This window comes from Camellia sinensis, chromosome 7 (assembly GCF_055761805.1).
Source record: "Camellia sinensis isolate YWXY chromosome 7, ASM5576180v1, whole genome shotgun sequence".
Lineage (NCBI taxonomy): Eukaryota > Viridiplantae > Streptophyta > Magnoliopsida > Ericales > Theaceae > Camellia > Camellia sinensis.
In genome coordinates, this window is record NC_138967.1 from 147,651,968 (window position 1) to 147,724,056 (window position 72,089).

At 33.1% G+C, this 72,089-nt stretch overlaps 1 protein-coding gene and 2 long non-coding RNA genes across 3 annotated transcripts; 2 read left to right on the forward strand and 1 right to left on the reverse strand.

The window, feature by feature from the left end:
- Window positions 1-14,641: 14,641 nt before the first annotated feature.
- On the forward strand, window positions 14,642-26,156 carry LOC114308072 (receptor-like protein 6). The gene is made up of 6 exons (XM_082881220.1): window positions 14,642-15,126; window positions 15,268-15,806; window positions 15,926-16,693; window positions 16,728-18,049; window positions 24,858-25,040; window positions 25,974-26,156. The coding sequence occupies exons 1-4, from the start codon at window positions 14,712-14,714 to the stop codon at window positions 17,427-17,429; spliced, it is 2,424 nt and encodes an 807-aa protein (XP_082737346.1). The 5' UTR covers window positions 14,642-14,711; the 3' UTR covers window positions 17,430-18,049; window positions 24,858-25,040; window positions 25,974-26,156.
- Window positions 26,157-26,646: 490 nt separating this feature from the next.
- Window positions 26,647-27,548, forward strand: LOC145794816 (uncharacterized). The gene is made up of 2 exons (XR_014334753.1): window positions 26,647-26,684; window positions 26,936-27,548. It is a non-coding gene; the product is annotated as an uncharacterized LOC145794816 (long non-coding RNA).
- Window positions 27,549-28,495: 947 nt separating this feature from the next.
- On the reverse strand, window positions 28,496-34,384 carry LOC114307480 (uncharacterized). Its single transcript, XR_014334754.1, has 5 exons — window positions 34,245-34,384; window positions 30,694-30,806; window positions 30,526-30,605; window positions 28,949-29,100; window positions 28,496-28,866 (listed from the first exon to the last, which is right to left on the reverse strand). It is a non-coding gene; the product is annotated as an uncharacterized LOC114307480 (long non-coding RNA).
- Between the last annotated feature and the right edge of the window lie 37,705 nt (window positions 34,385-72,089).

A 72,089-nucleotide genomic window follows, 5' to 3' on the forward strand; every position in this document is an offset into this window, starting at 1 on the left:
CATCTCACAATTTGAACACACACGTACTCTATACTAACTATTAATAAAAAAAAAATTAGCTTATACAAAATATGTTATTAATCAATCAATAAAAACAAATAATCAAATTGGACAGGAGAAGATTGGATAGGAGAAGATTAATCCCAAGATTATTTCTCCTTTAGCAATGAGAGGAAAGAAAAATTTATATAATATCTTAAAACAGGTAAAACAATTCACACCTTAATTAAAGAAAATAGAAAATAAATAAACCTCTATCATTAAAACAGGTAAAACAATCAAAAAATAGCTTATTCAAAAAGAAAACTCTTCTATCATTAAAACAAACATTGCAAAATAAATAAAACATTGTGAAGAGGAAAGAAAAATTTATAGAATATCTCCTCTATGACATGAAAATATTACTTCAAACCCCAATGACAACATTTTGAGATTAATGTTGGGATGACAGTTGCTATAAAATTGATGTTGGGATTAATCCCGAGATTAATCCCAATATCTCCAAACATTTTGTCCCAAGATTAATCCCAAGATTAATGTTGGGATGACAGTGTATACCCGTAATAAAATTGGACAGGAGAAGATTGGACAGGAGAAGATTAATCCCAAGATTATTTCTCCTTTATTTTGTACTTTTGTAATTTTTATTTACACCATGCCTTTATTTTAAAAATGAATTTTCAGTTCTTTATTTTTATTTTATCCCAAGATTAATCCCAATACCTCCAAACATTTTGAGATGACAATTACTATAAAATTGAAGATGCAATATTTTTGTCCAAGCATTATAATGCTATACACAATGGATGTCATCAAAATTTGATCACTTCTTCCATGTGGTTTTGGTAGAGGCAAAAGTAAAAACAACGGATGAAGGCAAGAGCAAAGAAAAGGAAAAAAAAAATGTGAACACAGTTTAGACATTCAAAAATCAAAACACATTTAGAAATGAAACCCATTTCACATTTCAGAAATCAAAAATGTTTAATTTTTCCAACACAAACACAAATACAGTTTCAATTTAGAACTTTGTATATATTATACTTCATTAAGCTAATAATATGTTACCTGTAGATCAATGAGGGAAAAAACATCTAAAATGCAGATATCAAAATCTAAAACCAAAGTTGGAATTCGAAAATAACTTCATAATTGAAACAATAAACGATGGGGGAAAAAATTAAAAATTAAAAATCATACTAATGGAGAATTCTAAGAAAATAAAAAGACCTTCGCTAATAAGATTAATTAAAGCTTGAACAACATGATGGTATACTTGATATACTCGATATACTCAAAGGAGTCAACATGAGAAGAAGCAGCAGCACAAAAAGAAATTGACAATGTCAAAAAATAGTAAATTTATGTTTCTGTACTGAACACAAAACTAATTAGGTAAATAGAAATCAAGTCAATTACTCGGTTCCATGTGCAGTATTGCTGATGTGTCCAGAAGATTGAGGTCTTCAGTTATGCAACCACCCTCCAATCCAAATTACCTGCTTCAAATAATTAAAAAGAGTTTCAAATTTAATGTTATCCCATTACCTTTCTAATACAGATTTCACTTAGGTATGCTACACCTGGTTGGCGTTAAACAAATGCAAATCAATTGGTGGAATCTTAAAACTAATTCTAGGGTCAAAATGATTTAGATGTCAGCCAAAACTCTACTGTTTATTTGCATGTGCATCATTTCCTGTGGAGTACACATCGATAAATCAAACAAATATTTTACTCAGATAAATTGACAGTAGAGTTGATCAGTCTTGTTAGGCTTACATATCATGAAATGATGAATGTGAAGTATATGCCTAACAAAGAACCAAATTTCAATTTCAGCTACTCAACTCTTCCTACCCGTGCTTTCAATTGAGGCGTGGAAAATGAATGGTTTTCATTGATATGTTCTACTAACGGGAAAAAATAATTTCACTGATGGCCATGTAAAACTTACCATAATCTCCTAACGTTCTCCATTCTTAATATGATGCAAATAAGAGCATCTCCAATTGTATGCATAACCTCATACCAAAGCCAAAATTTGGGATTTGAGCATAAAAGAAGAACCGCTCCAATGGTGTGCCAAAATTTGGCATTGTAATATATTTGGGCACCAAGTGTAGCAAAATGCCAAATTTTAGCACATTTGATCAGTTGACATTTTGCCTAAAATTTACAAAGTTGTTATTTTTCAAATTTCAGAATTTACATTTACACACGGATAAACACGTTGTACGGTGTAGATTGAATCATATGGTGGTTAAAAAAAAAAAAAGACATTTGTACCATGTGGCAATAACCATTGGAGATGCCACACTTCTGTGTAGATATCATATATCTGTGTGTGTGTCACTTCATCAAGATATTATGATTTGGGAATTAGGTGGAAAAAACTGAAATTCATTCAGAAGCTAGAAAATAGGCTAAATTCATGTTCAAAGACAATAAAAATCTTAACAAATCACAAAAGAGAAAAAAAATTACATTTAGAAATTGACAATATGAGAAGAAGTCAACATGAGAAGAAGCAGCAGCACAAAAAGAAATTGACAATATCAAAAAAGAGTAAATTTATGTTTCTATACTGAACACAAAACTAATTAGGTAAATAGAAATCAAGTTGATTACTCGGTTCCATGCGCAGTATTGCTGATGTGTCCAGAAGATTGAGGTCTTCAGTTATGCAACCACCTTCCAATCCAAATTACCTGCTTCAAATAATTAAAAAGAGTTTCAAATTTAATGTTATCCCGTTACCTTTTTAATACAGATTTCACTTAGGTATGCTACACTTGGTTGGCGTTGAACAAAAGAAAAATTTATAGTAACAAAAGAAAGGTAACGGGATAACATGAAAAAGAAAAAAAAATCAATTAACAGAATTTCAAAATCAATTAACTGAAAAAGATTCAAATCCTAACAATTAACAGAATAAAAATTTAAAGCCATGGTTGTCTAACTTGACTATACAAATCCTAACTATTAACACATTCATTCATCAAATGAATTTGTAGGTACTATTTTTTTTATTTCATCATTAACACATGACCAAAAAAATAAAAATAAAAAGTATTTTTATTGTGTTCAATCATATACCTACAAATCATACCTATAGCAAGCATGATGGATGATAATTTCCTACAAATCAAAATAGTTTATGGATGAAATCACAACCACTCCAACCACAGAGGATATCAATCATATACCTACAAATCAACAATTTTATGGGAAGAAGACTACCATGGTTGCAATAAGATGTAATCCTCTTTATCATCAAATGTTGTTTCATATTTGCGTGGGTGTGTTTTGAGTTATTGACTCCTAATATTATTGTTTCATACAAATTTAACTAAACCCATCAAATCCATTTCAAATTATTAGAAATCAAAACCCATCAAACCCATTTCAGAAATCACAACCACTCCAACCACAACAATTAAAATAGTTCACACCAAATTAAAGTTAGAGACTTACAGTTTCACTATCTCTCTGCGTTTACTTTGGGAAGACAAATTATTAGAAATTATAAATCAAATTATTAGAAATCCATTTAACTTCGAATTTCTGCGAATTAAACCCATCAAATCCATTTCAAATTTCAGAAATCAAAACCCATCAAACCCATTTCAAAAATCACAACCACTCCAACCACAACAAATTAAAATAGTTTACACCAAATTAAAGTTGGAGACTTACAATTTCACCATCTCTCTGCGTTTTCTTTGGGAAGACATAGTGACGGCGGAGGACGATTTGAGATTTCGGAGGGAGAGGAGATAAAGAGTGGCTGTCGGTGGAGATTGGAGGCGGCGCAACGATGGAAGCGGAGCAGCAGTGGAGAGGAGGGAGTGGAAGAGAGAGAGAGAGCTCTGAGGAGAGAGAGATTGAGACCTAAGAAGTTGGAAAGAGAGAGAGTGTGTGCAAATAATGTTTGGGTGCAGGAGATAGAGGATTGTTTTGGGCGGGACGTTGAAAACATCACAAACCATCTCAACCCTTAATGGTTAAAAACAACTCATCTCAGCCGTTAAATTGAAATGTATCTCTGATACATTTTCACACAAATTCAAAAACTCTTCTCCCTTATTATATAGATTACTTTCACATATAAACATGACAAAGTTTTAAATTTACACTTAAAAACGAACTGCATAGTTCCATACACTTGAAAATGACAAATAAAGATAAGTTTCTTCATCAACAAAAGGGAAAAAATAACTGTAAAGCTAATGATGCCTAAGCTCTCCTAGCCTATAACTCGTGCCTGAAGGCAATCCCAACAAAAAAAAAAAAAAAAAGCTTATAACATTGATTATTGGGATTTCTCAAGCGGTAGCACTTGTCAACCTTCACCGGGTTTAACAGAATTACCAAATTCAATAGAGTACTCACCAATTTTGCTAACTGTCGTAATTAATAAGTACCTCACAACCTAGTAATGACATCAACTTCATCACCACAACCAAGGTTGCTCATTTTCATCAAACCCAAATTAGCATGACCGATCAAAAACTTATCATAGAGTAGAAGCAAGCTGTAGAGGCACACACTACGACCTAATTTTCAATCGGAGGAATACAAAAAATATGTAACAGAACATTATTAGCTATCCCGACCATCCTTTTCTTTAAGGATGGAATTTTTATAAAGATACCCCATTGTTGAAAATAGATTATCAAAAATGAAATGTGAATTTGGGAAGGGAATAGCTCCAATGACCTTTTCCCACACTCACAGCGTTCTCATTAAAATTCCATATACAATGGAAATCCAATCTGCTAACCAAAACATTTATGGAGCAACGGGTTCAATTGGAGAAAACAAAATTAAGATCAAATTAAAATGGTCAAAGTCATCCACAACATGTTCTTTCACCATCCTATTATGAAAATGGGTCAAAGCCATGGCATCATTTGCCATAAATATTGCAAAGCCAAACTGTATCTCACGAACGTATTGTTTGATATAAAATAGAGAGAGTTACCATACCAAATTCAAAGCACAAAAACTCTGAAGGCAGTCGAGCTTATGCTTCCACTTGGTAACTACAGTGAAGGAAATAAAGAAGAGACTCTATTTTAGGTATTTTATCAAACATTCTACTGGCAAAATAACAGAATATGCTATATAATCGCAACACACAAAAACATAAGAGTTTGACTATAACCTATATATAATCAAATCAAAAATAGTATGCGAAGGGAAAATTTTGAGAAAATGAATAAGCATAGAGTTTTACCTGGGTTTAAGTCTCATCCACCTGTAAATTATAGGAAAAGCTTTTTATTAAGAGGAAATTAGATATAATAAATAAATAAAAGCCTTAACCTATAAGAAAGATGTAGTAGAAAGCAAAAAAGAAACTATATTACATGGTACTCCTAGAGTATCTAATAATTTTCTATTTAGAAACGAAATAACCAAGTGTACCTTTCTATAGTTCCTACAATTACTAACCTTCCTCCCTAAAGACTGGTGGCATCATTAATATAAACAAATTAAAGGACCTTGTTTAAAGCCAAGAACAAAGTCAATAAATTCAAGCTCCTTGAGATATCCATATCTAAGACTAAGAGACACCCCTCCTGAATGGATGATTGGGGTTAATGTGTTACACTTAAAAAGAAGCTGGTATTTCTTTCTTCATAAATATGATTTATTTAGAAAAATATTCAGAATTTAAATAGAGTTGAATTTGTCTCTGGTCCACTGTAACAATTAAGAACATCAACACTTGTTCTTGAGTACAAAACCTTTCAGTCAAACCCAGAAATGACAGTAACGAAAATTTCATTTTCTCTACTTCTGCTGCCATTTTCTCGACAACCAAACAAGAAGAAAGAAAAAATCAATGAAACCCAAATAGAAGAGGGGGAAGGGGGAAGGGGGAAGTAAGAGAAAAACTTCTGGAACTTTAGTTATGAATTAAATATCAAATCTTTACATTCTTTACATTCAGTCTTTACATTCTTTCTTTCTTTTTCCCTCTCTTCAAATGGAAGACATAATAGACTCCTCAAAACTTCTGGAACTTTAGTTATGAATTAAATCATTAAATCATAAAAACAGGACAAAATGTGCTTCTTTTGCAAATCAATCACTAACCATAAACAAAACCTAGCATTTCGTACAACTTTAAACCAATTTTATGTATACAAAAGAAATTCATAATACCCAATTCTAGAACAACATATTGATTATGGATTTCATTAGGGTTAATCACCAAAACAACATATTGGGTTTTCTAGATTTCATTAGGGTTAATCACTACAACTTCCACCCCTATTTTCAAAACCCAAATAGAAGGGGGAGAAATAGAAGAAGATATTGAGGCAGATGGAGCAATATTCTGGAAATAGAAGAGGGGGGAAACCCTAGATTCTTACACCACCTAAAAAAAACAACAAAAAACAACATGGAGGATAGCTTTCTACCTTGGAGCTGTGTAGGGAGAGAGGAGACAGAGATTGAGGTAGATGGAGCTATATTCCGGATATCACCACCAGGGCTATATTCTGTCGGAGCTAATCACCACCGGAGAGAGAAAGCTTGGTGGAAAGAGGAAGATATGTGGTGGGAAGAGGAAGAGGTGTGACAGAGCCGAGCTTCAAATTTTGAAATCAAAATGAGAGAGAGAGAGAGAGAGAGAGAGAGAGAGAGAGAGAGAGAGAGAGAAGATGTCTGTGTAAATATGTGAAAATCTAAAAGCTAAATGGAAAACTGATCTCAACCATTGATATTCACCCAAAAAATCTCAACCATTGAAATGTCCAAGTGAGGGAAACATTTTCAACCATGGGATTGAACCAATCTAACGGTTCATACTTTGACAAATAAACAAAAGTCCCATCAAATATTCAAAAGCCTTCTTCCCTTGTTATATAGATTTAATAAAAATTATATTTTTGGAATCTACACAATGAAATCTATCAAACAAGGCTAATAATATAAAGTTTATAAAAATAAAATATTAGTTTTTTAGCTATACAAAACTATCTAGTTTATAAAGTTTACAAAAAATAAAAAAGTGTAATTATTTTTTGTTTTTCAATCATCATTAATGTAAAAAAATAAGGAGATGGTTTTTTTTTTTTTTTTAGATAAGAAGGAAGACGGTTTGTTTATATTTATATAAGACTCTTGAAAACAGATATATAACTTTTGAGTGTTCAATTTCAAAAATAAAGAAATAGTTGGTTTATATAGAACTCTTCATAATTTAGAAAATATAGTATATTTGAGAAGGTAAAATTGAGATTTAAAAAAAGTAGAAAACATGTAAGTTCTTCACACTTTTATAATAGTAGTAGATTGTCATTAATTATTTTTGTTTTTTGTTTTCAGATATTTCCTGAATAAGAGTTTGCTTATTGTGGAATGTGTAACGCCCTCAAAAATATACCCATTATATATATCATTGACATGCATTATTTAAAGAAAACACTTTAATAATTCATTATAATATCCATCAGAGTCTTACTAAACAAATGCATTACATGAAACATCAAAGTAAATGCCCTACCGGCTTACATCTTTCCAAGCCAACACTTGGACACAAAGTATGAGTTCTAACTCAAATATAAATAAAGCCCTAAGCTTGAGTGTTTACATGTACTAACAATAAAAAAAAAAAAAATAACTAAAAATAGTCTTCAAAATCCAAGTCCTTCCAAGCTAAGTCCTTGGAGGTAGCTTATCACCTGAACCTGAAAATGATGTTCCCATAAAGGGTGAGCCACAGCCCAGTAGAAATATACTAAACCACATATAAGCAATGAATAAAGCAATAGCATTCAACAGATGGTTAACCAAGATAATTAATTACTTCATTTTACAGTCTCATGACACTATTGTCTAAGACACATTTTACTTTCCAATTTTATCAACATGGCTCAGAACCTGGCCAAACTTACAACAGTGAATTACATATATCATATTCACATCCTTCCAATATCAACAAACAAATGAGACTCAAGCTCAAATCAAAACACTTCATACTTCCAGATTGATACACATTTTAGTGCTGTATCAATAAAACACTTCTATATAAATAAGCACACATAAAAGTGATGCTAATGGAGTCCATCCCCTATCTCCTCCCAAACAAAATCCGGTTTAGAGGTCTATCCCCTATCTTCCCCTAAACCGTGGAGTACATCCCCTATCTCCTCCCACACAAAACAATGTATGCAAATGCAATGCTCAATCAATACACGTATTTTCTGTATCAATGCAATAGTCAAAATTAATGACTTAACCAATGTGATTAGTTTCAGTTATTCCTAATCCACATGCAATGTCTACAACAATCACGACTATCCTCCACCGATAGCCCAAAACAGTTATTTCTAAACTGAAAATAACTATGTCAACAATTCAATAGACAAATGATTCAAATTATCCAATTACGCCATTTAATCAATGAATTTCCCAATTCCATGAATTTAACCATCTTTTCCCAATTCCATGAATTAATTATACAAATTAATTTAATAATACAACTAGGGTTTTTCCCAAAATTTACCAAAGTATCCCCAACATATCAAAATACCAAAGCTTAGAACAAAACCTATAAAATGGAGTAGGAAATCCCTACCTCAAAGAAAACAACCCAAATGGTGAAGACAGAGATGAGTGCCCAAATACCAATGTGCTCCAAATCGCCAAATGTTCAGATTAAATGAAAGCCCTCGACTCCCTCTATATTTTTAATAAAGCAACTAGGGTAGAAACACCCTCTAAATAGATCAAATCTAAGAAAGAAGGTGAGTAGGGAGAGAGAGAAGTCGGACCTAGGGTTTGGAATCAAAAGAAGATGAAAAAGACTGATCAAAACCCGCTGCTGTGTATATAAACTGGACAGGCTCGCTCGAGCGAAGACTTGGTCGCACGAGCGACCAGACACAGAGAAGCTACGCTCGAGCCAAGGAAGCCTTGCTCGAGCCAACAACCCAAAAGCTCGCTCGAGCGAAAGAAAACTCGATCGAGCGAAGAACTCAAACCCTCAGGTCTGTAACCAGACACACGCTCGAGCGAAGGAACTATCGCTCGAGCGAAGAATGAACTAACTCGCTCGAGCGAAGAAAAGCTCGCTCGAGCCAAGAATGCACAGCTACAGGTCCAAATCAGACGCAACCTCTCGCTCGAGCTACCAAACCCCGGCTCGAGCGAAGAACCAAAAATAACAGCTCGCTCGAGCGACAAACTCCTCGCTCGAGCGAAGATCCAAAATTCTGGACAGCAACACTTGGTTTCTAAACCCAACCAACCTGAAATAAACCTGCCCAACACATCCTATAGGTCCAAATGAGAAAATAAGGGACAACAACAACAACTATACAATGACAGAATCTACGGAACCTAAGTCCGGATACAATAATCAAATGGAAGAAGACCGGGGTCGCTATAGAATGCATGCCTATGAAGAATGCGACTAACTTTTATTTTTGTTATCTACGGAGAATGATGAGGAAAACTTTTTGTTTTTGGTTTATGTTATTTTGAATTGTGAACAAGATTATGTATTTAAACATTATAGAGTGGGATAATTTTGCTGATGTGTAGTTATGAATGCAAAAATATTTTTATTATGGAAAAATTATTATTTATATACAGGATTTGTTTTTATTATTATGCAATTATTTTTTTTTTCAATTTTTTTCGTTTAATACAGGTAATTTGAATATTTTTAATAATTTTATTACATTTTTTTTTGCGACGGCACCACACCGTCGCAAAAAACAGTAGAGTTAAATTATTATTTTTTTTAGCGACACAGGCAATGCCGCCACGAAAGAATTTTAGCAACGGAGGTCATGTCGTCGCAAAACAAACATATCGCGACAGCATTGTGATGCCGTCTCAAATAAAAATTTTAGCGACGTACAACATTGCTGTCACAAAAGGTCTTATTTTTTTTACATATTAGAGGCGATAGTAAAACGCCGTTGCAAAAGACCACATTTGCCGTCGCCAAAGAAAGGTGACGACATCATGCCGTCGCTAAAACGTTTTAGTAACACTCTCTATTGTGCCCCCCTTTGTCGTCGCTAAAAGTTTTTTGAGACGGCTTTAGGGGTATTCACGACGGTATTTTGCCGTCGCAAAAAAGGAAAATTTTTGTAGTGCTTGCTTTATATAAGTTGTTGCATGACATTTTATTTTTCTGTATATTTTTTATAAAAAGTCAAAAAAAATCATTAAATAAGCAAATCCCAAACCACCAGGGTTATTTACATGAACATCCCCAAACTATTGAGAAATATTATTTTAACACTTTAAATTATAAAAGTGTATAAATTGCCTCCTAAACTATTGAGAAGGCCCTCCTAAAATATAAAAGCATACTAATTAGACTCCTAACAAACAAAGTCAAAGTGAAACACGTTAATAATTTAATGAGTTTATTTGTACGATTTTATAATTTAGGAATAAAATAATATTTTTTAATAATTTTAGAGAGTCAATTTGAATATTTTTATAATTAAAAAAATTAAAGTAATATTTCTCAATAATTTGAAAAGTATTTATATAAATAATACTAAAATTAATTTGATCGTCTTAGCATTATTCTCCGACACAAGTCACATGCCAGGTTCTTTCCTTTCCGATGGTACGAAGAGTTCATGTGGCTATGGGAAACTGGGTAAGCACCTGGAAAAGAGACCAATGAAAACTTGCACACACCACCCCGTAGTATTGCTTGAACAAATCTCGGGCCGGACTGAATTGGAGCCGAATTTACATTTAAGAGAATATGCCTTCGTTTGGCATCTTAATTTGGGGTTAAAATAATCACAAAATAATAAAATAGATTAAAAAGTTAATAAAACAAAATATCACATCCAAATTATAATTATTTTATTTTTTCTCTTACAAAAATCAAAAAAGTCAAAAAAATCAATTCCAAACGAGACTTTTTAACTTATGTTAAAATAACCAAAAAATCAACCCGCATTGCAAACGAACCCTATATGTCATTAGGTTTGATTTATATCTCTAATCTATTCGTCTCAAGTTTAGTTTTAAAAAAAATTTAAATCTCATGTCCGACCACTTAACCAAATAAATATAAACTATTACCTTTTAATTTATTTATTTTTCCATCTTGAATGGATATTGAATTATTTAAATTCTTTTGTTTATTATTTAAATTGAAAAGTTAACAAAATTCAATGGTAAAATAAATATAATTTTTAACAAACATTTTAATTTAAACCCTATAATGAAAAAGTGTATATATATTTTGTCTATATATTTTTCAACTTTATTTTATAAATGAGTGAGTCAGGCTGGGCTAACTTTATATTTTGTCTATGTTTGTTTAGGTTTTTTTGAGCTAACTTATAACTTTTAACGTAGAAGAAGTTATTTTGGATTGTTTGGTTAAACTTAAAGGATGGTTTGGGATATCCTAAATAAGTGCATTTTTTGACTTTTTATAAAAAGATGTGTAGAAAAGTAGAGAGGAGATATTGATTGATGTGACCCAAAAAAGATAAAAAGATAAAAAGATGAACTAAAATAGGTTATGCCAAACCACCCCTTATTTCAAACAGGTTCTGATTCTAACAACTTATTTTAACTCAAAAAAACTGATTCTAAAAAGCTGCTCATTCCTTACTTTTGATTATCAGTTTCTGCTATGAACATGTTAATTTACGGTTATACTTTTAGATTTTTTTATTTTTATTTTTTTAAAAATAGAAAAAGACTCAAATGGACTATAGATTATTATTATTATTATTTATGAGAAATGCAAACAGATAGTGAATAACAAAAAATAAAAATTAATTGAAAAAATTACTTCACAGCTTATTTAACAAACACTACTCAGCAACTTAAATCTATCATCTAACAGTTACACCAAACAGATTAACAGCTTCTGATTAAAATTATAATTTATAATCTGTTAAGTTATAATTTATAATCTGTTTTAACAGTTACACCAAACAAGGCCATTGAACCGGACTGGGCAAGTTAGGTGGGTTAACCGGTCAATGGTCATCCCTATCCCACACCACATTCTCAATATATATATATATATATATATATATATCATATGCACTTTCATCGGGTCCAACAATGACATTTTTGAGACCCAAAATGAACTCTCAATAGGAAACCTTTCACATTTAAAAAAAAATTACGTATTCATTTTTTTTAATTTTTATTTTTACAATGCTTACAAAAAGGTTACTTTCATAGATAACTATTAGATTTTGCTTAAATATATATATATATATATATATATATCAAAGTTAAAAACAAAATTATCAAAATAATCTGAACTCAAAACAAAAAATGAACAAACAAAATATCAATTAAAAATCACTATTCTTACATTTTTAACCGTAAAATTGCTAATCAAACTTACATGGTCCATATCAACTATATATTAATTTTGAACATTCACCAAATTTTGTCAGGGCCTTTCAAATTTAGGTATTTTTTTATGAACTAATATAATAACTATTAAAAAAAATTGGAACCCTTTTTTTTGATAATTTTTTGGTGGCCAAAGCGGGCCTGACTTTCATTAATAAATCTGAATTATAAATTAATAATCATATTTGGTGATAATCAAAGTCATTACAGTGGATTATAATCAATTTCATTTAGAATATAACCAAACACCACAGTTCATAAATCAACAATAATTTAAACATGACCATATAATTGACATGGAATTCCACTAGTCATGTTTCTCACAAAATAAAGCTTTTGTTGCAGAAAATTGACCCAGAATTGTATAGTGTGATTGGAATTCAATAGATTTTTTGTAGAGTTCATGTACAAAATAAATTCAAATCATATATTGATAATTCTGAATAAAAATTCAAATAGAAAATTTGGCCTCTTTTAGGTAGAGGGTTAAGAGCTATTTTAATCTGTTTTGAGTCATATCAGTTCTCTACTTTTTTACACATTTTTTTAAAAAAAAATCAAAAAAAATTAAAAAAAATGCCAAAAAAAAATTTAACTTTGAACCAACGAGGCTAGGGGTGAGCATGGTCCGGATTGGACTGGATTGGGATAAAACCAGGACCAATCCGTTATTTACGGTTCCTAAAAAATTGGAACCAATCCAATCCGTTTAAATCATGGAACCAATCCGAACCAATCCATTTAAATACGGATTGGATCGGTTTAGGACCACGGATTCACATAATTAAATAACAAAAATATATATATAACACTTGAATTTCATAAAAATATAAACATAGCGCTATATTAGTTCCATAATAGCAACATGTTTTTCTATAATAACGACATACTGTTCTAGAATTTAAACAACCATAAGAAAACTGGTTTCACCATAAGTATTTAGACCATTGCAAATTAAAACTTAAAACTAACAAACAAAAGTAATAAAAGAAGATATTATACGATTTTAGGTTTGAGTTTAGATTTTACATAGAATAAGAAAAGATACTATGGGGGAGGATGTATAATAAAAATATAGACTATTTGTATACGGTCCGGATCGGTTCCAATCCGGAACCGTGGGATTCAATCCGGAACCAATCCGTGAACTACGGATTTTTAATTATTCAATCCGGAACCGAACCACGGATTCAAAAAACCAATCCAAACCTATCGGATTGGACTGGACTGGATCGGATTACGGATTTCACGGATTCCTTGCTCAGCCCTAAACGAGGCCTAACTTCCCATAGTATTATTGTATTTATTACCCACCTACCCCAACACATGTTACCCGTGTGTGTGAAGTCAAGCTCATGAAAAATGAAATCAATAAAGCAGACCTGGGCGTTCGACATAATGATTGAAAAAAAAAAAAGTTTTTGCTAAACAAGTTAAAAAGTTAATAAATTATTTATTATCAGTTATAAAAGTCAGATGTCACATAAATTTTTTTTTATTTATAAAAAAATTAGTGTGTTTAGTTTTAATTTTCTGAATTTAGTTTTCTGAAAATTTTCTGAATTTATTTTTCTTATTTTTTTTAATTTGAGTAAATATTTTTAAAATTTAGGCAATTTTTTTTACTTTTTTCGATGCACTTTACTTAAATGCATCTAAATAGTAAAATATTTGTAAAACAATATTTTAAAAAATATACAAATATACAAAAATATGAAAAATGTATTGAATTTTTATCTTTATATGTTTTGTATTTTTGATATTTAGTAAATTTTTTAAATATTTTTTTTCACAAATATTATCTTTTTTTAAGTGTATTTTTGTTGGGTGTGCCTAAAAATTTAAAAAAAAAATTAATTAAAATATTAAAAAAATTCAGTAAAAACAAAAAAATACAGAAAATGAAAAAGTAGATTTTTTTGAAAAGTGAATTCTGACAACTGAAACTAAACCGAGTGAATAATTTTTGTAGCAACTTTTCAAACACATTAATTTTTTTTTAAACTTTTAAAATGATAAAAAAACCACAAAAAATCAATTAATCTAAAACATGCACAACCAGGAGCAAGTATGAATTGTCTCACATCATTATTTTTTTTCAACCCCCTAGTTTACGTTGTAGAATAGAATAGGAATTTGAGGAAGTGACACAAGTCACCAAATGACTAGGAGGTCTATTTCCATGATTTTGTAATCTATTTTATAGACAAAGATCTTTGGCATATCCAATCCAACACTCAAAATCTTGTCTATAAAAAGCTCCATGTTAGCATTGTCTTTCTTTCATCCAAGAGTGCTTAGAGAAATCAAGTTAACTGAATATGGGTTCCTCTTTGCATCTCTTTCTGTTCATGCATTTACTCTTCTTATCACTCTCTCGCTTTCATCTTATAATAATAATGGCTAGCTCTTTGTCTGCTGAGCAGCCACTATGCCATGCACACGAGAGCTCCGCCCTGTTGCAATTCAAGCAAACCTTTTCAATTGACAAATCCGCTTCTAGTGATCCTTCTTCTAATCCCAAGGTTGCATCATGGAAGCTCCAAGGAGAGAGTGGCGATTGCTGCTCATGGGATGGCGTCGAATGCGATGAGGATACGGGTCATGTGATTGGCCTTGACCTCAGCAGCAGTTTCCTCCACGGTTCTATCAATTCAAGCAGCAGCCTCTTCAGCCTAGTTCACCTTCAGCGACTTAACCTTGCTTATAATGATTTCGATTACTCTCACATTCCAACATAAATTAGCCATCTCTCGGAACTAATAAGTCTCAACCTTTCCTCCTCTGTATTTTCCGGTCAAATCCCTTTGGAAATCTCAAAATTATCCAAATTGGTTTCCATTGATCTTTCTTACAATGAGGACTCATTATTTTCAGGACTACTGAAACTTGAAAAGCTTGGTCTCAGAAGCCCACTTCAAAACTTGACTAACCTCAAAGTGCTTCTTCTCAATTACGTGAGCATATCTTCTGAAGTACTTGATACATTGGCCAACTTAACTTCCTTGACAACTCTCGTTCTTGAAAATTGTGGGTTGCGTGGTGAGTTTCCAATAAGCATATTTTATCTACCAAACCTTCAAGTTCTTGATGTAAGTTTCAATGGACATCTCACTGGCCATTTGCCCGAATTTCATCCAAGTAGCCCCCTTCTGCATTTGATGCTTTCTTACACCAGCTTTTCGGGGAAGCTACCGGATTCGATTGGAAATCTTAATTTCTTGAATCAATTAGATTTCTCTGGCTGCTATTTCTCAGGGTCCCTTCCAGCTTCACTCGGTAATTTGACCCAACTCAATTACGTGTCGCTTTCATTCAACAAATTTAATGTAGGGACCCTACAATTGCTTGGTAAGCTAACTGAACTCACTCACTTGGACCTTAGTGGCCTCAATCTATACAGTTCGATCCCATCAGTTCTTTCAAACCTAACTCAACTTACTCATTTATACCTGTCCTCCAATCACCTAAGTCGTGAAATAACTTCTCATATAACCAACCTAACCCTTCATATAACACTCTTAACAAATTAAAGATGTTATGGTTTGATTCGTGCAACTTGACGGAATTCCCAAATTTCTTGCGCTTCCAAGACAAACTTGATGTTCTATCTCTTGGTGAAAACAAAATTCATGGGGAAATTCCGGCATGGATGTTGAATATAAGTGTAAATATATATCTTTGGAATAACTCTCTAACAGGCTTTGAGCAACATCCAGATATCCTTCCATGGGATAATTTACTCGAGTTAGACCTTTCTTATAACAAGCTACAAGGACCACTGCCAATTCCACCATTATCCACCCGCTTTTATAGTGTCTCACACAATGGATTGACAGGAGAACTTCCACCATTGATCTGTCGATTGAGTTCTCTTTATGTTCTTGATTTGTCTAATAACAACTTGACTGGAACTATTCCTCCATGTTTGACTAACTTCAGTGATTCTTTGACAGTTCTAAATCTCCAAGGCAACAACTTTCAGGGTCCCATTCCTCACTCATACAATAGAGGAAACAAATTGAAGATGATTGACTTGAGTGATAATAAATTACAGGGGAAGGTGCCAGGATCATTGGCAAATTGTACCGAGCTTGAGTTTCTTGATCTCTCAAATAATCTGATTGACGATGCATTCCCCTTGTGGTTAGGAGATCTTACAAAGTTACAGGTTCTCATCTTGCGATCCAACAAATTCTATGGTGCAATAGAGAATCCCAAAATTAAGTTGGAGCTACCAAATTTGCACATCATTGACCTCTCTCATAATGGCTTTACAGGTGCCATCAAAATACTTTCAAAATTGGAATGCAATGAAATTTTTTGATGTCGACAAGATGAATTATATGAACACAATCATTGAAGGACGCGGGATCAATGCCAGTTATTTTTATTTCTATTGGTACACAATGAACATTACAAACAAAGGTGTAAATACAGAATATCAGGAGATCCAGAATATCTTCGCTGTCATTGATCTCTCAAGCAACAAATTTGAAGGGGTGATTCCAGAATTTATTGGAAACCTTAAGGGGCTTAAGCAGCTCAACCTTTCCAACAATAACCGTAATGGTGGAATCCCATCATGCTTGGGGAACCTAACAAACCTTGAATCTTTGGACCTTTCTCAAAACAAGCTCTCGGGAGAAATCCCGCAACAACTAGCACTTCTCACTTTCCTTGAATTTTTAAATGTCTCAAATAACCATCTCACTGGACCCATTCCACATGGGCAGCAATTCAACACATTTGAGAACAATTCCTACGAGGGGAATTCAGGATTGTGCGGAGACCCTTTATCAAGGAAATGTGGAAAGTTAGAGGCACCACCACCATTGAACTCGGAACAAGATAATGATTCAGCGTTCCCAAGTAAAGTTGATTGGAATTTCATATGCACGGGATATGTGAGTGGGATAGTAGTCGGGATGGTTATTGGGCACACAATAACCACAAGGTATCACGAATGGTTCATCGAGAATTTTGGAAGGAAACAGCGCAAGCTGAGAAGGGAGAAAAGGAGGGGACATGGAAATTGAAGTTGATTAGGCATTTGCTTCACCAGTTATTTCCTTTGGGGTACGTTTCTAGGGTGATGCTATGGTACATTTAGATGTACCATACATTTAGTTATGAACTTATATGATTTTATGTCATAACCAATATCATATTAGTCATAATTACTATCATATTAAGTCATAACTTAGTTATATTCAGTTACTTATTTATACCATATTATCTCATAACCAGATCATAACTAAATTACTTAAATAGTTGAACTCTCAAATAGGCAACCGGCTACACCGGTTAGAAGGGGAAACAAAATTGAATCAGTGTGTTTGGCCCTCTTGTTGGCTCGTCTCCTCCCTTTTCTCTTCCGCCATAGTTGAAGCTTCCAAGGACCACCAGCCTCGTCGGCGATCCGGGCTTCAGCCATGTCGACATCTTCTTCGCAAGCTCTTACTCTCTGGACGTCTCCACCATGGGTTTGTTCTAGTTGTTCTTCATCAATCGCAACGATCTCTGTTCTTCATCGATCTCGAGGCTAATCGAACTCGAACTCAATCTCTCTCACTATTAGCTCCCATTTTGAGTTTGCAAATCGCAAATCCGAAATCGAGTTTGAATCAAATCAGATCTATCTTGCTCTTTATCTCAGGTACATTTTTCAAAAAATTAAAAAAATTCATGTATTGTCTTTCATATATTTTTTTCTTAGATTTCATTTGCTAATAAATGAAAAATATATATATATATATATGGTGGTTGCAAAAAAAAAAAAATTGTTAGATTTCATTTGAGTTGTAAACTAGTTTATATTCAGATTTTGAAGCTCGTTTAGTGTACATTTTCCTGTGGTGCTGTAATCGAAAGTTATATTTGAATTGTTGTCCTCTTGATCTGATCAACAGTTGCATTTGATATGTTATACAGAGAGTTTTTGTAAGTAATTTTATTGTCTGATTGCTTTGCAATTGTTAGATTGGTGATTGATTGCTCTATTATATTGGATAAGATTCATAGAGAAAGCTCATCAGTTTGATTTTATTTGAATTAGAATGGAAGATGAAGAGTAAGGGGGAGGAAGAAAAAAGAAAACATGGATTGATTCAAGTTGAAACTTTGGCACAATGTTTTTCTGATCCAGTTAGAACTCAGAGCAAACCTAGTTTTCTTCATCTATAACCATGTATATAAATTATTAAAAGAAATTATAGCATGAAGTAATTAGTAGAGATAAATCATGTAGAATATCAATTCTTTTAAAAACTTTACCTACATTGAAGTTTTTTGTGGGAAAATTCCACGTAAATGGTAGATCCCAGTTGTAATTAAGTTCTAAAATATCAAATGCAGGTTTATCATTCATATATGATAATCGATACTATTTTAAATTAATTCTTGTTTTTTCTTTGAATGCAGAGACTAAAAATAAAAAATAAAATAAGAATCTCGTTGTTAAAGTAAAGTTTAGAACTTGAAATTTTTATATTGAATGTACGTCTTCTTGAATTTGTATCAGAACTGAGTGCAGAGTTGTTTGTAACGATTAATTTATTTGATAGGAGCAATAATCTGCAGAGAATTAGTTTAGAATTTTAATTGACATGTGTTAGGTTTTATTTCTTGGCAATCCCGTTTGACAAAACTCCTTTGAGTTGTAATTTTATTCGCATTTTTATTTCAGTGAGGCTATGAGTTGTTAGATGCGAATCCAACCCGAATCAAGCATTTCAGAGAAGTTTGTGATGATAAAGCTTTCAAGATTGCCACTTCGCTGATTATGACGGGGATCGAGCTGCCCGGTCAGCTCGCGGGGGTCCAGGGGGCAGCGCCCCTTGGCGGGTCCGGGGCAGCGCCACGGCGGGGTTGAGGGGCAGCGCCCCCGAAGCAAAATGCAAAAATGCATTCAAAGTTGCCTGTTCGATCATGTTTTATTTTTCCAGATTTTCCAGTTTTGGCCTGTCCGCTCGAGCGGAGGAACAGGCGCTCGAGCGTGGATTGGAAGCTCTCAGCATCTCTGCAGTCGCCTGTAAAAATACTGGAATGTGTGATTTTACGCTCGAGCGGATGCTCCTACGCTCGAGCGCATCTCAGTTTGTTCGCACGCAGTTTTTGGTCAGTCCGCTCGAGCGGGCTGTGTTGAGCTCGAGCGGAGATCGCGGGACAGATTCTATAAATTCGCGTGTTGGGTCAGATTTTAGGATAACTTCTCCAGATCTTCTTTTTGGTTTCTAGGGTTTATATCTGGGGATACTTTGGGAGTTTTCTTTGATGTTTTTATTGAGTATTCAACTCATGATCTAAAGAGAGTACATCAAAGGTTTGTTTGTTATACACAAAAGAGAGAGTTATTCTTCAGTTGTGGATTCTGAAGAATTCGAGCCTGAAGCTTTGGTGGAATCCGGAGTGGCTCATCAGAAAGACAATTCCGTGGTGAAGATGGGGTTGGAAGAGGCACATAGAGGTTGGTTCAATTAGGCGTTGTGGATTCGCTAGGTAATTGAGAGTATACCTGTGTAATTCCTTTAATTCTTCTTAGTGGATTGTTCTTGTGGCTGTTGCCCGTGGTTTTTTGATCACAGTTGGAGGTGTCCAATTGTGGTTTTTTCCACGTTAAATCGCTGTGTCTCTTTGTCTTGATTGTTTGATTGTTTGATTGGGATTGTTATATTCTGCTTAAAATTGATACATAATCACAAATCAACATCTAGGGGATTTCTAGATTTTTCAACATGGTTGTAATCAGTTCAGAAAATACTCTTTTAAGTGGGCTACCTTGTTAGAGACTCTGTATTTACTATTTAGGTGCGCGGTAGTTGTGCAAATAATGGGAGCAATATCATGGCTGGTCTTGGCAGCATATTGTTTGCCATGATATGACCAAGTAGCTGATTACTGCAATGCATGTTATTACTAGAGAAAGGGACTTTGCAGTGACTATAGAAAGGCTACCTTTGTCTTGGGGATCACTAATTGGTTATTGTCATGACTTCTTTTGAGTGCATTGTAGTGTAGTAGGTACTCCATTGTTTTAGGGATCATACTAGTGTATGTACTCCATTGTCCCAGCTTTGAATTACTACCTACGAGCAGTTCAAATGGCATGGCAGTTGTTGTTTCCTTACCTTTTTAAAAAAGTAAAAAATAAAAAATGATCGACGTTTGTTTTTTTTCTCAAAGATGAGCTTTTTAGAATTATATTTGAAATCTAATTTGAAACCTAATTTGAAACATTGATTGGTTATCTAATTAGAAATAGGAAAAGCAAATCTGACAAGATTGTTGCCTGTTAACAATAGCATCGTATTTGCAGCCAATAAAATAAAGTTAATAGCACCATATTTGCTAATAATGGGCATTTAGTACAACAATATTTTTATGTAGCTTTTTAACTTTATGATTGTGATATTTGCTTTTTTCTTGAACTGCAGTATCATTCAAAGTGTTGAAGTTTGTAATGTGGATTGTGAATGTATATTTGATCCAATGCCGCCAAATTTTTTTGTTTTTGTTTTTGTTTTTTGCTGGAGGCATTCTTGAACTCTTGAGGATAAGATGTGATCATTATGGTTACCACTGCTGGCAAAGGATGCAATATCAGGATTGTCTTTCTTGGAGAAAGATGTTATTTTTGTAGTTTTTTGACAGAAAAAAAGATCCTTAGAATACATGGGGTATGTATATAATAAATATAAAATATCTATGTAGACTTTTATTTCTAGGCTTATTTGACAATTGGTTAGTTGAGTTATTACAATAAACATGTTTATATAAATGGTGGTGGTCTCAATCATAGTTACCAAGAAACTAAGTTGGGGATGGAAAAGGCTTTTTTAGAACCACATTTCTGAGTTATGATCTCCAAAAGTATGGCCCTTTTGGTGCTGCATGTTTTGACTTCTTTGACTAGGGTCAAACTTGGAAAAAACTCCTCTTTTGGGGGGTGGGGGGCAGTTTTCTCAAACTTTGTAAAATCAAATTTTAGGATTGATTTATGCAAAATCTAGCAAGTAAGGGTCAAATTCCACGAGCTGTGGATCTCAAAACCAAGCCACAAGAAATAACAAAGTAAGGCTAAAATAAAATCTCAAAATCTTAAGTTTCAGTTCTTCAAAGACATCCTTAAAAAGAGTAATTACAACCCTATATATAAGTAGCCAAGAAGTGGACTAGTGGTAGACATACAATGCAACCACTTCATAACAAGCTAGTGACACATGATGTTCATGCAAACATTCAATGGCAAGTGACATGGTTTTGCATGTAGCCACCTATTAACATGTGTCCTACATGCAACCATCGCACTAAGAAATGGGTGACGTGCTGCTTACAAACAACCACCTCAATAACAAGCTGTATACAAGAACATAATGCACCTTCTCATTAGTTTTAAATTTGTGATACTTCTGTTGATTTCTTCTCTCAAGTTATTGTCACTACAAAAAATTAAGGTTTTAGAAACCAAAATTTAGGGACAAAATTATTTTTTAGAGACCAAATAATTTTGTTGGAAAAGTGTCCTCATTATAATTTTAGCAACAAAAATTGGACATTAGTGATGAATTATTATCCTTTTGGGATCAAATTTTTTGTCTCAAAAAAAAAATCATTTTGAGACCAAATTATTTTGTCCCTAAAAGTCTATTTATTAGTGACATTTTCAAAATTTTGTCGCTAAATGCCTTATTTTTTACTTTTCGGGACGACCTTTTAGCAACTATCCTCATGAAGATGGAAATTGGTCTTTAAATGTCTTTTACAACAAAATTTTCACTTTTAGAGACCAAAACATTTGGTCTCTAAAACTTTTATATGTTGTAGTGTGCCTACCATATTTTGATTTTGCCATAGCTGATTCCACTTGTTCAAATGTTTGTTTTGGGTTCTTATGTTTGAATTCTGAATTTTTTTAAGACCTATAGGGAATTGAATAGTTGAGGGCTTGCATTTTTTTTCTTTTGTTCTAAACTTGGCAAGTTGGTAAATGCATAGTACTTTTAGATTAAAAAATGTCTTCTCCAAGCAAGAGCTGCGTCATCACTACCTAAGGTACTAAATTTGTATCTTTTAATTTTTAATTTTTGCAAGGTGAGTTTTTATTTTATTTTTATTCTCTCTTATGTTCTTGGGTTTGATGATGGCAAATACCTGTTAGTTTATGTGATGCTGCATAGTTTGATGTTGGATATCCTATGAGTGGTGTTGCTTAGTCACATAAAATTGTGTATGTGGAATCATAGAGTATGATTACTGTTGCTTTGTTGCATAAATATTAGTTTGACATGACTTGGCTGTATTGATTGCCATATTCTCATGAGATCCGTGGTTGGTCCTTGGAAAATTTACTTGTTCATGACTTATGCAATATATGATTTGGAAGGATTGCAATTCTTGATCTGGTCTTGATAGATAGCATTACCATTGCTTGATTTTGTTGGTAGTACGAGCTCGTTTGGTAAAGAATACCATTGTGGAATTGTGCACTCCCAAGGGAAGCCCTACGATTTCCATTAGGCGTGTTTTTTTCACTTGGTTTGGTAAGATATTGTTGAGTAGCTTTTGAATTACTGTCTCATTTTCTCCATTGCTTCTACAGGACCTTTCAAGCTTAATGGTGTTCCTCTTAGACATGTAAATCAATCTTATTTGATTGATACTTCGACCAAGGTGGACATCTCTGGCGTCAATGTTGAAAAGTTTTTTTTTTTTTTTTTTTTTGGAACTGGACAATGTTGAAAAGTTTGATGACAAGTATTTGGCAAAGCAAGTCGAGAAGAAGAAAAAGAAGGCAGAAGGCGAGTTCTTTGAGGCAAAGAAAGACATTTGCTTATAATCCTTTACTAAAATTGTGAAAAATGCATTAAATTTTTGTTGTTTTTTTGGACTTATTTAGTTTAAATATTTTTTTGCACTTATTTGGCTTAGATTTGTTTGTTATTACATCAAGCTGCCTTCTTTAGTTAAATTCTTTGGCTTGTACTATATTTTAGAATCTTGGCAAACGGGGCCTCATAATTGTGTTGAATCTTTCAGTGCATATCTTCTGAAATGCTACGCTTTGGACAATATATTGATTGTAATTTTTCTCATATTTCATAATCAAGGAGAAAAAAAAAAGTGGCGTTTTTTCAAAAAACGTCATTTAGAACGCCACTAAATGACGTCATGCGTTAGTTTGTGATGGAAATGGAAGCGGATGTAAAAGATTTTGCGGCATTTTAAAAAACACCGTCTAATAATTTTAATGACGGTTTTCAAACGTTGTAAATCTATTGCGGCGGTCATATCAACGACGAAAATTTTAAACATTGTTGTAATATTTTACAGTGTTTTTCAGGCTTTTAGCGACATTTTAAAAAACACCACTAAAACTCAAATTTCTTGTAGTGTTTCTAATGATAACACAAAACAAAGGGAAGGGTTATGCTATAATACACATCTTTATTTTCATGTTATGACATATACATTTCAAATAGTGTATATCATATACACTTTTGATATGTATTTTATGATACATATTAGATATTCTAATAAATAACTAGAAATTGAGGAACATGGCAGTATTTCCTTCCAGTGGCATATGTGATGTAATATGTCCATTGACAAAAGAATCAAATTGGATATTTTTTTAATTCAGTGAATAAAACCTCAATCTAGTTATGCATCTATCGCTGCTTGTGCATGCATGCACTGTACAAATAGGAAAATGCATACTTGATTTTTTTTTTTTTTTTACACACAAACATCCTTGTTTTTGTTCTTTGGTTCTTGTGACTTGATAATTCTGTCAAGTCCTGTTGAAAATATATTGCAAACCAAATCTAGACTCATGAATGTGGCAGCAATTGTTGAATTAACGGCCAAATTAATGATGTAAATTAAATTCCAATCTGATTTGTTTCTTCTTCAATTGAATTCGGCTCAACTAAAGCTAGCCTATAGCCAATTCCTTTACAGTCCTACCTTGTGTGATCAAACAGTAATAATTTTTTCCTAGAAGATTTGATATTAGGAGCTAGTTAATTGTCACTACTCATATTATGAAATTTGTACCTCAAATGTTACATTGATGTGATGGTCTATAGAATATATTCATCTGCTTTAATAGCATTAGTTTTATAAAGAAAGTTATTTCAATTTTACTCAATGCTAAAAGGCAACTTTTGCCAATTTTTTTAAAGAGTGACTAACTTGTCCCTCTCATAGGATGAATTCAATTTCCTTATGATCTTGTCTAATGTGTTTTTTGGGCCACAGATTAATTTTCAATGATGGAAGGGTGAACATGATGAGCCTTCTGATTTATCAACAAAAAAAAATTAAATAAATAAAATTTTATGGGCCTTCTTTGATGGGGAATTAAACCTCCAATTTAAATATGGTTTTTATTTTTAATATTAAATTAGAGATGGTCTCCTTTGTTGCATATTTTTACTAAATTTCAAGTGTCTTAAACCGTGCAGAGCAACTGAGGACCATGGGAAGCTAGCGACAATATACAAGTCGAAGAAGAGGAATGAGATGGTGGAAGAGGGATACTGGATTTTGGGCTCTGGAGACCAATGGAGCGATCTTTTGGGTTCATCAGTTTCCATCCACTCGTTCAAGCTTCCAAATCCCATGTATTATATTCCCTAATTGGACAGGTTTCTATTAAGCTTTTCTAATCCCTTCTAGTCAAACAAATATTTGTACATTCGTTGACTGAAGTTTGCAATTAATATATAAATTGTGCATAACTATACTTGATTTAAGTTTTTAATTAATACATAAATTGTGCATAATCTCTCTCTCTCTCTCTCTGTCTCTCTCTAGCAGTGGCTCATGCATGTATTCAATTTATCAATTGCTAGAAACTGGTCACTAGTTTCTAAATCAACATTTTGGGAAATTATCGACGAAGTACATCAGCTTGGTCCACGGTTTGTCGCCCTATTAATTATGGAGGATTAGGCATTAAAACCTAATGATGCTTAGCCAGCCCTACATGATGAAGTTGGGATGGCACTTATTGAGACATTCTGAATCTTTATGGGCTTTGATGTTTAAATCCAATTATTTCCCTAATGGCACTATCATTTCGGCTAAATCTAAACTTTACCAATCATGCTTCACTTAAACTTTTCTTACTCTTGGCAAATGTGGACAACTAGGAATAAAATGCTTCTTGAAAATCAACCTTTACACCTTCACAAGATATCATATGCTGCTAAGTTTGCACTCTCTATTCTGATGAACACTTTTAAAGTACACACTCTCGGTTAACAAACTCGACACGAATGGTGCTTGTCAAGGTAACCCTGGTCGAGCAAGCATTGGTGGCATCTTCAGAGATAATACTGGTCACTGCATTTAAGCTTTCGAATATCCCATTGGTACAAGTAACAATACAGCTGAAATTTGGACTATTCAAGCTAACACCCAATGGTTAATTATTGAATCTAATTCATGGAAAACACTACACATCTTTGCAAGCGAAAAGCCAATAACTAAAAGATATGCCGTGCTTTTAGTTTTCAAGTCATTAAATCATATTCTTTATTGATGTTTGAACGTATGTCCTGCAATGTGCTTACCAGGAAATTAAAGAGGCGGATACAGATGAACATTATCGACCTAAATCTCCAATAGGAATCATCAATGTGACTCTAAAAGAGAAGGTTTGAAGGAGGTTTTATCAGTTTAAAGCTTCTTTTAATGGCATGGTTTCCCCATATTAGATGCCAACGTGCTGATAATCACCAAGCAAGCAAGAGGTTTATGGAAAGTATAAATTTTTAGTCCAGGTATAAATTTCATTTTCTGCTTGTATGTAAAAGACTTGAATTTATTTTTGTCAAACTTTTTCACCAATGTGTGTTATTATAGGGTCGCAAGATGGGTCAATATGAACCTCATAAGTTGAATTTCGGTTGTACGGATGGGATGGGAGACGATACGTACGAGCGGGTATGTGTTTCATGGTCCAGTACAATTTTTTGTATGGTGTTCATTACATTATGTTTGAACTTATTAATGATATTTTGTTATTATGGTCTTTTTAGGTGCCGCAAGGTCAATCCTATTATTTTCCGTGTATGGATGGGACACAAGAGAGCGCATTGCAAATGGTGGACAAAATTGGAAGCTCATCTTTCAGTGAATCAGGAATGGCGAATAGGTTTTGAACAGATTGAGAACAGGTTATATTTGATTCTGAATAGGTTTTGAACAGATTCAGAACAGATTATATTTGGTTTTGAACAGGTTCTGAAGAGGTTAATTTCAGATTTTGAACAGATTCTGAACAGGTTAATTTCAGATTTTGTATTTCAGATTCTGAACATGTTAATCTGGTTTTGAATAGGTTTTGAACAGGTTCTGAACAGGTTAATGTGGTTTTGAACAGGTTTTGAACAGGTTCTGAAGAGATTAATTTCAGATTTTGAACAGATTTTGAACAGGTTAATTTCAGATTTTGTATTTCAGATTATGAACATGTTAATCTGGTTTTGAACAGGTTTTGAATAGGTTCTGAACAGGTTAATGTGGTTTTGAACAGGTTCTGAAGAGGTTAATTTCAGATTTTGAACAGATTCTGAACAGGTTAATTTCAGATTTTTGAATTTCAGATTGTGAACAGGTTAATCTGATTTTCAGATTCAGATTCTGAAGAGGTTAATCTGAATTTCAGATTCAGTCAATTTGTGTAGAATGACAGGTTCAGAAGCAGAATCACAGGTTGATTGTTTGAAGCAGAATGACAGGTTCAGCAGAATGAAGTTCAGAATGATGCAGTCCAGAATAAAACACTCCAGAATTGAAGCTCAAAATGATGCAGTCCAGAATTTAAGAATGATGCAGTCCAGAATGAAGCAGCATGGCTATGCACTATTGAAGCAGCATTGAGCAGTCCAAAATGAAGCATTTGGCAATAATATGTAATCTGTTGCTGGATATATGTAATCTTTTGCTGGATAATATGTAATTTTTTGGAGTTGTTATAGATTATGAATGTCTAAGTAGCATGGTAAGAGATTACATATTATTAGTAACATTTGGCTGTAAGTAGCATAGATTATGAATGTCTAAGTAGCATGGTAAGAGTTAAATTGAGGTCAATATGATGATTGTTGAACAGAGGTTATAGAAATAAATTTAATGGAATTGAGTTTTGCAGTGTTGTCCATCGAAGCTAAAGCTTAAGAAATAAATTTTATTTTGGGTTTCAAGTACCTATATCCTTCTGTTTTCTGTTTAAATGTTTTAATGATTTCATGAATGAAGATGATGGTGAGTTGAATTCAACAATTGTTAGCAGTTATTTATTAGATCAATTAATAATATGGACATTCTTGGGGAAAAAATGACAGTTTGGGTACTAACATGGTGATTCTCCTGCCTTTTTTCTAATAAATTCTTTTACAGGATATGACAAACATAACACTCATGAACCTCCCCACCTTTCCACTTTACTGCCAAACCTTGTCACCACACCACTTTTCCTTAAAAAAGTAATGTTAGAAAGCAACCAACAAGCTCTAATAATAACACCTGAAACAAAACCTTAAAAGAAGCCAAGTGTAGGAACTATCAGTTGTGCTATGTTATCTATGCACAAATAAGTAGATTTCTTTAATGCCATGTTTGATTTACTAAAGTAAAAGTTTCTTTAGTCTCCTTATAGGATGACCATTCAATTGCAATGGTGAATAATTATTTCATAATTCAACATGTCCATTATAGAAATTCAAGAAATTCAACATGTCTGGTATAAAGTCAACAAGTCCAACAAGTCCATTCAATCCATAATAATACATGTCTGGTATAAATTCAACATGTCTGACATCATAATCCATAATCCATTCAATTCAACATCTCCATTCATAATCATCATGTCCATCATAATCCATAAATTCAACATGTCCATTCAATCCATAATCCATAATCCAACAAGTCCATTCAAGTCCATTCAGTCCATTCAATCAACATGTCTGGTATAAATTCAACATGTCTGACATCATAATTCAACAAGTCCATTCAATCCATATAAGAAATTCATAATTCAATCCATATATGTCTGACATCATAATTCAACAACAAATTCAACAATAATTTCAACCTATCAACAGTAATTGAAAATAGAAGTCTATTGAAGTTATAAAGTTCATTCAATCCATAAGGACATACATCAAGTCCATTCAATCCATAAGTATATCCATCAAATTCCCCAAAAGCTATGAACTCAGTAGTTTACATTATAAAATATAAAACAATACAAAATACAATGACATAAAGCACGACATTCAATTTCTTCTCCATCTTTCGAAACCTTCTACCATGCTCCTGAAATTCATTATCCATCTCATAAACCCTTGTGCTTGGATCGTTAAATTCTTCACTTCTTATAGATGTACGAGGTGCAACATTGGAGATCATGTCGTAGTCATCATCATCTACAAACTTGAAGTAATTGCAGTGTTCCTTACTAATCTACAATGCATGACAATCAGTTAATCAAATCAAGCTAATAAATTTGCAAACAAATTTCCAAACAAATTTCCATAGTACTTACATATTTTGATGGACACACAAAGTACACACGGCCTTTATTTCCATTCTGATTGGAAAGCACAATGTGTATGGCAGCTGTTCTCCCACAATCACAAAATCTTGGTATCAATCTTAAGTAGCTATTGTTACTAGAGGAAGAAGCCATTTTGTAATCTGCATACAAAATAGAAGATAAATATATATATACATACATTAGTAAACATAGCTACTATGAATTAATAACTTAGAGATGAGCTTTTAGATGAATATCTGGGCTGAGAATGAGATTAGGGTTCAAGGGCCAAAACATTTGCTACAATACAAGATAAATATATATATATATATACATACATTAGTAAACATATTAGATTAAGCCATAGATTTTAACTCAAGACAACATTGAACTTGTGCTTAGCTAAACTGGTTATTTTGACAAGAACAGTAAATAAAAAACAAAAATCAGCATAATCAAGACCTTAACTGCTATCCCATAATGCCCAAATTCAACAAGAAATTCAAAATCAAATTCTAAATCAAGTATAATCAAGTCCAAAATCAAGACCATTATAGAAATTCAACATTTCGTTATTTAACTATGAACAAGTCCAGAACCCATAGAAGTCCATAACCTATTTCGAATCTGTTCAAAACCTGTTCCATTATACAAACCTGTTTCGAATGAACAAAAATCTGTTCTGATAAATGGATAGATTCAGAATCTGATTTAGAACAGCTTTTGAACAGATTCAGAATCTGTATAGTGGAACCAATGAACAAAAATCATTATAGAAACCTGTTCTGAATCAAATTCCATTCAACCCGTAGAAGTCCATTCAAGAAATTCAAAATCAAATTCAAAATCAAGTATAATGAAGTCCATAATCAAGGCCATTATAGAAATTCAAGGCAAAACCCACAATGACCAAACCCTAACAAACAATCATAACCCTAATAATCAATAATTGAGGAATCTGAAAAACATGTTCTACAAATTCAAGCCAAAACCAAAACCCTAACACAAATTTCAAATTTTTTTTTTCTTAGCAATCAAACAGAAACACAAACCCTAGTTTTTGGTTGTGGTACCTTTTTTCCTGCTAGTCAAGGCACAAAACATTTTCCTTATATTTTTGGTAATAACAGCCACATGCATCCACATACATTCACTTCAACTTGCCTCATTCAAAAATTTAAAATTACACATCACAAACAAGAAGAAACGAAATTTAGCATACATTCTAGAAGAAACTATTTAACATTGATTTTTTTTTTTTTTAATTTTCTTAAAGAATATATTGTATAAATTGATAAAATGTTTAACTATTGTTTTTTTTTAATTGTATTAAAGACTCCTATATATAAATCCAGAACAATTGACAAATTAATGTTTATAAATTATAAATCCAGAATGGTACACCAAAAGTTAGTGGTATGCTCATGATAACTAACTGATACACAGCTACTTCACCTAAAATTCCGATCGAATATGACAAACTTAACCTTCTAGGTTGGAGACAATTCGGAAAAGACATACAAACTACTAGCTTTTCCTTTGAAACTTATAATCAAACATGAAGAGTGAATTGATTTCAATATTACCTGACTACTATCCCCATCCACAAGATCACTCGTGGCAATTCTACGCTCATACTCAACCAGAGGCCCTGCTTTGCTTACTTCTACAATCAAATCAAATTAAACCCAAATCAAAATGTGAACATCATGCTAAAGATTATTTTAAAAAAAAAAAAAAGACAAAAAAACAACCTCCTCGTCACGAAGCCAAACCCTCGACTTCTTCCACTTATCTTGTCATAGTGCTTCACTTTATTAGCCACCTTTGATGGAGTCAATTTTGCACCCCATTTATAGCAGAGATTCTAAAAGAAGAATGAAATCGTAACAAATAAAAAAAATATGAATAAATATATGAAGACTCATTAAGGCAATTCATTTGGGTTCTTTGGTATTTTTCTTAATTGACTTGGGTTATTTTTAGGTATTTGGATTGCTCTAAAACACACCCGCAAGTATAACTTTATACACTGTCCAACTTATAGCAAATAATTAATCAAACTTATAACTTTATAACTTTTTAATTAATCAAACTCCACAGAATTTTTTTGACTTATCCTCCTTGTATAAGTTAAGATATATTCTTATAAATAAGTGATTTATACCCATCGAATTCTGACTCACACAACTCTAAACCTGGTGTTCATGTGCTTCAAATATATTCAAACTTGGCCACTGTTGGCAAGTGGGAGGAAGTGGTACCCATGTCAATTTAAATCAATCCACAAGACAAATTAATCATGGTTGTTCTCTGATGAGTGAGGAGGCAGATAGCTTTAAATTTCCACTAGCCACAGTGCCTCATTCAGGTGGAATTTCTGGTAAGTTTTTGAGGATTATTTGGGCTTTTAGAACATGATGAACATTCTTTGTGCATGATTCATATTGGATAAAATGTTTCTTTGACACTGTTTTGCCTTGCAGGAACATTGTTTGTTGGAATGTCAAGCCTAAGAATGTGGTTTCAAGTCTAAGGACCCCCACTTTGTGCAAGTAATGCCAGAAGTTAAAAGTCTGTACCTTGTACCCAATTCATCATTCCTAGCCACCAACACTGACTAATGGATTTTTAATGTCTTTTAATTTTCTTGTGCAGAATTTAGTTAAGGTTGACATGTTAATCTGAAAGCAAAAATCTGAATCATACATGGACGGAAAATTATGTTTGTCGATTCAAATCTTTAATACTGTGTTATGGGTAGAAATCTTAATGTCTCTTTGGTATGTATTGATTGCTCTCCTCTGAAAACTTGACCCTCGGCAATGTATGGACAACCTCAATGGGAAAGTTAACTGGAGTGATAGAAATTTGTTTTCATGGAGAATGTAAGTAGAAGATAATTCATATATCATATAAGACTTTCCTCACCACCAGTACAAGTGAAGGAAAAAAGATGTGATGCTTTATTACCACAGCTTCTTTGGTTGCTTTCTCAAATGAGAAAATTGTCCCTTCTTTATTAGAAGGCTGTATATGCTACCAAGAAGGCTGTGAGAATAGTATTTTCCAGAAATAATTGTTTACTATCAGCAAAATCTGTGTTGAATACCAATAAGATTGAGCCACAAATGCAAAACAGCATTGACTTTTTCTTTATCTTTGGTAATAAACAATTATTACAAGGTCTCCTACTTATAGTTACAGCCTATAGGTATTTAGATAGCTTCAATTTCACTTAGTCACCAATAACAAAGATCAAATCTTGGTGAAGTAAGAACAATACAGAAAACCACTATTAATTTCAGCTACTGTTTTCTTTTCCTAAATGATAACAATTAGTTTCATTTGGAACTCATGCAAACCCAAGTTCCCTAACACCAGCAAAGAGGTATCCTAATCCCTCTAGAAATCCTTGATCATGTGAAGATTAACAATACACTTGAAAGTCCAACATCAACTATAAAAGGTGTTCTGAAGGATTCCAAGGAAAAGGACTTGAGTTTTAATAAAGAGGAGCTAAGAAAAGCCGAAGAAAGGTTGAAACTTGAATTTATCAAATTCTATCAGAAGCTTCGTCTCCTAAAGAATTACAGGTAATAAACCGAACATGGTCAATGTGAATTCGGTTGTGGAAAGATGTTCATGGTTTTTTATTTTATTATTTTTTATTTTCTCATTTTCACATTTTTCCCTTCTGACTTGTCAATTATTATATACTTCTTGTTTTGCAAATGAATGAACCAGCTTTATGAACCTCTCATCATTTTCCAAGATCATGAAAAAAATTCGAGAAGGTCAGAATTTGAATTAAATGACCCAAATAGTTCTTTCTACTGTCAACTCATAGATCACTTGTCATGCTATTAGTAAGCATGAATAAAGATGACTGAAGTAAAAAAGGCAAAGGAGTGATATTAGTTAAAAGGTAAATGAATCCTACTAAAACGAAGAAGTAGAATGTCAAACTGAAAGAAAAGATAAGTGTATACAGGTGACACTCCTTTACTGAATTTACTTTTATAAACTATGACTCCTAGAAAAAATGGAAAAATGAATAAATAAAGTAATGCGTGCAATGTGAACTGACACCGTAATTCAGCGAAAGTACTTGGGAGTTCTAAACAAGAACATCAATGGACACAAGATATGGAGCTACATTAAGGGTTTTGTTAACAAAGTGAACACGATCTTGAATTTTTTTCTCTGCCACAAAGTTACGCAAAAAATGAAGTGGTATTTAGGGGTTCATTCAACATAGGAGAAAATAGCTTTATGGTTGAAGATACTAGGAATAACTAGTTTGTAAAAACCATCACTTTTTACTAGACTGAAACAGACGGGGATTCTATGAGCACAAGCATTGATGAAGGAATATTTCTACTGACTTGTGCATTAGAGACCAAAGAAAGGTTTGCCTAATGAATAGTACATATAAAGAGAAACATTACTGTGGATTACTAAAATAGTTATGTGAATTGTTGTCAATTGAAAAAAGAAGGGCGCCAATAATTTCAAATAATTCAAAACCTACAAATTAACAAAACTCATCACAGAATTACCTACAATGTTGCTTAAATTTTCTTACATGTGGGAGATGCAAGATAATGCATTAAAATACAGGACATCTAACAAAAGAAAGGGAATTTCTATTACTTAGCAAATGAGAAATTCTGGCATGAATTTAGACCATGTCTAGCAGGGACATCATTATCATTTATCATTCATTACAAGAACCAAGGATGTGAAATGCAAAACAAGGGCATCATTGTCATTTATCAGTCATTATCCTTACAATAACTTTGTGATTGGAGAAAGGGGGGGGAAGATTAATATGATTTTATAATTATCCAATCCTGCTGCTCCTTAAAAAAAAAAAAGGCGAACAAAACAATAAAGAAAAAACTAGCCATTGTGGCATTTTATCAAACACCTAGCAGACCCATAATCAGAAGCATGAGACTTTACTCTGTGTGTGTAGAATCACCAACAATTCATTCACTTCAATGATTATATTGGGTAGAATATGAATATCATAATCAAAATACATAACATGTTAATCATTCTGTTTTCTATATTTTTTTTCCCAAATTAAAATCATTCAAGTTGTTCATGGAACCCTTTAAAGTAGAGAAGTTTTGGAGATGTTAGAACTAACGAATGGAATGACTTTAATCTCATCTTAACAATGAATTCCATTTACAGAAACACGTCCGAAAACAGAGTGAGGGTAGAGAATGAGAAACCCAGAGACCAGAAGAGAGAGAGAGGGGTAGAGAAAGAGAAACAGAGACAACAAACTGACCTAGAACTCACGGTGGTGCTGTAGCTTGATGTCGGTGCAGGATGAACTCACGGTGTGGAGGATGAACCGTCCTCATAGTGGAGGATGAGCTCACGTTGTTCTCTGCTACAGCTTTGTGAAAGAACTATGGATAGATTATTAGGGCACAAAGTTCTAACCAAGGAGTTGAAAACAATTTAGGCGCTTAGTGCTTTAATTTTGGGTTTATGTAAAGACATGGAAAAATATGAAAAAAAATAAAAAAAAAATCATAATTCATAAATTGGACGGGTAATGTGAAAGTATTCCCGCTAAAAAATAAATTTGTGTGTTTTATGAAATTTTTTAATTGTTAAAATTATAATTTGTTGTAGTGAGAGAGAGAGATGTGAGAGGAAACTGATAAACACAAAAAAAAAAAAAAGAGAAAAAATTAGTAGAGTATTTTTTTTTCATTACTGCTCAATTTGTCAAAATTTTCCATCCAAAATTAGTGACAAAATGATTTCCTCAGTAAAAGGTCTCAAAATATTAAAAATTATTAGTAACGAAAATATATTTCTCACCAAATAATCTTAAAATATTTAAAATCAAGTTTTTTTTTTAAAAACAAAATGTAAAATTATTAGTGACGAAAATATATTCCTCACTAATAATTTTATAATTAATGACAAATTTTTTTCTCACCAAAAGTCTCAAAATTTTGGCGCCACCAAAAAAATTTGGCGAAAAAGCCTTCAATGACGAAATTTAATTTTTTCTCACCTAAAAAGAAGTATTTATTGACGCAAATAAATTTCATCGCCTATTATTTTTATTTTTTATTATATGTGACAAAATTTTATAATTCGTCACAAATTGTTCTTATTTAGTGACAAAATTTATTTTCTTCACTACTTTTCGTCACCATAAGTTACTTTTGTTATAGTGAAAACAGTGTAACTAAACATATGAGTAATGAATTTTTGAATACTACAATTGTTAGAATACTCACTGGATTCAAGAATCCCCTCACAAAAGTTGCATGGACATGTTGTAACTGCCTATTAGGAATTAAAAATGTAGGCGTAAAGTTGAGGAGACCGACGCTGCTGCTGCTCCAACGCTGCTCCTCCGCCGCTCGACGTCGATCGATCGAGAGAGAGAGAGGGGGGGTAAGAAGTGATTAGGGATTTTTGGGTTTGAGATTGGGGATTTTTTTTGTTTTTTTTTTTTTGGGGGTGGGGGGGATGGAAAAAAAAAAGGAAGGGAGGAGCGGGAATGGAAAAAAAAAAGGGGGGCGGGAATAAAAAATAAAAAAATATATATTTTTTTTAGTCACAAATGAAATTTAAATAATAAAATAACATAGTTTAATTTTTTATTTTTTTTTTGCAGCGGGGGTTTCGTCATCAAAAAAATTTATTTTTTGTTAAAAAATATATTTTTTTGTAGTTAATAAATTTTTTTACAAAAATATTATTATTATTTATTTGGTAGAAGTAGGGGTAATATTTTAATGAAAAATATTTTTCACTAAAATAAAAGTTAATTTTTTGTAGTCAATGAAAAATATTTTTCTGCGGCCTATTTTTTTTTTTTTTTGTTACTAAAAATCATGAACTAATTTTTTGTGGTAGAGGAAAGGGAGCGGCAATAGTGGTGAAGATGGTGGATAAGAGATGATGGTAATGGTGATGGTGATGGTGATGGTGAAAGAGATTAGTAGTGAAGTTGTGGTAGTGGTAGTGTAAATGGAGTGACATGGGTGAAAGAGAGGTAATGGTAGTAGTAGTGGCAGTAGTGGTAATGAAGTGGTGGCGATGGCAGTAGTAATGGTAGTCATAGAGGTGAAGTGGCGACAGTGGAAGTAGTGGTGGTGGTGGAATAGCGTTTGTAGTAGTGGTGAAGGTGGTAGAGGAGATGGGTGGTGGGAGAGATAAATGAGTGAGAGACAGATAGAGGAGAGAGAGGAGAGAGACAGACAGAGTGATGAGCAAGAGAGAGAGAGAGAGAAAGAACGCAAACACAGTGGGAGAGAGAGAGAACAACGCAAATAGAGAAAACAGGAGTAAGAGAGTGAACAACGCAAACACAGTGGAAGAGAGAGAGAGAGAAAGAAAAAGAGATAGAGAGTGAGAGACAAAAAAGAGACATAGAGAGAAGAGAGATGAACGAGAGAGATAGAGAGAAGAGAGATGAGCGAGAGAGACATAAAGAGAAGAGAGATGAACGAGAGAGACAGAGGAAAGATAGAGAGAAGAGAGATGGACGAGAGAGATAAAGAGAAGAGAGATGAGCGAAAGAGACAGAGAGAGAAAAGAGATGAGAAAAGAGATGAGAGAAGAGATAGATGAGTAAGAGACACAGAGAGAGACAGATAGACAGACAGACAGAGAAGAGTGATGAGTGAGAAAGAGAAAGAGAAGAGAGAAATGAAGGAAGATAAAAAAAATGGATAAAAAGATATAGACAAAGAGAGAGAGAGAGAGAGAGAGAGAGAGAGAAAGAGTGAAAAGAGATAAACGAGAGAGAGAGACAGAGAGAGATTAGCGAGAGAGATAAAGAGAAGAGAGACAGAGAGAGAAGAGAGATAAGAGAGATAAAGAGAAGAAAGATGGACGAGAGAGAAAGAGAGACAGACAGACAGAGAAGAGTGATGAATGATGAGTGAGAGAGAGAAAGAGAAGAGAGACAGAGACATAGAGAGAAAGAAAGAGACAGACAGACAAAGAAGAGTGATGAGTGAGAGAAAGAGAGATAAGAGAGACAAAGACAGAGACACATAGAGAAAGAGAGAGACAGATAGACAGACAGACAGACAGACAGAGAAGAGTTATGAGTGAGAAAGAGAAAGAGAAGAGAGACAGAGACAGAGAGATAGAAAGATGAAAAAATTGGTGAAAGGAGAAATGTTCAAAAGAGTAAGACGACGTCGTTTTTATTTATTTATTTATTTATTTTTGTAACAGAAAAATACCGTTGCATTTATTTAAACCATTTTATGACTATATATATATATGAAGCCGTCTCAAAGCCACAATATATATATATATATTTTTTAAACTTTTTTTTTGCAACGGTACGTATTACGATCGCACAAAACTTTTTCTTTTTTTTTTCGACTACAGCTGGTACCGTCGCAAATACTCTTTTTTTTGCGGCAGCAATTTCTATCGTCGCAAATGCTCTATTTTTTTGCGACGCCAAGTTGTGTCATCTCAAAAAGTCACATTTTTTGGCGACGGCAAGTTGTGCCGTCTCAAAAAGTCACATTTTTTTGAGACGGTAAGTTCTGACGTCTCCAAAAGTCACATTTTTTGCGACGACAAGTTGTGTCGTCTCAAAAAGTCACATTTTTTATCGACAGCAAGTTATGCCATCTCAAAAAGTCACATTTTTTGAGATGGCAAGTTGTGCTGTCGCAAAAAGTCATTTTTTGCGACGGCAAATGTGACGTCGCAAAAAGTTCCGCCTCATAAGCCCACTTTTCTTGTAGTGTGGTGTGGTTATGAGATATGTGATTAGTGGTTATGAGTAAAGTGGTGTGGTTATGAGCCAATGAATGTTGGTTATGAGATATGTGATTAGTGGTTATAAGTAAAGTGGTATGGTTATGAGTCAAAGAGTATTGATTATGAGATATATGACTAATGGTTATGAGATATGTGATGTTAATTATGATCAAAGTGGTGTGACTATGAGCCAAAGGGTGTTATGAGATATGTGATTAGTGGTTATGACATATGTAATGTTAGTTATGAGCCAAAGAGTGTTGGTTATGAGATATGTGGGTAATGGTTATGAGATATATTATTGTTATTTATGAGATATGTGATTTTGGTTATGAGCAAAGTGGTGTAGTTACGAGTCAAAAGAGTGTTTGGTTATGAGATATGCGATTATTAGTTATAAGATATGTGATATTGGTTATGATCAAAGTGATGTGGTTATGAGCAAAAAGGTGTTAATTATGAGATATGTAATGTTGGTTATGAGTCAAAGGGGGATTGGTTATAAGATGCGGTTATGAGTTATATGGGTAGTAGTTATGAGATATGTGATTAATGTTTTGAGATATGTGATATTGGTTATGATCAAAGTGGTGTGATTATGAGCTAAAGGATATTGGTTATGAGATGTAGTTATGAGATATGTGATTGTAGTTATGAAATATATGATATTCGTTATCAACAAAATGGTGCTGGTTATGAGATGTGGTTATGAGATATGTGATGTTAATTATGATCAAAGTGGTGTGACTATGAGCCAAAGGGTGTTATGAGATATGTGATTAGTGGTTATGATATATGTGATGTTAGTTATGAGCCAAAGAGTGTTGGTTATGAGATATGTGGGTAATGGTTATGCGATATATGATTGTTGTTTATGAGATATGTGATTTTGGTTATGAGCAAAGTAGTGTAGTTATGAGTCAAAAGAGTGTTTGGTTATGAGATATGTGATTATTAGTTATAAGATATGTGATATTGGTTATGATCAAAGTGATGTGGTTATGAGCAAAATGGTGTTAATTATGAGATATGTAATGTTGGTTATGAGTCAAAGGGGGATTGGTTATAAAATGTGGTTATGAGTTATATGGGTAGTAGTTATGAGATATGTGATATTGGTTATGATCAAAGTGGTGTGATTATGAGCTAAAGGATATTGGTTATGAGATGTGGTTATGAGATGTAGTTATGAGATATGTGATTGTAGTTATGAAATATATGATATTGGTTATCAACAAAATGGTGCTGGTTATGAGATGTGGTTATGAGATATGTGATGAGAGCTCATAACTAAGTTATGATTAATTTGATTCTAGTTATGAACAAATATGATTTTGGCTCATAACTATAAAAAGTGACCTGCTTACCAGGTCACTTTTAATGATGTGACTCAATCTGAACTATTGATTTTCTATGTACCATACATTTTTTAAACAAAATGTACTATAGACTTTCCCACGTTTCTAAACTTATTGAATTATTTATGTATAATGCTTTCATGATATATTTTTGGATGAATTGTGTACTCTAGCTTCTACTTATAGAATCACATAGATCATCTTACCCAAAATTTCCATTCCCATGTATTAAAAGCACTCTCAATCGCATAATCGTGTCTTGAATTTTCTATATTTTGAGATTCTTGACATATCATATGATTTATTGTTCATGAAGTATAGGGATCATGAGATTTTTGGATATAAAGAATCTCTAACTTCATGGCAATATACTACTATATGTATTTCGTTTCACATAAACAACAAACAATGTTGGGCGGGTTGATGTTATGCGCCCTCCTCCCAAAAAAAAAAAAAAAAAAAAACACTAAAAGTATGCCATCATTTAAAATATTACATGAATCATGTGAATATAAGGTAGGATTAGAAAAATTCTAGCAAGCATCATGTATTTTTTGGGTTGAATTATACTTAATGGTTTCTGTAATTTAGGATTTGCGTTACTTTGGTTTATGATTTTTTAATTGTGATACATTTGATTTTTAGTTTTGAATCTCGTTTCAAACAAGAACAATTGAAGATACCGTTTTCTTTGCAAACAAAAAATATTTCATTTCAAAGGCAAATTTGTCAATTTGATAAAATATAAATTAATTTGACAAAAATAAATGTCAAAAAGTCAATTTTGAATTTTTTTTAAAAAAATTTACGCACCAAAGATAAAAATTATATAAAAATAATAAATCTTTTACATTTTTATATTTTTATATTTTTACCAAATTAATTTTTAGTATGCATTCGAATGATGATCATGTAATGGGTAATTGTTTTTGTTGATGTTTTTGGATAGTTATCATGTAATAGATGGTTATTTTTGTTGTCAACAAATATTTTTGGATGGTCATAATGTAAGGGAAGGTTATTAGGGTTTTAATGTGTAAATCGATATATTTAATATATGAAAGGTTTTTAGTTTTGAATTTTTTTGATTTAATGGATTGGTTTAATAATGACATCTAAGTTGTTGCCATGTTTGACTTTTAAAAAAATAAAAACTTATTTAACGAAAATAAATAAATAAAAATTTAAATCTAAAAAATTATTTCTTCCCTTCCAAAAGATAAAATTATATAAAAATGATGTGCTTTTAATTTTTTTCAGCAATTTAATTTTTAGTTCTTAGAAAAATTTTCTGAAAATAGATTCTGAAAATTAAACTAAACAGAATTTTATAACCAAGAAAGTGCCAACATTATTCATTTAAAAAAGGCCATTACATTTCAAACAACCAACACAAAATAAATTGTATGCTGACTGTATCCTTAAAATGGACCATTTGCAAATGAAATATTTTTTATTATTCTTATTTGGAACAAGATTCAAAATTTAAGGTAAAATATATCACAATTGAAAAGTTAAGAACTAAAGTGGCATAAGTTCCAAACTACAAGAACTGTTACTATAATTCTTCTATTTTTTTAAAAACATTCAGTGTGTTTGGTTTAAGTTTTTTGGATTAAGTTTTCTGAAAACTGAATTTTTTGGCTTTCGTATTTTTTTTTATTTTTAGTGAATATTTTTAAAATTTTAAACATTTTTTTTTTTACTTTTTTAGATGCACCTTACTTAGATGTATCTAAAAAGTAAAAAATTTGTGAAAAAATATTTTAAAAAATTAATAAATACATAAAAATACAAAAAAAAAAATGTACTAAATTCTCCTTCTTCTTTTTTTTTTTTTTTGTATTTTTGGTAATTAGTGAATTTTAAAAAAAAAAATTCACAATTTTTTTACTTTTTAGGTATATTTATGTTATGTATGTCTAAAATGTAAAAAAAATTGCTTAAAATATTAAAAAAAAAATCAGTAAAAACAAAAAAATACGAAAAACAAGAAAGTAGAATTTTCTAAAAAGTATTTTTAAAAAAATAGAACTAAGCAAAGTGATTGTTATTTCTTTTTCTTTTTCATATTCGGAGAGAGATAAAACATATGACTTGGAGGCTTTTTTGGGACTGAGTTAAGTTAAGCCCTTACAATCCCCATGCCTGTGTTCAAGGGGTGGACACTGACCTGGACAAAATTTAACAAAACCTTTTCCTTTTATTTTATTTGTATTTCCCCTATGTTTTTTTTATGTTACTTGTGTTGTATGAGTGAGGATTGAGGGGTGAGCCCTTCTACCCTTTCTCCTTTAGTGAATTTTTTTTAAAAAAAAAAAAATATATCCCTTAATTTGTTTATTCTCTACCATGTTCATGAATTTCTTCGTATGTTTTCTACAGGTGTTATTGTGAGACTGTCGAAAAAAGACAACTTATGTGCATGTCAGAATTTTATGGAGTTGGAATGTTCTTTGTGCTATGATTAGTTTTTTTTATTGTTTTAAGGTTGTGAAATTAGAACTATATGATGCTTTTGTAATTTGGATTTGAACTTTTAGACAATGTGATGTTTTAAGTAGTAATCAGCTTTTTTGGTTTGCGTTGTTAGGATTCACTTTTTAGAAAATTAAATTTTTTAATTTTTCGTGTTTTTTTAATTTTCACTAATTTTTTTTTAATATTCCAAGCATTTTTTTTTAAATTTTTAGAAACATCTAACATAAATACATTGAAAAATTATAATATTTGTGAAAAAAAATCTTCAAAAAATTCACTAAATTAAAAAAATACGAAAATTCAATATATTTTTCATATTCTTATATATTTATTGATTTTTAAAAATATTTTTTTATAGTATTTTACTTTTTAGATACATCTAAGTAAGATGCATCTAAAAAAATAATAAATAAAAATTGCTTAAAATTTTAAAAATATTCACTAAAAACAAAAAAAAATACAAAAAATAAAAAACTCAATTTTCAAAAAATTAAATTCAGAAATTGAAATCAAACATAGTGAAATTTGACTATAGCAAGATTTGTTCAAAGGTCCAAATTACAGCCCACAACACATTAATACAGTGGGCTGGCCTTACTAACCGACTCCGATATGAAGGTCCAAATAGCCCATTTGACTATAGCAAAAAACGATATAGCCCATTCGATATGAAGGTCCAAATTACAGCCCATTCGACTACAGCAAGATTTGTTCAAGATTTGAAGAATGTGATTCCGATATGAAGTTTGTTTAGGGTTGGATTTGGGATAACCAAATTAGGCTCAACATGGGGCTACGTTTTACTAACCGACTCCTTCAAGTATGCAGCACAAATTTTCTCAAATCAACAAATTTGGGAAGAAAATTAGGAAGTTGGGCTACCAAGTTTTCAACACACTTCTATCCTTGAAAAGTCTCAAACTCCAAATTAAGAATATCAAAATCCATAAGGGAAAAAATGAAAAAAAAATTGCTAAGGATCTACTTAAGAGTACAATTCGAGCAGGTCGAGAGGTTGTCTAAGTTGTACTGAGAGTTGGCCAGACCTGTCCAAGCCCAAATTGTAACATGAGGTTCTTTGTCAAAGTCCAGCCTGAATTAAACCCATATTGTTAGTCACCCAAATTGTGCATAAATTTTTTTTTTTTTTTTGTATGTGCAGCTAAGTTAATTAATTTGTTCAAATTATAATTTATTCACATTTTTCTTATAAAATTATTAATAATATCAAAATAAATAATTTATATAATATAAAGAAATCCTATTATGGTAGTTTTTATAATTTATGAGTGCGAAAAAAAAAAAAAAAGATTTTGTGTTATGTTACTTTTGTATATAATATTTATTCAATATGACCTAACGATCAAAATTACTTTAATATCATTTAATGGTTATAATTCATATGTATATTTAATATTTTTATATATTTATATATATAATTTGGGTTTCGGATTGTTGGGTTGTTTGATGTATTTCCCTAAATCCGTCCAAATTTAATTCGGGCTTATAAATTTTTGTCTAAATCCGTACCAAATTTCAAAATATTTTGCCCAAAGCCCAAAAAGAATTAAACTAAGCTCGGATTGCTCAGGTTGAGTCCGTCCAATTTGCACCCCGAAATCCACCCACAACATAATAAGACCGGGTAGAGGTCTAACTTAGAGTTAATAGAATTCAGGTAAGGCTTTGGCCAATAAACGGGCTGGGGTCTACCATGAGAATTCAACTATTAAAGTACTTGCACATCCAGTTTAGACTATACGTAGGTCCTGTTTGGTACAGTTTAATTTCAGTTTATTTCAGCTTTCAGCTTAATTTAAGTTATTTTGATGTATTTGGTTTAGCTTAACAATACAGCTTATAGCTTTTTGTAAGTCAGAAATCAACTTATTCTTTGAGTGGGCAAGAAAAGCTTAATTTATAAGTCAGAAATCAACTTATGTTTATAATTATAAGTTATAAGCTGTTAAGGTATAAGGTATAAGTACTTTCCCACAGCTCTACCAAACAGGACTGCAGTTTGTCTTCTTGAAACAAAAGCTAAGGAAAATAAAGTCGAAGAAACTAGGGGAGTGTTGAACCATGATCAATAGTTCTAGATTATTTTAAGATCGGAAACAACCCATCTTCTTAAAAAACCAAACCAAATCCTATCATTCGAACCGGTCCGGACCAATTTACCATTTCCTACAAAAAAAAAATTGGTGCCAACAAGTTCCAAACTTTCGCAGGTAAGTTTTGCAACAACGTTGATTTTAATGAGTTAACATATGTATCTTAATTCAAGATAATAAATTCATGCCAAATACTCCCTAATAAAGTGTCATTGGTTCATTAAAAAATAAAATCTCACAAATTGTGACCAAAAAAAAAAAAGAGTTGTTGCACCTTCACTCCCGCATCCCATCTTAGTAAATGCAGTAATGACTAAAATTTTATGTAAATAAATTATGTGTCATCACTTTAAGGGCATATTTGATTGGGTGGATTAGAACATGGGATTGAAATTATTAATCCGTGACCCAATTATTCAATATTTGTTTTAACATTTATTTGTTTTAACATTTTGGTTTAGGATTATTAATCCAATGGATAATTAATCCAACAAATTTGTAGGATTATTAGTAATAGGGTAGGGATGGGATTATCAATCCAATGGATATTAATCCAATTAGATAGTGAATACCACACTAATTTAATAGGATTATTAATACTTCACTATTAATCTTGTGAATCAAATATGACCTAATGATATAGTGTATGTTATCTACGCCACATGCTCGAAATTGTAATAAGATAAGGATACACTTGTACACTTTACACTCTAAGAATTTAATATATTTTTTACACTCTAAGAATTTAATATATTTTCAGTCAAGAGAATTTTTTTTTAACAATTAAACATCAAATAAAATCTAAGTTTTTTTTCCCAAATTAATCATATGACAACACATTTTAACTCATTTTTTATGTTTTGTCATGTTAAAATTACATTCGCCTTAGATTTTATCTTATTATTATTTTTCTACTCCTAAAAAGCCCTTAATGGTGTGTTTGGTTGAGAGATTTGGAGAGGGATTTGAAAAGGGAAAGGGTAAAAGTGTGTGAAACTATGTGAAATATATACATATTTTATTCACATTTCACCTACCTTTTCCATTTCCCTTTCCAAATCCCTCCCCAAATCCCCCAACCAAACACAACGTAAGGAAATATATTATAACAATCTTTTGAGATACCTTAGATCGCCAAATTTATTGTTTTGAAACGAAAATACACTACGCTTTGGAACATGCATTCCAAAACGTAATTGGCTACGGTAACAACGTTTTCTAGTAATACTGAATATAATAAATATCATTTGTGATTGCATTTCATATATCGGTGATATATCATTGAGTATGTAATTTTCAATATAAAATTTGGTCATCTTCTCATTGCTATTCAACACAAATCACACGTCACCTTCTTTACTTTCTAAACGGTATAAAGATTTCCCCCTTACCCAAGTGAGATCAATGAAAGCTTCCACACACCATTGTGCAAGTGATTCTCACTAGTCTATCATCGTATTAATATATATATATATATAGAGAGAGAGAGAGAGAGAGAGAGAGAAATTCTACTATACACCCTAAAATAAAAAATATACCTACTATATGCATCTTTACCTTCAACTATTAAATTAAAAAATATATATAATAAATTTCAGTCATTGATCAAAGTACTAAAACTAATATGCATTATAATCGAAAATCACTTTAGTCATAATCAAAGAACAGATAATATACAACACTACTTTGGGACAAAATCAAACATCATAGCAGAACATTTATTAGCTCCACCACCACAATAGCTCAAAATTAAACACTGCAATAACTTATAATCACAAGACATGTGTACCTGACATTGCATTCATACTAGCCATGTTTATCAACCCACACAGTACAATTCAGTGAAGTCAAGCTAGTGAAGCACAAGTGAGCGGAAGTCAAGCTAGTGAAAAATGAAATCAATAAAGATGACATACTACATCTACTTCCATTCATAGGGATAATATGCACCTCACATCACCATTTTTTCCACCCCCTAGTTTACATTGTAGAATAGGATTGGTATTTGAACTGATACTACTACATATCAGTGGAAAGTATACAAAATATTAACATATCAGTCCAAATTCACTTTAAAGCCATATATAATGGCGTAATGGGCGGGTCTGGGGTTTGAATGTTTTTAGGATTGGATTTGGGATGGCCAAATTAGTCCCCATACCCAGACCAGGCCAAACCTAGAGTGGCACATATTTCCTAGTTTCCCTCAATCATCATTACATAAATCACACATTTTGTTCTTCTACTTCCTTTATCATGAATCCCAACCCTCCATTAACTAGCCCAGATCACTTCCTATACCTCTGCTTCTGCTAACTCGGATATCCCCAGACTATATGCAAAAGACTGAACTACTACTTACTAATCGTCGCCTGCTTCCAGAGCATCTCTCTTTTATGTGCATTGTTGCTCCAATTCTGCTACCATATTATCTTTTCCTTATTCAGATCCATGGCTAACAAACACCACACACCTCCCTCCTTATCTTTAGATGATTTAAGTTCCACGCCTCCTACTAGAGAAAAAAATCTCATCTTATTGGAAAGATTATTGTAGACAAGAATCTTTGCAGATTTGGAGTTCAAGATGGTTTATCAAGAGGACTCCGGAGTACAGAAGCTGAATTCTGTATTGCGACTTGGGGGTGAAAATATGTATGCATGCTCTTTCAATAAAGAGGAGGATAGTCAGAGAATTATGGAACAAGTGCCTTGATCAGTTACGGGTGTTATCTCAGGGTGCTTCAAAAGTGGAAGGACTGGACAATGCTCTATAACCCCCTTTTTTGGAAAAAATAAGTAGTTTGCCCATAGGTAATCTGACAACTACAAATAGTGTGAAGATTGGACAACTCATTGGAGAGGTTGCACAAGTGGAAATATGATTCTCATGAGAGTTTTATTGATAGAAACTCTTTTTTTTTTCTTTGAGCTTCAACAAAGAATTTTAATAAAAAAGCAAGAAGGAAAGAGGACAAGCAGTATTCAGACAAACAAAAAGATAAAAGTCAAAACAAATAGCACGAAATTCCTAGCACTAGGGATGTTATTGATAGAAACTCTCTCTCTCTCTCTCTCTCTCTGAGTCATACGGATAATAAATTTAAATGAACCTACCTAAAGGACTCTCACTCACCAGAAAAACCATTGACAACCTATGGCAAGGCTATCAGATTTGTGCTATCTGTGCAGCAGAATTGGCCATGAGAAGTGATAGTTCACAGGGATACTGACCCTAACTACGAGTAAATCCTGGTTGATTTTATGGCTCCCAAAAGAAAAAAAAATATCAATCCAACAAACAAGGAAGCCCTTACCTGGGTCAGGTTTCGCAGGCAAGGCAGGTAATGCAGGAGGAAATTGCAGCAAAATGTGTCAAAATAGTGCACCAAATTAAGCAACAAGTAGTTGATTTGTACCAGATGCTCACATCACACAATCCAAGGTGGTGCAATTTCTCATCAAGAAAAGTTGTGATAGCTAGATGTGTGACATAGCAATGCAATGTGGTGCATTGGTTTTTTCTCAGATTAGAAAATTGGAAAAGCTTCCAAGCAAGGGCCCAAAATTAGGAAGTTGGGTTGGCAAGCTTTTAACGGACTTCTATTGCTGAAGAGTATGTTGTGGTTGACGACGGTTCAGCCCCCTCCAAATTAAGACTATTCAAATTGATACAAGGAAGACGACTTCCCTATTTTTTCAAGCTAAGAACAACTCTCAGTAATAGGAAGAAAACACTGCTCTGGTAGTTATAGATACAAACCTCAAAACAAATTGCAAGCATGTTCGCATCAAAGAGAGAAATCAAATTACTAAGGATGAACCCAAGATATAAGGACACGACCTGGTAGAGGTCTATCTTTGAGTTAGCACAGATTGGCAACTTATAGAACAAAGGCTCTGGTCAATAAACGGGTTTCGACAATTGCCCCTCAACAGCCCCAAGGGGCCACATCAGTATATTGTATAAGAATTGTCAAGGGCTGGGGCTACCTTGACAATTCAACCATTAAAGATCCTGGGTGTCCAGTTTAGACCCTCACTAATTTGCCCGCTTGAAACACAAGCTAGAGAAAATAATTTTGAAGAAATCAGAGTATTTAATTTGTGTTTTTCACTTTTGGAGAATATCGGTCTTGTTAGAGGGGTGGTAGTTTTTCCAAGCAAAAAGGTGGATTTGCACTTTACTGAATTCCCATCTTTTCTTTTCTTTTTCTTTTTGGGATAGGCAATGCTCTTTTCATAACCTTTTTGGAAAGTGGAGGCTCTCATTTATTGATGTTTGCCAATAATTAGTGAAAGAAGAAATCTTTGCTCTCTTATAGCTAATGGCTCTCGAAATTTGAACAAACCATGGCTATGCATGGGGGGTGATTTCAATGACATCTCCTTTGCAACAAAGAAAGAAGGTGGCAGAGATAGACAAATGCTCAAAACCACAACTTTTAATGAATTCCTCTATCAATGCAAGTTTATAGACTAGGAAGCACGGGTGCGGGTACGATACGGGGTACGCCAGTACGTCAAATTCTTAAAAAATTAGGGTTAGGGTTAGGGGTAGGGTTAGGGTTAGGGTTAGGGTACGTCAATTTTTTTTATTATTATTTAAATATATAGCTAAACATCCAACATACAAATCAAAGTTTCAATATCAAAACTAAAAGGAGAACATCTTGTCCAAAATGCTATATAAGTCTTTTTTTTTCTTTTTTGATTGCCTAAAATAGGATGCAAAAGAGAGCATAACCATGTTCATGGGTAAAGGGTGTTGAAAACAAATTACTTGATGATTTTCGAAGTTGAAAGAAGAATAATAAAGGCTGCAACAAATTCTCGCAGTTGCAAAAAAAAAAAAAAAAAAAAAAAAAATCACCCTTCCATACCCATGACGTACCCAAACGTATTTGCTGTACCTAGCATGTATTCGGCGTATCCGGTACGCATACCGCCGTACGAGTACGCGTACCCACACCCGGTAAGTACCCGATACTCGTACACCATTTTTGGAATACCCGTGCTTCATAGTTTATAGATATGAGGAATAAAGGCTACAGTTTCACTTCGTCAAAAAACATAATATGAAACATCAAGGAAAATTAAAAAATATAAAATAAAAAACATTTGTTGCTAAGTAACTAGCAGATCATAGTTAGGAATGCATTAGATTTTACATAGCAAAATTCAAAGTAAACTATATGATCTTCTCAAAGTACCCAAGTCACAAATCCACCCAAGTTATATATACTCATCACAATGCCAAAGGAAAATTTACTGAGAAATAATAGCATAAAAAAGAATTAGAGACTCTCCACAATAGTACAATATTCAACAAGTTAGTATATCTAACCAATCAACATATATACATGAGAAGAAAGCAATACATTTCAACACAAAGAGGTATTGACAATATGTGAAAAGGCAATCCATCTATATTAATTTAACCATTATTCTACTTTTAAGTTCTTCCTCATTTCTTTTAGTTGATCCCCTAATCCTGCAACAACCCTATAAAAGGAGTCAACCTATGTGAGATATTGAAAATGTCAACGTGCTAGGATCTAAATATGAATTCCCCTCTTGACGTTATTACACACACAAAAATACTTTTGACAACAATATGACCCAATATATTAAATTGATATCCTGACTTGAATATGAGAACAACAGTGCATTCAGGAAAAAGAATATTGATGCAAAGTTGCTGTTTATATGCAGCACAAAAATCCAACACAAAGTATCTAAGAACAACAAAATGACAAACTATAACCATTAAGTGCGGCAAACTATAACAATTAAAGTACTACAAGGGGGGATAATCATCTTGCCTTTCTCTTCTCTCACCCCAATGCTTCCTTGTTGGCAACCCCTTCAAGAGAAATTGGGACGCACGTGTGATTTCTAGACTCCGTCAGCTTCATCTAGTGCAACTAAGCTCTCCATATAAGTGTTAACATAAAATGACTCACCATGGAGTCCCAGATGCTTGATTTGGCGGCTTTTTGTATCACATGAAACCAACTCCCTCGGGCCCCGGTAATCCATCTTGAACCATTAAGACATTGCCATTCTTCCTAGAACCCAATACCGTCAACCATTTTTGCTTCCCAATCATTCTGCATCCTTTAGTCCATGACTCTATGACACCATATTCTTCCATTACCCATACATGGTTAGTCCCAATTGTTTTCACAAAAGTAAAAACAGCTTCGTAGAGAATTACAGCAAGTGACTTGCCCAATACTGTTGTTAGTAATGGGAGCCCATGTGACATGACCATTTGAACTACCAATTGAATCTTATCCAAATAGGTTTTGAAATTGAATTCAAACCTATTTAGGATAACCACTTAGGATACAGATATTATCTCCATCACTAATATGGATAGATAATAATAACATATTATATATCTGGTATATGGGTTATGGGTGATTAAGAGAGAAACAACGTATGATCTGTTTTTTTACCCATATACTGACTCTCTCCCAAAAACAACGATCAAGTCATTTGCACTGTGATTTGTTTGGGTGATATTCAATCTGTAATATCACTTCACTGCTGGGTTGGTTTATCAGACTCTGGAAGCACGTGATTTATCCACGAGGTTCTATCATACAAAGGTATGATCTAAACATTTTATCCGCTGCATGTTTTATACTCTGATTCACATTGGTATCAGAGCCATTGATGGATATTTTCGTGTTTCCATTAATCATGTGTATATTTTTACATGTGTATGTTTACATTATATACATGAATGTTTGTAAAAAAAAAAAAAAAAAAAAAAAAAAATCTACTTTGATTAGATTAAGAGCGTAAATATTTTTTTATGTTCATTAATGTCTTTTTTCATACCATAAACAGTTTTATTTTGAAAAAAGGAGTCCGGCAGTACAAAAATCGGACCAGAAAGTACCCTAGAAGGCGGCGCGTGGTATGCACGCGCCACCTGACGCCGTGAGCCGCAGCCACGCGCCCACACGCGCCAGACGCCCTACAGACGCGCCTGCACGCGCGATCATGCGCGCGTCAGCGGCGCTGTCCACACGCACGCCGTCCGCGCCTCGCACGCGCGCCGCGTGCTAGAGCCGAGCCCCAAGCCGCGTTTGAGCCGTGCATTGAGCCGCTCCGAGCCGGTGCTGCGCCGCGCCGCGTTGAGCCGACTCGCGCCGAGTTGCGCTGAGCGGCGGCGAGCCGAGCCGAGCCGTTTTTTCTGCGCTGGCTTGTCTCTAAGGCTTTGTTTGTTTTTTTTTTTAATTCTGAATTGCGTTAATTGGCCATAATTTATTCGTTACAGCTTTGTTTTAAGTATGGTTGGTGCCGTTAGACTCGAAATTAAATTTTATATCTTTTGTAAAATTGTGAAAATTTTATGAAAATAAAAAATATTTTTCCTGAAATAATAATGCATTATTTTTGCTTTAAAATGCATCTGGTGTTGCATGATTAAATTTCTGGGGCTGAATTTTTTATTGTAAACTATTGATGTAGTTTACTATTTACTGGTATAGTTATAGCATTTTATCAGATTCTGGAATATTTATTTCTGATTTTATGTGTGTTTATTAGTTATTTAAAATTCCAGAAAATACCAGAAAATTTCAGAAAATTTCAGGATGATGTACTTTCTGTTTTGGCATAATTTAAATATTTAATACAGCATATTTTTTTTAGAGTTTGTAATATGTTGTAATTAGAGGAGTATGATTATTTATTTATTTATTTATTAGAATTTCATTATTAAATGAATATAGCATGAGTTATTTGTAAATTTACATTAAGATGCTATTGTATAGAATTTATCATGCTTTGTATATGCCATAGTCAGTGGGAGGTTATTCGGTTGAGAGAAATCTTTGTAGATTAACTCCCGAAAACCAATATTTTGTGCATAAATTAAATTAAATTTTGAATAATTGTCACCTGTGGCGCAAGAGATGATTACGAGCATAGCGGATTTTCGATCTTGCGACTTGTGTAATATTGTCACTATTTAATTTAAATTTTTGCGGCAAAATTATATTATGCTAATCAAATTAATCCCAATGCGAATTTCTCTCTAAATTGATTTAACTTATGGAAGTTAATTTGATTGACCTAGACTTAGCAGAGATGTTCAAATGTGAACAATGTAATCCCATTCTTTAGATGAGCAAAAGTCTTGGAGACTTTAGGTCAAGTCTTGATTCGCCAAAGTAAGGAAACATGACTCAAAGTCGCCGTGGTTTTGTTGCCTTGTTTGGCATAATAAAAACTAATGTGTGCACTATGGTTAGCAGCACGCTACATAGTTTTGGTTGGCGAGTTTTGAAGTTATGAAATTAGTATGCCCTCAATAGATCTGTATATGATCTTGACTATTGAGCTGCACGGATTGACTTTGTATTTTGACTTGTAAATAATGTTACATCATTGGATGAAGTAACATTCAAGAGTCACGTCATCCTAGAAATGCGAGCTTAAATAAATTAGTCATTAAGTGTAAGACGAGTAGCCAGTATGAGCAGTATTTTGCTCTCTACCCAATTATTAGGAATGGATGGAGCAAAAAAAAAAAAAAATTCATGCACTATAATAGTGTGCGTTGAAATATCACGTGAAGTTAAAAGATTAGCGCTTAGTGGCTGCAAAATCTATTAGCATTGCCGACTTGTCTTAGTCTGGACACTTACTGTTTCCACACTTGAGTGTGAGACATGAGGAGGGGCTTCTTTGTATGATTCCTTAGATAGGCTAACGTTTTGAATAACGTTTACCACTAAGCGCAAACGTTGCAGCATAGTAATGAAAAGGTCAAGGCTGACAAGGTTGTTATGACTCTAAGAATTTGACGCATCGCTTGTAAGAGCATTGTGTTGAATTAGACTCTTTGGCCTAATTCGCGCTTAAGTTACTTCAGGGGCTGTCATTGTTGATAGCTTATTTTCTCCTTCTTGTGGATAGTAGAATTAATTGCAAGTAACTATGAAGCGAGAAACAGAGATGGCAAGAGGAGTGTCGTCATCTTTCAACTAGATGCAGTAAAGTGTATGGAGAATAAATTTGACTTGAAGGTGCAGGGGATTAGCACTTACTAGTTAAATTTGCGACTTAGGCGCACTTGATATCTCCATGACATCCTTTTTATGATCTAGTGAATATGACTTAGTCGTGAGTCATTACTTAGTTGGGCCTAAACCTTTAAAACTTGTCTTCGAGAACTCACACATTAAGATGATTGGAATTAGTTTATGACATTGGTCATGAACCAGTGGCTTATTATACTTAATCACATTAATGAGATGATGACACGATGGTTTGAGTAGGCCTTCTCGGGCCCACTCGCTTATGACATCCTGCTCTCATGTGAATGTGTAACTTTGTTCGCAATGGGTGCGCACAAGTAAGTAGGAAAGCCGTAGAAGGTCATTTGTGTTGGCGCATTTAGTCCACTATGATATTTGTGACTAGATATGTGTAAGGGTATGATAACTAAGCCTCAATCTCGACACATTTATAGATCACGATACGCATCTGAGTCAAGACTATTTGATCTCCCATAAGTCAAAAGTTTTGAGATGATTTTTGACATTGTACATATGAGGTTGAGATCAATTAGATAACAGCATTCATGCTTTTAGTTTTGACCAAGGTGGCAAGTATCTATTTGAGTTATTTTTAGAAAACTCTGTGAAGAGAAATGGATGCTTAGAAAATTGATTATTCCTAGTACTCAACAACACACTGGTGTAGTAGAGATAAGGAATTAAATATTGTTAATGTTAGGTGGATAATGGCGCAAAATGTTTCCCAATTGGGAATTGCACTAGTTTGTTGTCTATATCCCTCACTAAGTGCCCTCCATATCAGATTTTACACTCCATTTGAGTAATGGGTTAGCGGAGAGCCATCTATGGGCGATCTGTAACCGTTAAGCAGCTTATCTTTATTTTACTTCTCATAAGATTGCGAAGTTCAGACCTAGGGTTCTATAGCGCATTATTGTATGCTGTCTTGTAAACACAAAGGGTCGTGTGGCGCATTATTGTATGCGGTCATGCAAACCCTCCGGGTCATGTGCATATAGGTAAGCAGCTTTGTGGTAGTGTAACTAAGTCACATAAAGTTTTATTAGTAAAGGTGACGTGAATAGAGTTTTTGGAACTCTATAAGATGGAGAATTCCAAGCATAGCGCTCTATGTAGCATAGTTGAGAATGGAAAGAAATTTCCAATATCCTAGGGACAGTGGGAGCGATGTGCCTACTAATGGATTACTCCATTAGAGAAAAATACTCTATATTCTTAGTTACGTGGTAACGAATGTGAAAATTTTCCACGTCATCACTGGGTGATTGAGAGGGAAACATTCATGATTGCTCCGCAAGATGATAAAGAGCCTAGGATAATGCCAAAGGCTCTAGTCCCCTGTTTTTAGAAAGTGGATCAATATTGCGCAGTTTAAGACAAAGTCTTTGAGGATTAACCATTTTTATAATTTGGTTGACTTTCCATTATGACGCAAAACTGTTATAAAGTTATGCGTAATTTGGATAGTCATTGTTGAGGCATAAGGCTCGCTAGATACCGAATGGTCGCACCATTGAGGAAAGTGTAGACCATGAGAAGACTTCCTCCTAGGGAGTGAGGTTATTTTGACTTAGGATATGATTGACATAAGTTCGGAACATTGATTTGTGGACATTGTGACCCAACTTTCTCGTTAGAGAATTGGATAAGTAGATCCGTAGGGATTTACCTTCTGCTTTTATGGTGAAAAGTTAGGAACGCAAAAAAAGTTGCTAGTTCCAATAAATCTTTTACAGCCTAAAGCAGTTATCCAAACAGTGGTTCTTAGATTTCGTCAAGCCATGATAGGCCAACGATGATCGATGAAGACCACTAAGGCATGATCAATGGTCCAAAAGAAGGTTTTTCCTTACTTAGTCATTATGAGCCAGGAATTTATAAGGTTGTCGCCACCTAGGGTGGGCAGTCCTCTATTTTAGATATGATGGGCATGGGTGATGTAATTTATATGCTCGGATGTACGATCCTTAGGGATTGTTTTAGGAAAATTCTCAGTTTGTCTTCGATGACTTACATAAGGAATATCCTAGAATGATTCTAGATGCAAAATTGCAAACCCATTGACTTACCTATCGGTAAAAGCCAGAGCCTTAGCTATTGAGTGAATCCTCAGATTGTCTTTGGGAGAAACAGATGACCTATATTCCTTGATCTTTTCTTTGTTGTGAAAGCCTAAAGTACGCTATGTGGGCGTATTCGGCATGATAAGTATTTTCTTTGGTAAATGGTCAACTGAGTTGTTTAGACATTAACCTTGCTCATTAGACTGTGGATAAAATGCTTTACTAGTAGTAGTATATTAATTTGCTCATTGTAAGATTCAATGCGCTAGTTGGGCGCATCTGTGCTAGTTGGGCGCACTAAGAATGAACGCAAATTGGTCACCAAAATATCTTTAGAGAGGTTATTGCGCAAGAGGTAGTGATCTTAAATTACTTCATGTGAGGCGCACATGGCGGATTCCGTTGTATATACTTATCGCAAGAGGTGCTGATAAGGCTTATGTTTGGAATCTATAATTGCGCAAGCGGTGTTTTTTTTTAAATCGATCACTTATTTTGAGATGATGGGATATTGACACTATTATGGTTTGTGTCATAATGATTAGCAAATGATGATGTCAGCAGGAAAGATTGGCTCACTCACACGAGCAATCGCCCTTGGCGCTTGGGAGCGAGCAAGGATGAGACTGGTGGTTTATTTTTATTTGGAGCCAAGAGAGGCTTAAATCATCCACTATGTATGTCGCCTTGGTTGTAACCAAGATGAGGTCATGTTAAGGACCAAACATGGATGTTAGTACCCACTTTCCATGTTGTGCCTGTTATGATTAGGCAGATGCGAGATCTCATTTGGCGCCTAGAAGGCGAGCAAATAGAGAATTCGGGTTAGGCGCTAGAAAGCGACTAGACTAATATCTGTACGGTGTATCGAGTATGACGTCACTCTTTATGGAAGAGTTACTCCACCGTAACATGTATTCATGCTACATGTGCTTGGCAATCGAGTAATGAGGTGAGAGAATGGATCCCTGTTTCCTCACCGTGTGAGTCTTACATGTCATTATTGATATGACTTTCATTTATGTACCCTTTTGTGACTTTTGACTATGTCATAAGGTAAGGGGTTGATGTTCTGCTACTTTGGTATGTTGTCTGCGGTCATGTATGATTCGGCCTTAAGGGACATCACTGGGAAAGCGATCAATCCTAAACTAAATGGCATGAGAGCAAAGGGAAGATCATCTAGTATTACACCACTGTTGTATATTCACTGCCGGCAACTCACATCGCTTTATATGAGAAGCGGATTGAGTGTGAATATATTGCAAGAATTGAGAGGGTCAAACATGCTCTTTTGAGGGATTAGAGATGTTTTTTGGACCGGTGTAATTAGATGAGTCTGGGGTATATGAGACACTATTTCTGTTCTTTTTGGGTTGATGTCTCTATACTGACTCATATTGAGTTTCTAGTATAGAGCTCCCACATGCAGGTGTTCTCAACTGTCGCACGGTGCATTGACTAGTATGAGATTGTTCTTTTTTGGGGAGATTGAGATAGAAATGTGGCAGTGTCATGCCAACTCATGTGTGAGTGGGAGATGTTAGTAATGGGCGCCCATGTGGCATGACCATTTGAACTACCAATTGAATCTTATCCAAATAGGTTTTGAAATTGAATTCAAACCTATTTAGGATAACCACTCAGGATACAGATATTATCTCCATCACTGATATGGATAGATAATAATAACATATTATATATCTGGTATATGGGTTATGGGTGATTAAGAGAGAAACAACGTATGATCTGTTTTTTTACCCATATACTGACTCTCTCCCAAAAACAACGATTAAGTTATTTGCACTGTGATTTGTGTGGGTGATATTCAATCTGTAATATCAGATCACTGCTGGGTTTGTTTATCAGACACTGAAAGCACGTGATTTATCCACGAGGTTCTATCATACAAAGGTATGATCTAAACATTTTATCCGCTGCATGTTTTATACTCTGATTTACAACTGTAATAGACCCGTCTGTTCGGAGAATCACATCAATTTGATGGTTTGGCAAAGCTATCTCCCTAAACACCTCATCGACTATGTCAAATGCCAGAATGCAAATACAATCCTTTCTTAGATTAAATACAACCCAATGAGCAGCCCCATTCACAAACGCAGGGAAGGAATCAAAACCATAAAGTTCATAACATAAATCACCAATACAAACGGATCTCCAAGAACCCGTGCTAAGCGCAAAAAGGTCCACCCTATGCACAACATAGCGGCGATGGTTATCCTTTGCACCCACAATTTTCACCACTTTGTAGTCATTACTCATGTGGTCGAACCGAAATCCAAAATCAAACCGAAGCAAGCGACAAGCCTTGGTTACAGAAAAACTAGACTTGGGAAGTTTCATGAATCTCCTAATTGATGGGTTCCATAGAACAGCACAGTCTGAGCCATAATAATCCGATAAGCACAACAACCCATCACATGAATCAACAATCTTGTCGTAGTTTTGAAATGGGTATTCAAGTTTCACAAACTCATCGCCAAACGCCTCGTCATCAGTAAATGACAAGCAGCGATCTCGATTCTCATAGTTGAGCTTGATGAGTAGTTTGTGATTATGGTTTGATTTAGTTCAATTGAGGTGTGCAGTGATGAAACTTGGGTTGGTGATTAAAGAGTACCAAGATTTTCACACTGACCTGAATCGAAGCAGAGATTTCATGGGTAGTCTAGCAAGGATTTCGATCGAGACATCCTCAGGTATGCAAGCGTTCGACATTGATTTCTTCGTCGTCGTTGTCATTTTTCTTCTCTTTCTTCTGAATTTGTTCGCCGTCGTCGTCGTCGTCTTGTGTTTGATTTTGGTGAAAAGGGAAAAGAAAAATAGAAGTGAAGACATGTTTAAAATTGGAGGATTTAAAAAAAAAAAAAACCGTATTTAACCCTAACACCCAAAAAAAAAAAAAAAAAAAAAAAAAAAATTAAGTTTATCAATTTAAACTTTAATTTTCTTTTTCAACTTAAACTATCAACTTATTTTTTCTTAAGTAAAACTGATAAAAAAAATTTGATATTTTAACCATTAAACTAATATGATATGTCTAAAATACTTTTTTTTTTCCAGTTTAATAGTTAAGATATTATTTTTTATCGATTTTATTTAGCAAAAATAGGCAAATGATTTACATTAAAAATGATTCAAAATATTAAAATTTAAATTAACAAAATTAAAAAATGATTTATATAAATCAAGAAATGATTTGTTAAAATATATTTCGCTTTAAGAGTCAAACTCTAATTATTTATTTCTTTTAATTTCCCAAAATAAACATTAGTAGGATGTTTTTAAAATCAAATGTCGATTTAATTCTTATCCAAATAAATCATTGAAACAGTTTTGAACCCAAGAAAAAAAATAAATTAACAAGTAATATTTATAAGGAGAAATTACTCGTGCTCAAAAACCAGTTCGAAAATCCAAACCAAACTGGGTGCAGATTCTCATCCTGCGATCCAATAAATTCTACAGTGCAATAAGGAGTCCTAAAACTAAAGCCTCATTTGGTAAAACTGTGAAAAAATGATTATAGATTATAACTTAACAGATTATGACTTATAGCTGTGAATATAAACTGTTAACCTGTTTGGTGCAGCTCTGAGATTATAGATTTAAGCAGCTGAGTAGTGTTTAGTTAATACGCTGTAAAATAACTTTTTATTATGTAATTGGCTTTTTTGTCCTTATATGATATAAAAATGATTATTTTGTCATTTTTTTCAATTTTAATTTAAAAAAATTATTTCATTAATAAAAATTAATATAATTAGTATTACAAAAATATCATTTCATTAGTAGTATCAATTAGTATAAAATTATTTCATTTTTTCATTGTAAATTAATTAGTATCAATTAATGGCTTAATTAGCATCAATTAATACTAAAATTATTAATAGTTTCAATTTAGTATAATTTTTTTTCATTTTTTCCATTATAAATTAATTAGTGTCAATTAACGGCTTAATAAGCATCAATTAATACTAAAATTATTAATAGTACCAATTAGTATACATTTTTTTTTCATTTTTTCATTATAAATTAATTAGTGTCAATTAATGGCCTAATTAGCATCAATTAATACTAAAATTATTAATAGTATCAATTAGCATAAATTTTTTTCATTTTTTCATTATAAATTAATTAGTGTCAATTAATGGCCTAATTAGCATCAATTAATACTAAAATTATTAATAGTATCAATTAGTATAATTTTTTTTTCATTTTTTCATTATAAATTAATTAGTGTCAATTAATGGCTTAATTCGTATCAATTATTATTTTTTATTCATTAATTATTATTTTTTTATTAAAAAAACACTGAAAATCTCCACACACACACACAAAAAAAAAAAAAAAAACGAAAAACCCTAGTTTCGACGGGAAAGCAGCGACAAATCGGCACTAGGGTTTCAGATTGATCCACAGAGAGAGAGTCGTCACGCCGGCAGCCCCTTCTTTTCCTCCTCCTTCTCATCTCACCGTCAGCGTCAATCGCAAAGAGGAAGAGAGAGCTAGGGTTCACGCTGTCGATCGCGATGGTTCAAACCGCGATGGTTCAAATTGAGATAGAGAGTGATCGGAGAACACCGACGAGAGAGAGAGAGACAGAGAGAGAGAGAAGAGACAGAGCTTTGGTTGTCGGAAATCGACCTGTTCGCCGGAAATCACCCTGGTTCGCCAGAAATTGCCTCTCCCGTTTGTGTGAAAGAGAAAGAAATGAGTGTTCTTGGTTTATATACATGGCACACTTGTAATTAGCATCAATTGGGAAGGGCATTTAAGTCATTTTACGCCCCCCAATTCAGCTTGCCACATCAGCTCAAATTCTTAAGCACCCCCGGAGCTGCTTACAAATTTAAGCTAAAAATAGCTTAATCAAAGCTATAATCTATCCCTTTAAGTTTTACCAAACACACCAAAATAACTTAATTTAAGAGTGGTTTGGACTTTTTGACTTTTTATGAAATATGGGTTGGGTTTGAGTTGGGTTTGAAGTGATATGGTAGAAAGATGATGTGGCTTAAATAAGATGATGTGATTTAAATAGGATAGTGACTTTTTGACTTTTTTAGTACATGACAAACAAGGCCTTAAGATAAAAGTTTATTTAAGCTGCTTTAAAGTGCTACCAAACAGGCACTAAATTAGTGTTACCAAATTTGTGCATCATTGACCTCTCTCATAATGGTTTTATAGAGGAATTACCAATCAAAATTGGAATGCAATGAAATTTTTTGACGAGAACCAGATGAAATATATGAAGGCTACTATAAGGGAAGACCATGTGTTGGCAGAAAGCTATTTCTACTCAATGACAATACAAACAAAGGTGTAAGTACAGTGTACAATGAGATCCTGAATATCTTCAATGCCATTGATCTGTAAAGCAACAGATTTAAAGGGAAGATTCCAGAATCTATTAAAAACCTTAAGGGGCTCCAGCTGCCCAACCTTTCCAACAATGATATAAGTGATCAAATCCCAACATGCTTGGGGAAGCTAACAAACCTTGAATTGTTGGACCTTTCTCAAAACAAGTTGTTGACAACTAGCGCTTCATACTTTCCTTGCTTTCTTAAATGTTTCAAATAACCATCTCACTGGACGCAATCCACAAGGGAAGCAATTTAACATTTGAGAACCATTCCTCAGAGTGGAATCCAGGATTGTGCAAAGATCCTTTGTCAAGGAAATGTGGAATGTCAGAGGCACCACAATCATCACCACCATTGAACTCAAAACAAGATAATGATTCGGTGTTCAAAAGTACAGTTGATTGGATTGTCATATGCATGGGATATGTGAGTGGAATAGTGATCAGGACGGTTATTTATTGGGCACACATTGACCACAAGGTATTATGAATGGTTCATAAAGACCTTTGGAAGGAAACAACAGAAGCGGAGAAAGGAGAAAAGAAGGCGACAAGGAAACTAAAGTCGATTAGGCAATATATCGTGATAAGTTTTATATTGTTAGGTAAGTTTTCAGCAATATTGAACTGTATATACAATGCTTTTGTGATCTATTTTAGATTAATTAATGTGACTAGCTTATATTTATAGCAAAGGCAACCAAAACATTACCTGAATAATGCACGTAAAAGTAGTTTTGCAAAAAAATTCCAGTAAGTCGAGTAACTTGTACAGGCATTGTTATTAATTTTTCTTCTTCATCGAATGATTGTAGGTATTTTTTGAACTAACTTGAACCCCAAAAAAACCCTAAGCTTGTCTCTATCATCCCTAACAAAATTTTATCAAAAATCGGCCATTTTATTTTCTTTGTGTTTATTTTATTGTCTTTGTATTCCCCTATCTCCCTTACCTTTGTCGTATAAACAAGGACAAAGGAGTTGATGCGCGCAAGAAAGGAGTTGCATGAGGAAGGAATCAAATATATTTGGGAACTTAGGATTTTTAGAAATTAATATGGTATTAGGTTATGATGCTTTCCTAATAAAGTAGCCTTTTTTATCCCTCATAAAAAAAAAAAAAAAAAAAATCATATTAGGTTATTATTAAAGATTTTATTAATATTTGGCTTCCTATCTATCAATATTTATTTTCCTATTTGATTACGCCTCTTTGTCTTATAAATCAAGAGTGAGGCCACTTTTCTCCTTATCCTTTCTGTATAGTTAAATGAATAGCTATGTTAGTTTGTTTCTTGACTACTTAGAAAGACAATATTTCTTTGTATGTTTTCTATAGGGATTATTATGAAATTGAGAGATTGTTGAACGAAGACAAGTTTTCTGCATGTTAGCATGTCATGAAGTAGGCATGTTCTTTGAGCTATGATTAGTTTCCATATGGCTTCAAGGTTGTGTTTGAACATTTTGGGTATATAATTGTAGAAACATTTTTCGAAATTATGATTGCCTGCTTCATAATCTTTCACAAGTCATTTTCCAAACAGTAGAATTATCCATGATTACAAAACACGCTTTAGCAGGAAATGATGGCACAACAGTAGAGAATGACAAACATATATGAATATGATTTAATCCTTTTATCCTGTTTTCTAATCAACGAACAGATACTATACATCAGAAGAAGGCAGTACATGACAACCTACAATTATGGACAATATGTGAAAAGGCAATCATCCACACATGAACCTACCATTTATTCTGTTTGTAAGCTGTTCCTCCTTTCTTGTAGTTGATCCCATGATCCAGCAACAACTCTGTAAAAGTAGTCAACCCAAATGAGATACAAAAAATGTAAGGTGTTATGAGCAGGATATCAGTACCCCTGACCTTATCTTTACATACACAAAGGTACTTTAAAATGAATAAGAAATTTTATGTAAGCGTTCATGCATATAACCACTCAATTATGATAACAATATTGCAATCAGCAGAGAGAAAAAAAATTTAAAATATGCAAGGTTGATGTTGATATTATCGGTAGTTCATGCCATTACCATGAATCTAAGAAGAACATACTATAACAATTAAGTTGTCAAATTCTGAAGTACAAGTGAAGGATAATCAACTTGCCTCTTTCTCCTTGACCTTGATCCTTCCATGTAATCAACTGTGTCAGGAGAATTGGGATTAGCTTTCCTGAGTCCATTAGCTCCTTCTAATGCAACTAAGCTCTCTATGTAAGTAACAACATAAACCTAGTGATAACAGCCATGGACTCCGCGATGCTTGATCTGTTGGTTTTGGGAATCATATGAAACCAACTCATTCTCTTCATCTCCAATCAATAGCACAATCACCATTAATTCTTCCTAAAACCCACTACTCTCGAAACTTCTTCCTCTAGAATTATTGTGAATTATGTAGTCCATGACTCCACGACACCATATTCTTCCACTACCCCTGTTAATGTAAAATGTAAATTGTAAACTACCACCCACCTACCACCTCCACTACCACTCACTCCACCTACCACCTCCACTACCACCTACACCTACTACCATCTTCTTCTCTATATATATAGGAATTGTAATATACAGATAAATCACTCAACAATCAATAATACATAAATTCTTACATGGTATCAGAGCTATAGGTTAAAGATCTTGGTGTTCTTCGCCTTCCGGCGGGCGGCAACCTTGCCTTGACCGCCCGCCGAATCTCAACCAATTCAAACCTCCTTCTCCCTCTCGGCACCTCACTGTTGCCATCACTCGATACATACACACAAACACATGCATGGGGGGATACAGAGCATTTACCACACACACAGAGGCAGCAGCTGTTCAAAGCTGTCTCTGATCTCTCTCTCTGTGTCTACAGATCTAGACAGAGAAACAAAAGACACGGGTTACCGCCGGCTCCGTCGTCCTGGAGTTCTCCGTCGCCGTCGTCATCATCTCAAACAGTGCCACAGACTCTGTGGCCTCTTGCGAATCCCCAAATCCCACCGCTGCAACTCCACCATCAAGTCACCATTACAGCTTCCAGCCGTGACTGAGTACTGCCCAGCACTGCGACAACAACGAGGTCCTCCAAGCCCTCTGCGACGAGGCCGGTTGGACCGTCGAGCTTGACGGCACCACCTACCGCAAGGGATGCAAGCCTGTGGAACGCATGGATATTATGGGTGGATCTGCATCAGCAAGTCCATGTTCATCTTACCCACCAAGCCCCTGTGCATCTTACCAACCCAGCCCCTGCTTTTGTCTTTAATATATTATTATTCTTATTATTCTTATTCTTACACCGACAACACCAACATGACACTTTTATCTGCACGCTTCACTGCACAGTAATGCTTTACAGTGAAGCTGTTGATACATAGCAGCCATATGTTTGCAAAACCAACAAAAATAAAAAAAAATAAAAAAAAAAATAAAAATAAACAAAACAAAACAAACACAACCAAACCCCACTCCCAGACACCCACGTGACCCATTCTTTTTATTCTTATTATTATTATTATTATTATTATATATATATTTTTTTTCTTTTTCTTTTTCTTTTTCTTATTCTTATTATTATTATTATTTTTCTTTTTCTTCATCATTATATATTTATCCTCTCCATGCTCATCATTTCATCATCATCCCCTTATTTATTTCTTTCTTTATTTATTTATTTTTCTCTCGATTCCCTTCTTTTCACACAACAAAAAAAAAAAAAAAAAACAACAAAAAAAAAAAAAAAAAAAACAACAAACAAACAAACAAACAAACAAACAAAAAATTGCACAACAACCCATATTTTATTCATCTCAGGGATCCACCCCGATCACAATTTTACAAAAAAAAAAAAAAAAAAAAAAAAAAAAAAAAAAAAAAACAACCACATCCACAGGCGCGATTTTTCTTCTCTACTCAGCCGCCGGTCTCTTCTTCTTGCCTCTGTCCTGGGCGGGCCTTGCCGGTGTTGCCTCCGTGTTTCCCCCTCCACTGGGCATGATCAGTACTCCCTGCTCCTCCACTGCAGCATATGGCGGCCCTCCAAATCGGAACATCACGGTGGCCTTCCGCTTCAGCTCCTTGTTTTCTGCCCTTAGCACGCTTATCTCTGCTCGCGCATCCTTATACATGCGTTGGAGCAGAGCCAGCTGGGAGTTTAAATGCTGCACCTCATTTGTCCTACTCTGCAGCCGGTTCGACAAGTTTGTGACCGCCGTCATGCTTTCCACACATGCCTTCAGAGTATACTGATTGGCCTCCACATCCGACTGCACAGCCATTTTTTGCTCCACCGACTGCATCGGAAAGTTCAACGGAGCAAACCCAGTGGTGTTTAGTTGAGGTTCACGGGACACCGCACCAGTTCTCTCTCCTGTGGACTCGTTGAGATCGGGAAAGAGGGTAAGCAGCCCGCGGGAAGACGAAGCCATTTTCTGGGCAACAGAGTATTACAGACTATCTCTCGCAACAGAGTGTTCCAGACTCTCTCTCTCAGCACAACGAAGAGTTTTTCAGAGAAATTCGCAAGTTTTTTGTCTCAGCCTCTGCCTCAGCCTCAGGTTCAGTCTTGGTTATATAGCCGAGGCAGCCACGCGCATCGCGCGCCTCTTCTCGCCGACAAACTGGCACGCCTTTTCATGGCACGCCTTTTGATGCATTCGGGCACGCCTTTTGATGGCACGCCTTTTGAGGGTGCGGGCACACCTTTTGAGGGTACGACTTTTGAGGGCTCGATATCTACATCCATGTATATCTTTTGGGCAGCCTATATACACACTCATACAGTGTCCTGTACAACGGTCAGCTTTATCAATCCCTTTGTTTCAACCTCAAATAGGTTTCTATCTTCACACCTATTTGAGTTTGAGGGGGGGTTATACACAGTATCATGTTCAAGTCGCCCCCTTGGTGCACCACCACAAGCTTCTACATCGGTCCGACATGACCCCGTAAACTGTCTTCTACATCGGTCCGACATGACCCCGTAAACTGTCTTCTACATCGGTCCGACATGACCCCGTAAACTGTCTTCTACATCGGTCCGACATGACCCCATAAACTGTCTTCTACAACGGTCCGACATGACCCCATAAACTGTCTTCAACAACGGTCCGACATGACCCCGTAAACTGTCTTCTACAACGGTCCGACATGACCCCGTAAACTGTCTTCTACAACGGTCCGACATGACCCCGTAAACTGTCTTCTACAACGGTCCGACATGACCCCATAAACTGTCTTCTACAACGGTCTGACACGACCACACAGTGTCTGCTACAACGGTCCGACATGACCCCGTAAACTGTCTGCTACAACGGTCCGACATGACCCCGTAAACTGTCCTGCTACATCGGTCCGACATGACCCCGTAAACTGTCTGCTACAACGGTCCGACATGACCCCGTAAACTGTCTGCTACAACGGTCCGACACGACCATACTGTGTCTTCTACAACGGTCTGACACAACCATACAGTGTCTCCTATCCTATTTTACTTTTATTTGTCAGTTCATTTTCTTATTTTGTTACTCTCTCCAAACTCAAGTTGGCTAGTACCTATCCTCCTTGAGTTTGAGGGGGGCTGTTAATGTAAAATGTAAATTGTAAACTACCACCCACCTACCACCTCCACTACCACTCACTCCACCTACCACCTCCACTACCACCTACACCTACTACCATCTTCTTCTCTATATATATAGGAATTGTAATATACAGATAAATCACTCAACAATCAATAATACATAAATTCTTACAACCCCTATGTGGAAAGTCTTACAGTAAGTATTAAACTCCACAACCATCAAAATCGCTAAATTACGAACAAACGCAAACCAATGAACAGCCCCACTCACAAACACAAAGGGTGCACGATAAAATCTATCATAACAAAAATCAGCAACACAAATGGATCTCCAAGAGTGAGTGCTAACATAACATAAAGCTCCACTGTCCCTAGAACAAATTGATGGGTTCCATAGAAGCAAATTGAATTGAATTGAATGGGCATAAAAAAGATTCCATTAAGCACAACAAGCCCATTATATGAACCCACAATGTCTAATGATTTCTCGGAGTTGTGAAATGGGGATTGAAGAAGCTCCACATACTCATCATCGTTAAAGGAGTACCAGGATTTGTAGACTGACCAGAATCGAAGCAGAGACTTCGCGGGCAGTCTTGCAGTCCGACATTCCTTTGTTTTCTTCCTTCTCTCTTCTAAGCTTCTTGCACAGTTGTTGAGAGAAGATTGAGACCTAAAAATGTTTGGTTTAATTTTGAGAATTTGTTTTCTGAATTAATTTTTTTTTAAATTAATTTGATAAAAATATATTTAAAAACTTTTGAAAATTATTTCTATGCTCAAAAAAAATTAAAATTATAGTATTTTTTATTTTTTATTTCTTTATCCAAACTAATTGTTAATTTTAAAAAAATTTAAAACATATTTTGAAAACAAACGAAACACAGTTAAAGAGTTGTTGTCCATGTATTTTTTTTTTTTTTGGTCTCATCTTAAAATATATATTTTTTTTTTTTGTCTCATCGTAAATTTTTACTGAGATTTTATTATCAGCAAATAATAGGGATTTACAATTTTAAACTTACTAGTAAATAGTCACGTGCTGTTATCTATTAGCTTTTTGAATTAAAATTAGGTAATAGTACTTTTTTATTATTATTGAAATTAGAGATAATTACATATGAATGATTTTAAATTTCTTCCCCTTTGTCTCACAATAGCGGTGTTTGGGAACCACTTTTGGAGGCTATTTCAGCCTCTGAAAAAAAAGAAAAAAAACGTTTTCACCTTACTTATTTTTACTTTTCAAAAAACACTATTCAAAAAAATTTACTTTCTTATTTTTCGTATTTTTTTTTATTTTTACTGAATTTTTTTAATATTTTAAGCAATTTTTTTACTTTTGTAGACACACCTAACATAAATACACCTAAAAATTAAAAATTTTGTAAAAAAAATCTTTTAAAAATTCTTTAAATACCACAAATATAAAAAAAAAAATACAAGAATTCAGTACATTTTTTATATTTTTATGTATTTATTAATTTTTTAAAATATTTTTTCACAAATTTTTTACTTTTTAGATACATCTAAGTAAGGTGCATCTAAAAAAGTAAAAAAAATGTTCAAAATTTAAAACATATTCTCTAAAAATAAAAAAATATGAAAATCAAAAAAGTCAATTTTTAAAAAACTTAATCCAAAAAATTCAAACCAAACACACTGAATCAGTGTGTTTGGTTTGAGTTTTCTAGATTAAGTTGGGGAGTTAGAATTTGTGGTTGATAGTGGGGGTGTTTGTTTCAGCTTTTCAAAACTAACTTATAGCTTTTAGTTTTAAAAAAGTTATTTTGGATTGTTTGGTTAAACTTATTTCAAACAGCTTCTGATTCTAACAGTTTATTTTAACTAAAAAAAACTGATTCTGAGAAGCTGCTCACGCCTTACTTCTGATTATCAGTTTCTGCTATGAATATGTTAATATATGATTATACTCTAAGATTTTTTTATTTTTTATTTTTTTAAAAATAGAAAAAGATCCAAATGGACTATAGGTTATTATTATTATTTTTTATGAGAAATGTAGACAAGTAGTAAATAACAAAAAATAAAAATTAATTGAAAAAACTATTTCACAGCTTATTTAACAAATACTATTCAGCAACTTAAATCTATAACCCAACAGTTACACCAAACAGATTAACAATTTCTGTTTAAAGTCATAATTTATAATCTGTTAAAATATAATTTATAAACTGTTTTAACCGCTACACCAAACAGGTCATTGTTAAGCCACGTAGGATAAAAAAGACAATTTTACGTTTTAAAATATTTGACTAATCTAAGTTGTTTGACAGTGTCCTTGGAAGATGTGGACGGCCACGTCAACAAAGGAACTTTTTTTGCTTACAGACGGACTTGCTCACTTGTAGGGGCATTTTGGTCATTTAATATCTCAATATCATTTTAAACACATTTTTCAATATAACATTCTAACCAACAATCCAACCGATCTTCTTAAACACAAAAATTAAAATAGTTTACTAATATAGTCAAATAGTCAAAAAAAAAATATAAAAAATAGCTACTTCTCAAACGAAGCCAATCTATATCTATATCTATACTATATATAACCAAATGTAGTTATTTTGTCTAAAGCCTCCAAATATTTATTTTTAAATTCTCATAATTTTAAAATACTCTTTTTCTTACGTGGCAACCTTCTTTGATTGCCTTTCATGTTTTCTATTTTTCTTCATTTTTTATTTATTTGATTAATTAAAATTAAAATTAATTTCATTACTTATGGATAAAAATTTGAATTTCAAAATTCCTCCATATAGATAAACATATAAAAACTGAAAATTAATTTTATAATCTACAGATAAAGATAAAAAATAAACAATTAATTTTAAAAAAATTAATTTCATAACTTACAGATAATTTAAAATTTCTTCCCATAAATAAACAAATAAAAGTTGATAAATAACTTATAAAAATTAATTTCATGGCCTACAAATAAAGATAAAGATTAAATAATTGATTTTTTTTTTAAAAAAAAAACAAAATTACTCTCTTTTTTTTTTCCCCCTCATTTTGTACTTTAATTAATGTCATTATAGATAAACATATAAAATTCATAAATAATTTATGAAAATTTATTTCATGACCTATAGGTAAAGATAAAAATTAAAAAAATTATTTTAAAAAAATAATTTCATGACTTATAGATAAATAAACATATAAAAATTGATAAATAATTTATAAAGATTAATTTCGTGGCCTACAGATAAAGATAAAGATTAAATAATTGATTTTCAAAAAATTAAAATAATAAAATTTAGATAAAGATATGATTTGTTAATCTATATATCTATCAAAAACATATATATCTAAATCTTTATTTTGATTATTTACTCTCTTTTTTTCTCCTATCACATATTATCTTTTTTTATTTAAAATTTTTTATCTTATGAAATGCTCTTATCTATAACTTCCTATCTCCTATTAAATTCTTAACATTCTCTTGATAATTTTTATTATTCGTTATTATCTACCAAATGATAAAAAATATAAAAAAATAAAAACAAAAAAATTATCGCTCTAAATGAGAATAGTATTAATAATGAAATAGTAAAGGCTACATGGGAGAAGGTAGCACAAAAATCTCACAAAATTAATTTTCTTCACTATATTTATAAAATGTAATAATTTGATATTCTTTCTATTAGTTATTAAAAATAATTTTCATTAGATCATTGTTTTTTTTTTTTTTATTTTTTTTACAAGGCTGTCATTCGTTATAGTATTTCTTCAATCCTATCTCTAAATTCTCTCTTTGAAATTTTTGTTTTTTCAATAATTAAGTTTAGAATCAATTTCTTATCAAATTTATTTTCTTGATCCTTATTTTATTGAAGGATCGAGACGAATAAACTTTCATATAATATATGAAATTAATGAATATAATACAAAGATGATAGGGAAGTACTAAATATTTGTTAATATCTCTATGTTATTATTAGTTGATTTGCTAGATTATACTATCAATTTAGAACTCATATGATTTAATTCAATATTCATGACTCTATTTGTATTTGACCATTTTTTTGTTGAGTAACCGATATAATTTTTTTTGGGATATATAATGATTAAAGCTATCATTTGTTATATTTTTTCAAGTACAATTCAAATAAATTTTTATCATTTTTTATAAATAAAATGGATTAAAATTATTCTCTTATATAATTTTTATAATACTATGACATTCTTATCTTGATTAATTTTTTTAAAATGACGTAAGAACTATGCAAGTATTATTCAAACTATGGAGAATGATTTATACTTTGATATGATAAGAATGTGTCATTGATAAAGGTAATCAAAGATAGAGAGTTGCTAATATAATCAATTAATGATTTGTTTGAGAAGTTCTTTTTATAAGTAAGGCAACAAACTTAGATTAAATTTTTTTAAAAACTACTTATAAATTATAATTAAAAGTTGATATTTATTCATAATTTGATCCCACAATAATAATATACACCACTGATTTAAAAGTCTAAGTAAATTTATGATAACTTTTCTGAGCTTATAGAATTTCTCTCTTTTAATGTTTTGTTTAGTTTGATACAAGTTATTTTTGTTATCAAGTGATTGTGATACTATTATTCTCAATAATTTTTATAATTAATAATTTCTTATGCATATCAAATTTTATTGTAAAATTTTGTGGGTTAATTATTGTTAACATCTACCTAGATGGCTTAATATTATGGCTTATCGCTATTAAGATATAATTTAAGATTAAGATGATTTATTTATCACACAAAATACATATAGTCTATTTTTTCGTGCATCGCACGGGTTACCGCTAGTATAAATGAGAAGATTGTGGATATAACCATAATGATTGATATCATGGTTTTATTTTATTTTTTTATAACCGAGTGTCTGGATCAATTTACGCGTATCTCGACTAAGTCAAGAGAGCCCCCTCTATATGGATCGGACAAATCTCTGGTAGAATGCTCAATCATGACTACAAGAAATTGATAATACATGATAAGAGTTAAATCTGAAACCTGAAGAGAGCATAATTACAATGCTTCTATAATAGTACAAATACAAGTTAAAATTTAAAGATTTAGCCTTGTCTTTTTCTTCACACGTGAACAACTCATTGTAAGTTCTTTTATCAACATCTAAAGCCTGAAATTTAGACAATGTAAACCACCTTCAATTTTATTTTGTTTTTTAATTTTTAAATAACCTTTTTTAATAAACGAATGTTCCACAACAAATTGAATATTCGTTATCATCCAAATGGGACAAACTCTTTTTATTGCTTTTGAGTCCACTTAAGAATGTTGCATGCATAATAACTTCTCCTTTTCTTTTTCTATATTATAGAACATAATACAAGACAAACACTCAAAATTCAGTATAAAAAAAAAAAAAAAATTGCACAAGTGAAATCTTGTTAACAACCGCTTAGTTTTCCTAGTCTCTTCACACATCCGACAATTTTGATTATATATAATATTTTGATGTACTTTCAATAATATATAATTAGTAATAACTATTATACAAAGAGGTTGCAGGCAAAAAAATAAATCATACATATATTATTTTGACCAAAAGAAAAAATAATTACAGAAATACCTTATACTTGATAGACAATTAAACGTATGGATTATGAATAAAATCAAAATTGTATCGAATCGTTAAAATTCATATTTGCATACAATTTTTCAAATATCTTAGATGTACCAATATATTCTTAATTTATGTTCAAAATTATTTGTTATGAAGTACATGGTTCAAATTAAACCATAGACTAAGATCCATGCAAATTATACTAACAAGAGTTGTCTACTTTGAGAGAGGATGGCAGGTTGACAATTTATTGAACTCTTGTTTTTATTTTATTTTAGTTTTTCCTTTTTTGGTGTATTTGTGTGGATAGAAATAATATGACTTGTGTAATATTCTTTTTTTCAATTTATGGGCTTCAGACCTTCTTTGTACCCATTACTTGTACCCATCACCTGTACCCATTTCCTTTCCCATTATTTTCCTATTGTCACACGTCCATTGTTTCAATTTAGCTAAGGCTTATAAAATATAATTCTAACTACATAGATAAAAATTAAGAGCGAGAGAGAGAAATAAAAAAACAAACAAACAAACAAATAAAGGCAAGCAGTGTTGTTGTTATATTGGTCAAGTCGGGGAAAAAAAATTTATGTGTTTGGTTTGAGTTTTTTGGATTAAATTTTTTGAAGATTGAATTTTTTGGTTTTCGTGTTTTTTTTTTAAGTGAATATTTTTAAAATTTTTAATATATTTTTTTTTACTTTTTTAGA

Excerpts from the sequence above, each read along its gene's own strand:
- LOC114308072 (XM_082881220.1), top strand. The coding sequence starts at position 14,712 with ATGGGTTCCTCTTTGCATCTCTTTCTGTTCATGCATTTACTCTTCTTA. Across the intron at positions 15,127-15,267 it reads CGATTACTCTCACATTCCAA|GACTACTGAAACTTGAAAAG; the intron begins CATAAATTAGCC and ends CATTATTTTCAG. Across the intron at positions 15,807-15,925 it reads TATACAGTTCGATCCCATCA|ATGTTATGGTTTGATTCGTG; the intron begins GTTCTTTCAAAC and ends AACAAATTAAAG.